Here is a 72089-nt window from a genome sequence, read left to right on the forward strand (position 1 = left end):
CCCTTGAAAGGTTTCAACGGTGGAAATCGTTATTTCCACTGTTTCCTGTGGTATGGTCCGCTTGAGCTTTGGACATGCTTAAATTTTGGACTCAACGCCTAAAATGAGCCGGAAAAACGGATGGACGGCGTGGATAAACCACATACATTTACGGTGGGCCAAACAGATTCAGTATGATAAAAGCGTACTGAGTAACTCAGTACGCAATCCAATTCCAATCTACAGAACGTGAGATTTGCTAATCGCACACACGTGTGCAATAAAGCTAATCTAGACGCCACACATGTACCAGCATGGCCCATAGGTGCGAGATCAAATCAACTCATCAGGTTGGTCCGACGTTCTACATGTTTTCCCGAAAGTAAATCTGGTCCACTCAGCATGTAGGCCGCGGTATTGGAAACAGGTGGATTGGTAAGAAAACTTCAGCCAGGTTTTTCTAACAAACTTACCCACCGGTGGATCAACCTGATTTTTGGGCCAGAGCATGAATATAATGGTTCCTTTCTGATGGATGGATTAGATCTCGGGTCTATTATGCCATTATGGCACATGTGTGGCGTCTACACGAGCTTTATTACACACGCGTGGAAGCTTAGCCATGTTGACAAGACATTGCACTGGATCCGGGCCTAACTCCTTTTTCTTGCTTCACGCAACGTCACGGGAACCGCATGCTCGGTCGACCAAGTTGGTGGTGTGGTCACCCACCACATGCAATGCAACAGTTTGTATCTGTCCACCGTCAAAGATCTTCGCGCGTGGTTGCATTTATACAACCCAGCGCTTGGGTAGATCACCCACATTAGACTGTAACTTAGGCCCTTTATTGTATGGTCAAATGTGTCAACGGTCCAGATTAGAACATGTGGGGGCTATGGTGATCCAAAGTCCCATTAAGATGGATTGCCGGTAGCATGGTCTTTTGACTCAGAGACTCACCTCCAGTGGTTCAGCTTCTGAGTTGAGTCGTGACTCGCTCACGATGGATGCAATTCAATCTGACTAGCCTGAGGGGTATGACTCGGCCTGTTCATGAATGAAACTGAGTTAACTCGGATGAGTCTTCAAACCATGATGGGTAGGGGTGACGATGGATCAAGTTGGCCCACGGGTCAACTGGCCCAACTAGAGAGTCGAGTTAGCTCGGCCAGCTCTCTCGACTCAACTCGGAAAAGATTGACTCGCCTCGGCTTGAAATTGGCTTCAGACCGAGTTGAGCTGGTTTTTGGAGCTCAAAAAAATTTCGAGTCGAGTTTGGGCTTGCCTGAGCTCAACTTTGCTTGGCTCAACCCTCAACTCAAATCGACTTGGATCGAATTAGCTCGATGACTCGTTTATTTTTATCTTAATGCTGCTTGCCAAGTGTTTGATGAAACTACTCAATAGAGTGTGGTTCCAAGTGCATACATTCTTCACAAAATTGGCTGTTGGCGAGGAAGGAATGAATATGATACAAATCACTATTAAAAAAAAAAAAAACTTTAGACCATAGGATTGCCCTCATTTCTTATTGTTTATGCTGCTCGTTGAGTGTTAAATGAAATAATTATCAAGTGTTGTTATTTTTTTGCAATCTTTGAGAGAATGAAGATGCATTCTATGCGTTTGAGAAAATGTCGCACGGGCTTGAATTAGCCCAAGCTGCTAACCGAACCAAGCCGTGCTAGCCAATCAAGCTCGAGGACCAAGCTGAGCTGAGTTTGAGCTAGGGTTAGTTGTTGGTTGAGCCGAGCTGTACCAAGCTCGACTCGTGTACAACTCTGGACCCAACCCACTTCCAAGGCAAGTTTAGACCGAGCTAAATAGATACGGACTAAGTAGGCTTAGGCCCATTTAAGTACATGCATCGGACTCAGGCTAAAGCCTGCCGAACCGAATCGACCTATATACATTGCCAATGGACTGAGCCAGATGAACAAACCCTACCCATTACCCAAAACAAAATAATAGATGATAAAAGTGCATAATATGTATGTATACATTCGCTAGTTGGGTCGGACCGACACACCGAGTCCCATGTTCCATTCTTATACATGAGTTATGTCATGCCAGGTTGGGTTTTGGGCCGGTTGAGCCCAACCCAATTAAAATGAAATGGGTCCAGTCGGGTCGGGCTTGGACTTTGATTAATTGTAAGTGGGTTGGGTATCCTGCACATCAGCATATGTTGGATCTCATGCATGTAGGGTCCAGGACCCTTGATTCAACTGTCCAAACTACTGAAATATTGTAACCAGAATATTAGGCATTTTCCTCCATTGGATGTGGAGGCAGTTGCTTCAGTTTTCTTTCGCAACCCTATATTTAAGGCGACAGTTGCCAACCGTCCAGACCTTCAGATTTGATCTATGCTCATGGCCAAGTCCGTCGCATTTGTATCATCAAACAATTGCCCCACCATTTCCCTGTCCAACTAGCCAGCATAAAACATAGTTCAAGCTGTATGGCTTGTCTAGGCAGTGTAAACATGCCGTTTCGGATCCCAGGATCATGAAGAAAGGGGAGACCGGAAATCATGCATGAATAATCTTCCATTGTTGAGTACTTGGATGGCGATGATGCGCTCTAGAGAAAAAATAAAAATAAAATCACGATCTTGCTGTTATTCTTGCTTCACCTCACGACACACATCTATCAATGGGAGGCTTGAGCCAAGTTGGGGAAATGTTGGTTTTAGTTGAGAAAGCCTTGATTTTTATTGTTGACATGTATTTATATAAATAGATGTACTGAAAATAATAAGATAAATCTTGAAAAAATGAATTCAAAATCAAAGTTTTATTTCATCCCGTTTAAAAAATCATTTAAGGAACTGCGAGTGTATGTATAAAATTTAAGGTTGAGAGGTCTACTCATCATTGACGACTGGCACTTTTTCTTTTTGCTTTTTTGTTAGCTTGTTTGTACACCCATTGTCAGTTCACACTTCACTGTTAGCCACCCCCACTAGGGAATTGATACCAAGACCTTTGGGTTGAAACAAGGTATCTTTCACTCGGTCTACCACTTGAGCTATGGATCAGACTTACCTCACGACTTCACACTCTTTTATAAAAAAAAAGGTTTATATGTTTTTAAATTCTTCCAATATAAGGTAAGTAACATTAGGGCCCAATAAATCATATTGTAACCATAACCTTGTGGCCCCATTGAATTCTATTCAAGATTATCAAAACTATCTAAAACCCTTTCCTTGACAATAATGTCTTATATGGCTCACCTTAGGAATAATGCTAACAGACTAGGTCTGTTCTGATCTTGTTTGGTTATGTCAATATCATCCTAGTCAGGCTTGTTTGTTGTTTCCTGGAACGGTGTGGCAAGAAGCGTATCTGTTGTTTGTTGAAGCATATTTAGGAGTGATTTTCTCCTTTAAATCACTCAAATCTCTGTGGGGCCCATGGGGGTTACCAGATTGAAATCCACTCTAAACTTGGATGGGCTCCAACTTTTCTTTCTATCCAACGGCTCAAAGCATCTAAGCCATTGCACTGGTGGAATGCATGTATAATACAAACCGTCCAAATAGTGGGACCGCTGTGAATGGGACACTAATATCAGATTGATTAGATAAAACTGATATCTACCTGATGTATGATTCTTTGATGAATTTGGATCGTTGACCACTTTCATTTCTAACCGTACATCACAGACCTCTTTGTTCGTTTGAGGTATTTATAATCCATGCATACAATTTCTATGTGCATGCTCATGGATCATCGAACTCTGCCAGAGTGCAAGGAGTCCCTACACGTAGATGAGGTGGGCCCCATAAACCGCGAAGATCAGAAGCTCCTGATTCTTTGATAATTGGCAGTGTTTTTTGTCATTGATCATGGCCCGATGCTATGCATTTTCTCTTAACCGTCTGTTTGTTAGCTGCCAAAAGAAGAAACGAGATTATCTAAAGTGGGACATTTATGGGTTGTCATCTATCCATGGTGAAGGGCAACGAATCAACGGTTTGGATCACCAATTCATGGGCCCAAAATGCAGGAAATGTGGTTGCTAATGAACAGGACCCTATAAATTCCTCCGGCGTCGATTTAGCTAGCAATGGGCTGAGCGGGTCCGGGGCTTCTAGGCTCGGTCCATGATCTTGCCGGGCCCAAATTCCAGGCCCACCTAATAAGTGGACCAAGATATGCTCTGGGCCATCCCATAACATTTCTACCGAAGATCTTCCTGAGCTAGGCCCAAGCCCATTTATGACTTATATGGTCAGCCCTTGGACCCGACTTTTGAGGCCCAACTAATAAATGGACTATCCTGACTTCAGGCCTAAGTAACCAATGAGCTGATCATGGCCCAGATCCAATCTGGCACGGGGTCACTTTCTCAACCGTCGGCGATGAGTTTAAGGCGAGTGGGCCGTTTCCTATTGACCATCCACTTGACAAATAGTGGCCCACCTCCGACATCCGATGAGTGAATTAAGTAGACTTGTGAGCCATGGAAGGGCCCGCAGGCATTGATTGCCGATGGCCCAATGACTTTTGTGTGCATATGCATCTGGAAATTGATTATCGCACACGGTCCACTGATCAACTGTCTATGTTTGTTCATTTGTTACCAATCTGATTTTGACTGGGCCCAAAGAGCACCATGAATATGTTCTTCGAATCAAATCCAAGCAGAAGCAACGGTGGGTGATCTGCTCATCAGGATCCATGGGCATCAATATGCTTTGGGTAAGTCAAAGTATCAATGGATCAAGTTTAAGTACGTTTGGACAGTTGGATCCTTGTGAATTAGGGACCATGAGCCATGGACACAGCTGCGCATGCAAAAGGTGTCGAAGATATGGGGTGAAACGGCTCTTTTCAATTTGAATGTGTAACGTTAGGAAACGGATTGGTTGCCACTAGCCAATGGCTAGTGGTCGGTGTTATGTGGGCCCACCATGATGTATGTGTTTCATCAATGCCCGTCCACCCATTCTTCCAGATCATTTTATGGTATGAGCCAAAAAATGAGGTCGATCCAAATATCAAGTGGACCACACAGTGTTGATTGAACCTCCACCATTGAAAACTTATTGGGGGCCACAAATTTTTTGGATCAAGCTGATATATATGTTTTCCCTTAATCCAAGTCTGTATGACCTGATAAACAGGTTAGATGTCAAATAACCATTACAGTGAGCCTTAGGAAGTTTTTAATGGTGGACATTCAATCACCACTGTTTTCCTATGGTATGGTTCACCTGAGTTTTAGATCTACCTCATTTTTGGGATGAATCCCTAAAATCATCCTTCAAAATGGATGGACGGTGTGGATAAAACACATACATCATGGTGGGTCCACATAGCACCGACCACTAGCGACCACCTGGCTGCTGGCAGCTTAACTGGCCAAACCGCGTCCTTAAGTTATTACTTATTGTCACTTAAAATCCAATAATCTTCTAAAAATTGATTTTCAAAACAATAGGTCTTTTTAAAAATTTGAACGATAGCCAGTTTTTGTCCCGGGAAAAATATATAAGAAAAAAGAAAAATAGAAAAAGTTAGTTTTCTTGCCTTTGCAAAACATTAAGTGTCCGGTCCTCTTCCTTTTTTGGTTGGTTTTCCTTATTTTTCCTGGACATGACATTTTCCCATTGTCATAGAACTTTCATTTTCATATTGATTGATTAGAAGGTTGATCATTTCATCAAAGTGCTTTTTAGATGGATGGGCAATCAAAGGTGGACCCCACATGATTTAAAGTTCAAGATCAATACCCTTTCTAATATTTAAATAAGGTTACTTCATTTTCCAAGGAATTACTCGGAATATCATCCGATCAAGATGATTTTTAAGAGATATGAATGACTAAAGGTGGCCCCACATGACAGAAAAATATGAACTACTGAAGGTGCCCCCACATGACGGACAAACATGAGGGAGCTGATTGCCTGTGACTTCTGTGCTGGGGCTGTGTGGGGTTCATAGACATGTCCGTGACAAATCCACTCCGTCCATCTGTTTTTAAAGGCCACAATAGGATGGGATTTTAAAAATCAGGCAGTTACAAAGGTCAGGTGGGCCACACCAACAAAACAGTGGGAACAGTAACGTCCACTATTGAAATCTTCCTGGAGCTGACCATGATGTTTATATGGTATCCAAACCGTTCATAGAATTATTACCACTCGAATAAAGTGTAGGAAAAAAATATCATCCTGATACAAAGCTTCTGTCACCCTCAAGCGTTCAATCCCCACTGTTTCGTGTGGTATGGCCCACAAGAGTTTTAAATGTGCCTGAATTTTTTTAAAATCCTATCATACTGTGGTCTTTGAAAACATATGGGCGGAGTCGATTTGTCACACAATCTCTGTGGGGTCACAGGCAATCCGCTCCCTAAACATGAAGCCTTTTCTAGTAATAGATATGGACTGTCCATTTACCAACCATTGATCAAATGATCAGGAAGGTTTGATCAAAGGATTTTTGGAATAATGGGCAACCAATAGAGGGACCCACATGGTTCTCGATGCAGATCAATAATAAAACCTTTTCCATTAAAACAAAGATTATCCTTCATTTCTTGAATGGTTAGGATTTTCATAACATGTGATCTTTGGGAACGTTGAGCAATTAAAGTTGAGGCTCACATGAATGACATGATCCTGCCTTTTCTACTGTTGTAATCTGGTCATCTATTTCATACCAGTCGACAACATGATTACCAGCTGTCAGGGTTTTGAGTAGCATGCCGGCAATAAATTCCTGTGAAGGGGTTACCCGTGCATACCTCTTGTAATTGAGTCCGGATACTCTCCTTATCACAGGTGGTAAAATCTTTTTTACATTGTGATTGGTCCATGTCATGCTAAATTTAGTAGCACTGCTACTGCTGCATTAGATATGGTGTGTGACGATGTGGTTCAATTAGCTTGCAACAAATGGAGGATCCCAATTCCTTGTTATTTCACATGTGGTGTACATGCATTGAGTCAGAATCAGTACATTTGGTATTTTCAATGATGAATGGGCCATGGTCTAAAATTACAATATTTAGACAAATCTCTACCTTTAATTATCAGCAAACAAGTGAATACTAAAAGATAAAAATTTAAAATAAATAAATAACCATGGGCTTTCATTTATTACATATGTAAAAAATAACCCATGAAATTTTTACCCAACCGTAAATTAGTAGTCTGCCAATTGGCTAAGTTGTGTCTGGTTTACTTTCAATTATTACATAACGCGTTGCAAGTGCTCAGTACCTGTGTACCCACCATCACGCATTGCCAGAGTACCAGGTTTTTCCTCATTTAGGATTCCATCACCCCAGGGCATGGATCACCTAACCTTGGGTTCCACAGCCCCTTGTAAATCTAAGAACTTGGGTATAAAATACCTAAAAACATTTTTTTAACTCAAATGTTAGTTTCTGCATCATTTATAAGTTATTTGATTAATGAAAAAGTTTTATTCCAATTGCCTTATCTAAACAAGCCCATCCTCCATGGTTTATTAAAAAATATTATCTAAACATGGCACTAATTTTAATTGAATTTGTGACTATCTAAAGCATTGATCTTATTATAGGTTGAAAAATTCACAGTTAATTTTAACCTATTTTTCATAAAATATACGAATGAGCAACAATATTTCATAAATATGCAACATATATGTTGCATTTGCCACATAAGTTATGCACATGAATGTGTCACTACTTGTATTCAATCACCATACATGTGTTACATTCAACCTTTTAACACCACATATGCCACATGTGCTAATGCCCATGTTTACATAAGATATATGTATCATGTGCCTTATGTGTCACCATTCATATTAAAAGCCCGACATATGCTATCATGCATCATTCAGTGACCTATATATATACTCCATGTGCCATTATTAATTTATAAGTACATGATATATTTACATGTGAAGATGTGGCTATTATGTACAGGAGTCAAACACCCCTGCTTTGGATGCGTAGAAAAAGTTATCATGTCCATCCAAACTGTATGTCTCATTTTCAATGGAGCATATATGTAAAACCAAATTCGTCAATCAGTCTCATCCATCTAATTAGTGGCTATAAAGTGGATGGTTAAAAGTAATATGGTGAACCATCCAAATTTTAGTATTATCTTCTCATGTAATATTATGGTTATCCTCCATTTAAAATTGGGTGGATTGCAATAAGGGCCTATTTGGGAGTCTATATTTTGAATGTACTGGAATCGAAATCACAAATCAATGGAATTTTGATTCATTAGTTGTGCATGACAGCTTGTATAAGGAAAAAAAATAAAAATAAAATAGGAAAGCATTGAAATCCTATAATATTGGGAGAATAAAAGTATTTTGAAAAAAATGACTTTTCACTTATCCTTCTTTTTTCTTTTTATTTTTTTGATAAAGTTTAGTCCCATGTCCAAAAAAAAAAAAAACCCACGCACACACACCCCTACCATTAAAGACTTGTTAGGTCGCACCCTGGATGAATGGATCATCTTGATCCATAACTTTTGTGGCCCCTTAATGGTCAATCTCCACAGTTTCCCATGTTATAGTCCACCTGATAATTGGATCTGCTTCATTTTTGGATAATTCCACATCCTGATTTGGAAAAACAGATGGACGGCTTGGATACAGAATAAATAAATCAACTTGGGCTCACGGTAAGGGCCGCACCGTCTTGGTTGAGCCCGGGGTCTCACGTGTTCCGCTCCCGTCTAGCTCATGCACGAGGATGTACCCGTCAATTTAGAAAAGACTCGGGCTACTTTGGTCCTCGGCACGTTTTAAAGATCCGTCTTTTCCCTCCACAGACATGCCTCTCTCAAAATCCGGAAGAGCCAAACCCTAGGTCTCTTTTTCTTCAGATTCTTACCAGACATTCTCTCTCCATTCCACTGACTTTGATTTCTAGGGTTTTTCCGATAGCTTGGACGAAAGGATCAACGTCATTTCCCTCCATTCTCCGATTCGCATCCAAACCCCAGCTCTCTTCAAAGATCGAGGTTTGCTTTTCCTTCACACCCATCTCTCTATCCATCTATTTGTTCACATCTATTTGGTGAATGCAACTTGTTTCTCTCACTGACCGTGTAAATAGCTTACGGAGCTCGCTTTTGCTTTTTATTTTATTCTATTTTTGTGGTGAAAATACTGAGAAATTGCGCCGCGGCACTGCAGAGAAGATTTATGGAAAATATACAGTCTATTCTGTAATTGAGATGAAAGTGTTTTTTTCCCAGATTGAAGAATGGCGAATTTGTTCTTTTGTTCGGCCTAGTTATGTTACAGCTGTGGCCCACCTTGTGGTGACCTGAGGCATTGATCTGTTGGGGCCCACCATGGGATGGGCCTTTCCTGATGTGTGCCTTCACCGAATGTGTGGGGCAGAGGAAAAAAATAACGGAGAAGATGAGAATTGAGAGTGAAAGAGAGAAGAGGAGTAACAATAATGATAGAGTGGAATGGTAGAATGTGAATCATGTACTCAACCTCAATTAATTAGCATAAGGCTTCGGTGGTGATGATGATGATGATGTACCTACTAGTTGTTTTGCTCAGGACGCGGATTGCGTGCAGCAGGCTGTTGCAGGAAGTTCTCGGGCTTGAAAGGTAAGTGGGGCCCACCGTATGTTCATAAGAAATCCACCCCGTCCATCCATTCTTCCAGCTCATTTTAGGACAATGAACCAAAAAGTGGGCCACACGAGAGGAAAAAGTGGGGAAAGAAATGCCTGCCATTGAAATCTTCCTAAGGTCCACCTTGATGTTTATATTGCATCCAAACTGTTCCCGCTGGGATGAACTGAAAACACAAAAAGCTTAGCCTAATACAAAACTGTTGTGGCCCCACGAATGTTTCAATGGTGGATCCTGTCACAGGCAATCTGTGTCCCTTTGCTTATATCCATGTTTATAACTTGATCGTATACTCTGAATCAATCAAGATCCTTGACCATGTCAGATAGTATTTTAAAATACTGTTAAAAAATAGCATTTGGAAATTGGAATACTAGAAAACTCGACCTTGCATTTGAAAAATTCAATAAGATCGGAAAATGTCTGAGGTTAACCTTTAACAAAAAAGAAAAAAAGAAAAAGAAAGTTCAAGGTGAAAAACATGGACTGTTACCTTAAAATATCTCTCAAAGACTTGATAAACTGCATCAAGAGCTCAAACATGTGGAGAAGAACTAAGAAGACTGCATCATAAGCTTTTTAAACTCAAAAGACTCAGCTGAGTTTCGGGTCTCTACAGACTCAAATTGCCATTGATTTTGTGTGTGTAAACAAGCATATTCTGAAAAAAAAAAAAAAACCAAGCATATTCTGATATAAATCTGTCATTTTACTTTTTAAATGATCTGAAGCTTTTCAGTCTGAATATAATGGTTTACATTTTGCTTCAAACTTTTGAACTGTTGTGTTGCTACAGCATCATGAAGCATGGAACACAAAAGATGTGAGGAAAGCAGGCAGAGTGCTTTGGATTTCAAGTGTAAAAAAATTCTGCCCGGTATGGAGAAATCGAGTATTTCGGATCTTGTAGCCATCCAAATTGTGAATGTAGATGAGATCTCAGATATGGAAAGTAACCTTGCATCGCAAACACCAGAAAAGACAATCCAACCTCCAAGAAGTAAGAACAAAGGAAGCAAGTTGCCCATTCGAGCCTTAGGAAATTTTTTTGAGGATTTTCAAAATGCAGATGTCGGAACTCAAGCGGCACATGAGAATCCCAAAGACAACAATGACAAAGACGTCTCTATTTCTGAATCGATTCCTAATGTGGTCTGGGATTTACAAAAACATGAAGAAAATGAACTCCCAAACAAGTGGGTCATCTCGGAGGACAATGCCTTTTCCTCTTTCTTGTCTTTATTATCATCCGGAACTGTCCACTAACAAATAAAATCCTTTTTCTGATGCCAGATATGAGATAATTGCTGACTTCTTTGATCGTATGGAGACTTCTGCAAGGTTGCTCAGTCTTTGTAATAAGTTGCCTAGTTTTCAGAACATTTGTGTGCAGGTTGAAATCTTGACTAAAAGGTAATTGGGAAGATTCTGTGTAAAATTTGCTGCTTTGACACCTTTCGTTTGTAATTCAAATATGAAGCACGAGTTTTTGTTCGTGCAGGAAATTCTTATATACCCATCTTGCACAGATTAAGCACATATTTCCTGAAGCCATTCAAATTGAGAAAATCCTCACACATGATGAGAGCACCCTGTGCATGAAGCCAGACATGAAGATTACTCTATTAGCGGATGTGTTGGAAGGCCATCTGGACCAATCTCCATCTATGTCTTTGCGGAAGGCTTTTCGTGCAAGGCTTTTGGAATTCTTCAGCAAGCATCCTGAGGTAGTCTTCTCTATCTTATTGTCAAACTAACCCTTACGACTGCCTATGGAAGATCTCTCAATTTGTCACTAATTCTATAAAATTGTTCCTTTTGAAACCTAAATGTATGTCAACTTGAGAGTATTGCCTAAACCATGTTACCTGGACACTTGGCATGGGTGTGAAGTGTCCTAAAGCATTCAACACGACAAACTCCAATTAGGTACAAGAAGAATTCCATACCCAAATAAACAAGTATTTAATAAAATAGAAATAAAAGAAAACGAATAAAAAATCAAAAGAGATTCCTTTCTTGATAGAAATTCAAAGGAAATTAAGAAAAAGCATTCACATAGTTCTAATAAAAACCAATTACTAGTAGTCTAAACTAAATATCATAGCTCATATGAATGATTAGTGCAATAATCATCTCAGGAAATAATAGCATTGTATGAATAATGCAGTGAACATCAATTGCTCTTGAAAATATCGAGAACTCTGGCAAAAGAACATAAAAAGCAAAAATAAAAAGACGGTTTTTTTCTTTTACCTTTTCCTTTTTCAATGTGGGCCATCTGCCTATAATAGTGGTAGAGCGAGTGTGTGTTTGTGTGCGCGCGCACGTGTGGTTTCTTTGCGTGCGTGCATGTGTGGCACCAAGAGAATGGAGGCTAGCTTGAGGGCAAGGAGGGATAAATCTAGGTTGTCAATCTGTACCCAGACCTGCTGGTTCCCGATGAACCTGACCCAATTTTTATGGGCCTAGGTCCCATATTTTAGACTCATTAAGAAATCGGGTTGGGTTTGGGTCTCATCCAGTTAAAAATTGGATCTAGTCATGTCCAGGTTGGGTCTGTGTGATGGACCCAGTAAAAGTCAAATCAGGTCGGCTCTAGTCAAGTCTGGGTTGGGTCCAATTAGTTCTAATAGTAAAATTGGATATATATTTACTATTCTAGGAAAAGACAAATGACATAAGGTTTTTTAAGCCACACATATGTAAGAGAGCCTGTTAAAACACCATGCATGTGTCAAAGTAACACGTGTATGCGACCTAATCCATCCATTGGGTGGGCTCAAGTGCCCAGGTATGCATACTATAGGACAGGAGCTAAACTGGACCCGTCGATGATCCTAGATAAATCTTTGGCTTGACAAAAGGAATTTACATAACTAAATAATTGAAAAGGATGGTGGGCAAATTTTACAGAGGGTATGTTTGGACATTGTAGTCTGGACACCTTAAAGAATCTAACTTGTGGCACTTTTTGATGACATCACCAGCACACTTTATACATATATATATTTTGAAGTGGAGTGCCATGTCATGTCAGTAGGGCTGACCTTGGGTTCTGGCCAACCCCAACATGATTGATCCAACCTGAGTATGGGTCGGGTCGGGTTGGATTGTCAAGGTCCTCAGGTTAAGTTTGGGTTAGAAAACACCCACCCAATTTCAAATCTGGTTGAGTTCAGGTTGAGCAAATTCAGGTTGGGTTGGGAACAATCACATGTATTTGGGTCAGGTTGGTTCGATATAGAGGAGTTGGGTTGGCACTTTGGGTTGACATCTGGGTTGGGTTAGGTTGCTGGTTGGGTCCTCTTAAGGTAGAGACAGGCTTGGGTTGACCCTGAACCCAACCCCACCCGAATTGCATCCCTAGTGTCAAGAAGTGTCAAATTGTCCAACGTGGAAGGGAAAAAAAAAAAGAAAGAAAGTTGAAGATCTGTTTGTTCTTTGATTATTTTGTTCAACATTTTGCCGGAATGTGGTTTATCACCCGTGCAGTATTACATCTATATATTTACCCCTTGATCAAGTTCCCTGCCATGCTTTGTATGAGACAACACAAAGCATCCCTATATTTGTGTTTTAACAAAAACCATGAAAAGAAAAAGGTCTATTGGAAAATTAGTTCTACAATTCTTTAAGATTATGCATCTGTTTCAGATTTTGCCAATGGTCATGCAGCTGCACAGCCTGCACTGGATAGAGTGAAGAACTAATTGCAAAGCAATGTCCAGTACATCATCAATTACATAGCCACTGGAACTGCATATGCAGACTCACAGGAATGTCCCCTAAGGGGCACTATCAGTTTTATGATTTCCATTGGCACTTTGTGTTTACTTTAGGGCCTGTTTGTTTCGTCAATTATATCAATAAAGGAAATGGGTAATGATTACAAATTGCTTTACTTGCCTGGTAACATCAACTGAATTTGATTGCAATGATGTCATTGCTTACATTGTTTGTTTTCTCCCCGCAAAATTGTAAATATGGCAAGTTTATAATGTAAAATTGCAAAGATTACAATTTTATAATGTAAAATTGTAATGATTACAAATTCTTTTACCTATCTCCTATTACATTTGTATTTGACCCTCGAACTATGTGCCATACTAGTTTAAACAAACATTGAAATAGTGATGGTGGCTTATTTACATTTCGTTACCATGGAAATTTCGAAACAAACAGGCCCTTGGCATCTCCACCCTTAACTGAAAAAAAGAAAGAAAAAGATCCTAATTTGGTCATTTGCAAATTTAGCCTGCCTTTTCATCTTTTGAACCTCGAATTCAGCTTTATTTTTGCTTCATTCTCTTTTTATACGTATCGCTTAATCATGGGTGTTTTTGGACAACAGGGCGGAGACATCCCAGAGGCCTTGCTACCAGAGCCATTCAACCAAAGAAACCATACCATACTGCCGGAACTATTGCCCGTGGGGTTATCCACAAAATTACATCAGCCAACCTTTGTTGGATCAGAGCATTTATCAAACTCTTCTCATTTGTCTACAAATTTCTGTAGGCTATTCTCTCAGAAAATTGTCCCAGAAACAGAAAAGACTCCACTGTTAGCATCCCCAGTTCCCATCACGTCTGTAACCACTGCCAGTGAAAACCTCCAATGCATTGAAAGCCCTGTGAAGAAGGAAGTCTTTTCTGCTGCTTCTGCTTCTGCTTCTGCCAGCATTAAGTCCCCCGCTGAGCTTATCTTCAGCCCCGGTCACTCGAATTCTCATTTTTCTGGAAGCACTCCTTCAAAACTTGTCTCAACTCCTGAGAAATTGATGACAGAAACACCAGCGCAGCCAACACCAATACGGTCGGTGCCCACCCCTGATGACAACGTCACCACAGAGACTGTGATCTTGAGTCATTCAGCTCGAAGGAGGGCCTTAATCTTCTCCTCACCCTCAAAATCTGAGAGAAGTGAATCAAGTGATTCAAAAACAATGGTTGGTGCAACAGAACAAAACAGAGCTACAAGCAGTTTTAGACCTGAAGCTGTAACAATGAAAGCATCTCATATGGAAGAAGGATCTTCTGCTATGCTTCAGCAAATGGTTTGTTCTTTCTAGCTGGTTGTGGTCTCTTTATAATTCAGAAACATAGTGATCTGCAAAGAGCCTGAATCTTCCTTGCATAGTCATGAAACTATGTTAATAGAAAAGAACCCAAATTTGTGCAAATCAATCCAAGTGTATCAAGCTGTAGTAATTTATTTGTTTGTTTTTTTAATTTTTATTTTAGATTTTTGAGAAAAGAAGTATGCTTCCAGATTTTTTTGGATAATGCAGATTTTATTGAAGAAACGAAACTATACAGAAGGATGAAGAGGCATCATCCAAGAGACACGGATGGAAATCGCTGGAACCTCCCAGAAAAATCCCAATGATTATCCCCAAGGATCTTTGCCACGGCTGCCGTTCGAAAATCAGACTCTTCACTTCAAACACCAATTCAGCTGCCTGACGTGACTTATCTTGGAAAGTCCAATTGTTATGTTTCCCCTAGATTGCCCAAAGAGCCGCAAGCAAGGATAAATGCCACAGAGACACCTTCCTCTTGCAAACCTTCAATCTGCCATAGGCCCTAAGCAACAACCCTGTCGAAGTTGGGCATGCTTGGTTTAAAGTTTCAATGGAAATAGTTTCACATGTATATGCCTTTTTGCACTAATAATTGTTATTTTTGAACTGATGGGATAATGATAATATTTGAAAAACAAACTGACTACTGATGGTAATATCCTTTTTAACAACAAAACTCTTAACTCCAACTTTTTGACAAATCATCAGTAAATATCAGAGCTCTTCAACAAATTTTATGAAATATTGTAAAAATGGCACTTTTGTTTGGAAGGACATGATCATTCAACCAATGATGCGGAATAAATTGGTCATTGGTCACCATTCATAAATAAATAAATTGGCCCTTATGCCGATTCCTTGGGTGGCTGGTAATTGTGTTGCTCCACGGAAATGGGCTTTTGTCATAAATTAGATCAAGGCTAGAGCATCCATCTCATCAATATCTTTTAGTCGTGTGACTCGAGAGGTGAATTCCTTAGGCAATGTGTCTCTACATCTGAGTTTTGTATTTCTAATCAGTATCCGTTGCCTTAATGGAAGGAAATTTTAGAGATATCCTCAGTTGGCTCAAAGAAAAAGACAATAGCTTTGAAAGCTTTGAATCTAGGGAGGATGGCAGTCAGAAAGTAAAAAGGAATGAAGGAGCTCTAGAATCTAGTATCCATGGTCAATTACAACAGTAAGAGAGGTCTCAAGGAGGGTGAGAGGGAAAGGAAGATCCTAGCTATTTGTCATCAATGATGGTGTTGTGAAATGTTAGAGGAACGGGAAGTAATTCCAAAAGGTTAGCAATCTAGAAATGTGTCAAGATAAAGAAAGTAGAATTCTGATCTTACAAGAGACGAGAAAGGATCAATCAGTAAAATCAGATATCAGGTCATTTAGGGTGGATCACAGTTGCTGGACATGCATGACCTTAGTGGGCATATCAGGGGACATTCTGTTGGTTTGGAATACCTTTGATATGCCAGCCATCAATTCCTTAAAAGAAAATTCTTCCGTTTATGTACGTTTCATATCCATCTTGAGGGGGGTGATTTGGTGCTTGACAGCGGTTTATGGGTCCAATTCTCCAGCTATGCAACAGAGCCTCTGGAGGAGCTTGGTTCCATTCCTAATCAGTGGGCTCTGCCATGGTGTATTGGCAATGATTTCAACGTCGTCACATTCTCCCATAAAAGTTAGGAGGGCTTATTTCAGCAAGCATGAGAGGCTTCGTGGAGTTTGTCAACAGATGATGATGATCGATCTCCTGCTGCAAGAGGCTTAGTTCACCTGGTTGGTGAGTCAATTAGAGTGTTTCCTCATCAATGCCTGCTCGTAGCAGGTGTTTCCAGATACTATCCATTCACCCTGCGTAAGGCTGTATCTGATCACAATCTGGTTTGCCTCTGAGTCATAGGGTCCGAAGTCGTTCTGGTTCGATATGATATGGCTGGGGCATCTAAATTTTGTCCAGATAACCAATTGGTTGTGGTCGAGCAGGGAGTCCCTATGGAAATACATTGAAGGAAGAACTGCTGGTCCGCATTGTTACTGCTTATAAAGCCGAAGAAGAAGTTATAGCTTCTCCATCTGGTACAGCTGAAAAAAGAGGAACTCAAATGTCTTATCAAAGTTTTCTTACGAAAGAAGAAACTAGTTGGAGGCAGAAAGCAAGGGTGAAATGGATCAAAGAAGGAGAAATTAACACTGTATACTTTCACCAAATTGTGAATGCTCATAGAAGAGTCAAATTGATCTCATCTATCAAAACTGGGAACTCAACATCATTAGAGAAGAAACAGTTATAAAGCATATGGTGAAATGTTTCCAATGGATGGTGGAAGATGAGTTCTCGATTAGACATGTCTGGATGGGCTTGGGGTTACAATTGATTTCCGAGGAAGTAGCAAGCTTCTTAGAACTTATAAGAAGCTTTCTCTAAGGAGGAGATCAAGGAAGCTATGTTCGATCTCAGAGGTGATGACCCCTTAGTCCAGATGGATTCTCACTAGCTTTCTACCTAAGTTGTTGGGATATCATTCAAGAGGACTTGATCACTGCATTCTTTGAATTTCATGATTTTGCATGCTTCAGTAGGGACCTCAGCACCACTTGTGCTGTTCTCATCTCTTAGAAGAAAGAAGTGGGGGAGATTACAGGTCTTAGGCCAATCAGTCTGACAGGTAGTCCATACAAGATATGTTGCCAAGGTTCTTGCGTCAGGTCTTCAAAGAGTGCTGGACTTTGTCATCTCTCCATCCCAAATTGTGTTTGTAGAAGGAAGAAGCATAATAATGGACGGACAGGTTGTTTATAGCCAATGAGGTGCTGGACGAATATAATAAGAAAGGCCAAAAAGGGTGCCTGCTGAAAGTTGACATTGAAAAAGCACATGCTTTCATTAACCGGAGTTCTATAGAATATGTTATGTCTCTGGTTAGCTTTGGAATCAAATGGAGGAAATGGATTCAGTTCTGCATCTTGACTATGAGGTTTTCGATTCTAATCAATGGCACCCCTTAGGCTGTTTCAAAAGTCACCAGGGCATCTGTCAGGGAGAACACATGTCGCCATTCTGGTCCATGATGGTAGCGGAGGCGTTGAGTAAATTGATGGATCAGGTTGTGGATGCTGGGTTAATTAAAGGATTGATGATGGAAATCATGCTGATTGTTCTTTGTCATTTGCATTAATTGGATGAAACCATGTTTCATCAGTTGAGGATATACCAAATATGAAGGACAATCTGATGTGTTGTAAAGTTGTTTCTGGGCTGTGAATCAATTTAGCTAAAAGCAACATTTCTGGGGTGAGCTTGGAAGAGGCAGAAGTAGGCAGGCTAGCAGATATCATCGGGTGCACGGAGGCTAAGACCCAGTGTCTATTCTGGGTGGGTTGCTGGATGTCGGAAGACCCAAATTAGAAGCTTGGGATCCGATATTGGAGAGATGTATGAATAAATTCGCAACATGGAAATCAAGATTTCTATTGATAGTGGGGAGAATTACGTTGTTGAAGGCTGTTATTGCAAACATTTGTTGAAGGCTGTGCTTGCAAGTATTCAGGTTGATCTCCTTTCGTTTTGTGAAATGTCCTTTAAAGGTGGTACACCCAATCGAGAGCATGTAGAAGAAACTTCTTTTGAGTAAAAGAGGAGCCACAAATTCCACCTTGTGTTTTGGGAAGAAGTTTGTAAGCCAATGAAAGCAGGTGGGCTTGGCATTAGACCTATTCATCAGACTAGTGCAGCTCCTTTTGCTAAGTGGTGGTGGAGTTTAGGGGAGGGAGAGGCCCCTATTTTGAGGAGAATCCTGGCGGCAGAATATGAGGCGGCAAAGAATAGTTGGGATGTCAAGCTAGTCTTCAGGAAAAATAGGTCATCCATTGTTGTGCGATATCAGCATCCTACAATTGCTTTTTGAAATTCACTAGATATAGAGTCAGAGATGGCAATAGAGTGCAGTTTCGGGAAGATTTTGGTGTAGTGAAAGACCTCTGTCTGCTTTATTTAGTGCTTTGGATGCAATGAACCATGAAAAGGGGAGTCTATGAGAAGGGGCCAAATGGGACAGTTTGGGTGCCGTCATTCAGACGGAATATCGGGGAAGCTGAAATTGTTTTGTCCAACTTGTTGCCCTTGCTGGAGGAAGTCTATTTGCGTCTCTTGGTAAGGGACATGAGGTCTTGGGCCATTCAGTTCAACAGGAAATTTTCTGGTCCATTCAATTCAACGGGAAATTTTCTTCTTTGTCAGTTTTTATTCATGCAATTCAGATAGAATTTCAATGTGGAGTGGATGATTATGGTCTTGGCTGGTGAAGAAAATGGGTATATATTTTCTTCTCGATCGTTTTTTAAAAAAAAAATAAAAAATTCATGCTCGGTTGATTCATGCAGTTCAGACAGGATTCTTATGCTGACAATTTGAAGAAAAGGGTATATATCTCTCCCAAATAGATGCGTCATGTGCTCTACGGCGGAAGAATACATGGTGCATCCATTTATTCATTCTCCCATGGCTAGCCAAGTATGGTTTTTCGTTTTCGAAAAGTTCTGAGTGGAGTGGGTTTCTTCCACAGGTCGTTGAAGAGTTAATAGCGTGATGGAGAATGGAGGCTTGGTGTTAGACAGGTCCCACCAGCTTTGCTGTGGTTGAAAAAGCGGGGCATATATGGCTCGAGTGGAATGCCTACATCTTCAAGGGGAAGATTAGTTTGCTTTTGATCATTTTGAAGAAATTTTTTATCAGAGCGTTCAAATGGAGTATAAATAGGAAGTCTTTGATAGGGGTCTCACCTATGATGCCGGCCAATTGGAAAGTTTTCTTGTTGGGTGGGTAGTGCTGCTGAATCCGTCAGAAAGATGTCATCTTCCCTTAGAAAACTCTATCAAGCTCAATTTCAACAGATGCCTCTGGGTAACCACGGGGTTGGCCTGGTGGGGATAGGTGGCATAATCAGAGATCACAATGTTGAGACCTTGCTGGTGTTCTCATGCTTGGTGTGGGTGAAATTGTCTAACTTTGCTGAAGCAGCAGAGGCCTTTCTACCCTCTAATCACCTCATCATATAGGGCGATTCTAGAGTCATTCAAATTTGGATGGAGAGTGAGCACTACTTGTGGGACATGGCGAACTTGCCTGAAGAAGCTATTGATTTGTGTTCGTCTATTTCAGTTCTCTTGTTGTGTGGGTTGCGCGTGCTGAATTTATCAGAAAGGTGGCATCTTCCCTTAGAAACTCTTTCAAGCTTAATTTCCATAGATGCGTCTGGATAACCAGTGCCAGCAGATATAGGTGGCATAATCAGAGATCACATGGGCGAGATATTGCTGATATTCTCATGCCAGGCGTGGGTTAAAATGTCCAACTTTGCTGGAGCAGCATGATGTTGTGCCTCGAATCACCTCATCATAGAGGGTGATTCTAGACTCCAGAGTTGTTCCAAGTTGGATGGAGAGTGGGTGCTACTTGTGGAACATGGCAACTTGAAGAATCCATTGATTTGTATTCGTCTATTTCAGTATCTTTTGCTCATGTCCATCGCTCTGCCAACTCTCTTGCAGATTTTTTAGTGAAGGGGTGTTAAGATCTGGTTTATTCATTTCTGAAAGCGGTTAGTAGGTTGGATTGGCTGTTGGGGGCAGTCGATCTGGGCTCGCCGTATTTTGTTGTTCCTTTTCTCCTTATGCTGTTTTGTTTTTTCTCTTAATTAAATGATAACCATTCATCTATAGAAAAAAAATGGACATTTTATCCTTGTCTTCATAATGAACTTTCATTATTGAGTAAAAGGCAAATGAAAAAACATTGGCCATTTACGTTTGGTTCTTTAGTGGTAGTAATATATAGTTTGGAACTCAGCTAGTCTTCTGTGGCTTGCTTGGTCAGAGTCATGCAGGCATCTGTGAGCCTGTTTCCAGTTATAGTGATTGAACTGCAGTTTTACGGTTTCTTGTTATCAGTTACTTTTTGCTGCCCAAATGACCTCAGAATTCTAAACATTACAGGTAGAAGAGAATGTGAGCGTCACTGCTACGGATTGCAAGATAAGTCGAACTGGTTTTGCGAAGCGCCAGCATACGCTCTCTTGCTTGCCTGGCCTCTTTAATACTGTCTGCCGTATATTTCGATCTGCCAACTGTTCCTCAATTACAAAACAGGAGCTTGTTCATAAAATACTCTTGCATAATTGTGATATCATTGAGACAGGTAATCAGGATTTCTGCTGGGACTATACTTCTTGTTTGCCTTTTATCTGAGTTAGAAGAGAACTGAACTTCGTCGCAACTGCATTGCAGGAGAAGTTGAAGAACAATTGAAGCTGCTAGAAGAGTTGGTTCCAGATTGGATTTGTGGAAAGATGGTGTCTAGTGGGGATTTTCTCTATTGGTACTTCTTTCATCTGTGTATAGATAAATTGGAAACTAGCCTGCTTCTGAGGAAATCATCCAAATGCTCTTGCAGAATCATTTAAATGTGATGAAGTTTTTAATGAAAAATGTTTTATATCTCATATCTGCCAAGGAATAAAATGATGCCATAACACCTGTTATGATGACCGTTATAATGGGAACGATCAATCATTATGTTAGTAATGAAAAACACGTTAAATAACTCCTGCGATTTTCTCAATATTGGAATTAGGTACTGAAGCCATTTTGTAAATGAGGGTTGAAGTATCATAAAATACTGGTACATATCACTCACATGAATGATATGGCTGTATCAACATGAAAACAGTGCAATACAACCCAATTTAAGTGGTGACCAATGTTGTCATAATCGTTATCGTATCGTAAATCGTAAAGGGGTCTGAATCATATTGTATCGTGAATTCTAAGATTATTATATATATATATATATATATATATATACAGATTTTCATAAAAAATATAAAAATTGTAAAAAAATAAAAAATAAAATAAAATAAACACATTAAACATCCATTTTGTCATGAATATGAAAAAAAATAAAATTTAATCTAAAATTGTAATAAATTGTATACTAAATGTATCATTGATTCATTGTCAATGTGTTGTATCATCATGTCATAATCAAGTTTAAAAAAATAACCCTTTTCCCATCCCATGTACATGTAAGTTTTCTATATGATTCAAAAAATAACATTTTCTCCATCCCCATTAACATGTATAATATATTCTCCATTCATTTGTTTCTATAAGTAAAGAAGGAAATAAAAAGTTCAAATGAATCTATTCTTTGTCGGCTGCAGTGGCGCCATCACCATCCTCCTCATCACCAATGAGGTCAACATTATTAACATCATCTTCATCTTCCAAAATTTGATGTCGAAATAAACTCTTCTTCCTCCTTTTCTACCAATTTCACTTTTCCCTTTGCTTTACTTCGAATACAAGTTTTCTAGGACCTACAAAATAGTTTTTGCATTATAATATAAGACTATTAATTAATAATTATAAGACTACAAGACTAAACAATAAGATTACAAGTTATACGACATGCAAGCGTACCACGTCGCCCATCTGGTCTTAATGTGGATCCGCCTACACCTTGCACATCTCCAATCCTTCGGCGAAGCATTCACCTATGTCCATCCAGGTGTTATCTGTAGGAAGTGCATGATCCTCTTTCTCCGTGATTCATTCATCATCAGATTCCATATCTAATAAGCATATGGCATCAAGCCCTTGGTCCTTTCTCTTTGCATATAATCTTTGAGCTGGAGATTATATTTTACGAAGACAAGCTCATTCAATCTCCGCTGCTTGAGTCTATTCCTCTTCTTTGAATGCATCTGCAAGCCAATGAACGTAATAATGTAAGGCTATTGGTCACTACATGGTGAATTCATAAGTTGATTAATGAATTTAATAATATCTCACTTGCTCAAAAGTGCTCCAATTGTGCTCACAACCAGTAGCACTACATTTCAAACTTAAAATATGAATAACCAACTTTTGCAATTTTGGACACTCGTCTCCGTTACTTTCTTACCATAAAACTAAAACACAATCATATATAATTATATGAATAAACTAATTCATAAACTATAGGCACACTATCAAACTCAAAGAAGCAAAATAATTGTTAAGTAAAATTATCAGGTTGCTTTGTTGTTCTAGTTAATTTTGTCGTCTTTCTTCCAAATAAACCATAGGCCCCTTTGAACTTATCCATCTGCTCGTCAATGTTGACCCTTTGCCTTGAATTCGGGACAATTCTTTCATTATAGTCATACATGCTGGTTTTAATCTCTAAATCCAGACAAAAATTGTCATCATACTGGAATCTCGGGCCTATGCAACTGAAGATTTCACCATTGGCCAATGATTTCTCATATAGCCGAATACCGCTTCTTTACCTCTCCCAAGTTTTTTGCTATAGCATATTTCGCACGATCCATTGCTTCATAAATATATCCCATGGCTGCCCTTTCATCTGAATCAACTAGCCGTAGCACCTTGACTAGTGGGAGAGTGGTCTTCAAGCAAAATTTGACAAATGGCCAAAATCTAGATCGGCTAAAACTGTCTTGAACATGCTTTCCTTTTGTGGTCTTGGAGAAGCTGCTACTTTCCTATTCTTTTGAGGTAAACATCGACCTCGAGCCAATTCTATTTTCATGAATGCTTTTCAAAGTCAACTAACACGTAGCCAACCGTGTTATGGCCGGTCGAGTCAACTCCGCCTTTGTGTGCCTCCTCATTAAATTCAAGACCCAACAATGTTTGTAAATATAAACCGTTATAGCCCTTGCTTTCGCCAGTCTTTGAATGAACTTGCAACTTTCCAAGGGTTATTCCAAAGGTTTAAGGTGGAAAACGTTGAGTATCTCATCTACAATTTGTAGATGATACAATTATTTTTTGTGAGGCGAATTACTATATGGTTGATATTCTTCGCAAGATCATCACTTGCTTCGAGGTTGCTTCTGGCTTGAAGGTGAACATTTCTAAATGTGAAATCTTGGGTATCCTTCTTTCTGAGGCTGAGGTGGCCCTGATATCTGCAGTTTTTGGTTGTTGGCCTGCCTCTTTTCCTTCCTTTTTTTGGGGCTGCCTCTATATATAGGTAAACCTCCTAAGCATCATTGGGACAAAGTTATGGAGGGAATGGAGCGGAAGCTTTCCCCGTGGAAGAGTAGACACCTCTCCCTTGGGGGGAGGTTGACCTTGATCAAAGCCAACCTTTCTAAACTCCTGCCTTTTCATTTCTCTATTTAAATGTCCTAAGGTTGTGCTTTCAAAGTTAGGAAAAGTGAGGAGGGATTTCCTCTGGTTGGGAGCTGTTTCCAAGAAAAAATTTCACCTTCTTGATTGGAGTGAAGTCTGTATTCCTATAAAGGAAGGGGGAGCAGGTTTACGTTGGTTAGAGGACATGAATCAGGCCCTTTTGGGCAAGTGGGTATGGCGGTTTGGGTGTGAAGATGATAGTTTGTGGCATTCCATTATTGGAGGTAAATACGGGACTTCGATCTACGGCTGGAGATCCAGACACTCCTCTTTATAGAGTGCCATTCCTTTGGAAATCTATTATGCAACTGGATCAAAAGGTGTGGGGGGATATTGATTTTTCTTTGGGGAATGGTTCCAGAATCCGCTACTGGGACGATCTTTGGATAAGGGACAGCCTGTTGAGATCCATCTTCCCCAATCTCGCGGCTTTATGCCCTATTGATGATATCTCGGTGAAGGACTGTTTTTTTGGTTCTGCTTATGAGGGAGTGTGGATTCCTCCTTGCAGGCGTAACTTTGAATGATGTAGAGTTGGTGGAATTCTCCCAGCTTCTCTCTTTGCTTCAAGGCATCAGGCTGATCCAGGAGGATCTTTATTCGTTGTGTTGGCAGCGGGACAGGTCATGTTTGTTTATGGTCAGATCGCTGCATGATTCTATTTGCCCTAAAAGGCCCAATTGGATAAGCAGCAACCGTGGTTATATATGGTCATACGGTGCTCCAACTAAGGTAGCTGTGTTTGTGTTGGTTAGTGGGCCATAACAAAGTCCTCAATGTCGTCAATTTGTGCAAAGGATTTCTTCCTAGTTTTGTATCCTTTGCAAGATGGACGCAGAATCTGCTGATCATCTTTTTATTTCACGCCCTTTTACCTCAGTTGTATGGTCCTATATTTTACAGTTTTTAAAGATCGCCTGGGTTATGCCTAGTTCCACAGCAGGCCTTATCTCTTCTTGGCACGGTGGCATGTTAGTGGGCCTAGAAGGATTTGGAGATTAGCCTTACTAGCTGCTTTATGGACCATTTGGGGGGAGCGGAATAACTGCTGTTTCAGGAATATCTACAATTCTACTGCTTCAGCAGTTTTGAGGGTCTTTTTGTTGAATAGGAATTGGGATCCTCATTGAAGGGTGTTTTGCTGTATTTTCTTCTAATGCAGGGGCATTTTCACACTGGGCTCGAGTGGGGTCGCCTGTTGGATGCAGGGGCACACTCGAGGTGGGTGACCCATGCGATTTGGGGCCCATGGAGGAGGTCTCATGTTTGAAACTCCTTACCAGGGGTGATTAATGCTCATTTCACAGCGGGCTCGAGTGGGGTAGCCTGTGGGATGCGGGGACAGACTCGGGGTGGGCAGCCCATGTGATTTGGGGCCCACGAAGAGGGTTCAGCCGAGGTCCTAACCCATGAGATGTGGGGCCTGGGCTATGAGATAAAGGGATTAATTCGGCTATGAGATGAATGGATTAATTCGCCATACTCTAATAGTTCGAGCTTTTAGAGCAAGTGGTTAATTGTCCTGCATCAAATTGGTATCAGAGCGGGAGGTCTCGTGTTCGAGACTTCTCACCGGGGGTGATTAATGCAGGGGCATTTTCACACTGGGCTCGAGTGGGGTCGCTTGTTGGATGCAGGGGTACATTCGGGTTGGGTGACCCATGCGATTTGGGGCCCACCGGGGAAGTCTCGTGTTCGAGACTCTTTATCAGGGATGATTAATGCTAAGGTTGTCGAATAGCATATGCGATCGCGCTCGCATATTTTTTTTTCTTTCTCATTTTTTCAATTTAAAAAAAAAAAAAAAACAGAAAAATCAGAAAAAAATCAGAAAAAATCAAAATAAATTATTATATGTCATTGGGACATGAAATACATTTAATTTAAGTTAAAATAAAATAAAACCAATTACATACATTTACAAATTACATTTTTACATAATGAATTAATTAATTAAATATTAAGTTAAGTCATCATCATTCATTAACAATTCTACTACATTCTACAATATAGTTAACTTCTTAATAATTAACATTTAACAAATATGAAATATCCATATTCAACATTCAACACTACATGATATATAATATATCAACTTTTCAACAATAAACAACATCAACACACTTAGTAAATATTAAACAAAATTAAGAAGTTATGTATTTATTATTTATCTAATCAATATTCAATAATCATATACATTAATCTAGTAGCCATTGTGGCATATCACTACCAGGTCCACCACCACAACCATCATCATTCGAGTCATCTGACTCATCTCCCTCTTCCACATACACATGTTCTTCTTCCGTTTCTTCATCATCTGTATGTACTAATACTTCATCAACATCCAATGGTGGATGATCTTCAGCTTCATCATCATTATCAACATCTCATTCTTCAATCTCCTCAATCTCATCAACGGGTTGATGGTTACTACTCGCTCCCCGGCTCCCCCCGGGTCCTTCGCCTTCGAGTGGTACTACCTTCACCAGGTGTTGATCCGTATATGACATCTTCAATTTGTGCCCATGTTAGATCCTCTCTAGCAAATACCGGGTCCTCTGTCTCTACGAGCCACTCGTTGTCTCCATCCAACTCATCTAAGCAGATAGATCAAAGAAACCGGGCTTTTCTTTCCTAGTTTGGAATCGTTCTCGCAATTTTTTATTGTATTGAACGAAAACCAAGTTTTTAAGCTTTTTTTGCTCAAGGCGATTCCTTTTCTTGGTATGAATGCAAGAAAGAAAGCGCATTTGACATTAGCTATTTAGGTAATTAATTTAGCTTAGGCCACTAAAAAACTAAAGTTTACAAACAATTACTAAACAATCTAAACTTACTGCCTCGAACGTGCTCCAATTGCGCTTGCAATCACTGGCAGAACACGTGAGTCCAAGAATCTTCATAGCCAGCTTCTTTAGAGCTGGATCCTTCCTGTTCGAGTCCACTCCATAGGTAGGTCACCAGTCAGCTGAGAAAAATAGTTTAAGTAGGTTAGAGTCTTAGAGACACTTCGTAGAAAAACTATTTGTAAGAGTTCAATACACAGTACACTAACATTCATAGAAGTACTTACTAGGTAATTTCAAAGAGGAAGATTACCACATAAGTCACATACTATGTGAGTCTTTTCCGTAGCACTACGATAGTGCCCATACTTCCAACCCAGGTCATTCGACTTGGGTTTCAAAGAGGAAGATTGGGAAGAAGACATTATTATGGTGGTGTGTGTATTACTGATTGCTACTTGCTAGTAGCCTAGTACTAAAAAGTAACTACTAACTAGAAACTAGAAAGTAAATTACAAATAAAAAGTAAACTAAAGTAAAGTAAGACTAAGAGACTAAGAACTAAGAAGTAAGATCTAAGAGAGTAAGAGCAAAGAGATTAAAGAGATGGGACTTGGGGGAGAGAGAGAGAGAGAGTTACATTTACTTTACACTGGTAATAGTAGTCTAGTAGAGGAAGAGAGAGAGTTGAGTTACACACTTACACTTGTAAAAAGGGAGAAGAAGAGGGAAAAGAAAATGAGAAAGAGAGAGAGATTTGAGTTACACTTATAGAAAGAGAGGGAGAGAGAGAGAGAGAGAGAGAGAGAGAGAGAGAGAGAGAGATTTACACATACAAAATTAAAATTACAAATCAAAAAGAGGTTCCAACTTCCAAATTCTTGTCTAAGTTATCTTCTCTTCACATTTGCCCCTTGACTTGAGTATTGATCTTGAATTCTTGTTGTACTTGTAAGTTGTAAGTTGTAACAACTAACAAAGTAACAAATCAATTAACAAACAAACTAAAAAAAAAATGATAGAAGTTGTTAGAACTTAGAAAACTTAGAACTTGGATATTATGAAATATGAAACTCTAAGTAAAAATGAGATAGAAAGAGAGAGTGATGTATGATCCCTTGATTGAACTAGAAAGTAGAAAGAGAGTTCAATCAATATTCAATTCAATGGATGGAGATTGGAGAGCTTGGTTGTAGACTTGTAGTTGTAGTCTCTTGAAGAGTCTTGACTCTTGAATCTTCTTGATTCTTGAATGTGGATGTATGTACTATGTACCCTTCCTTGATTAAAACTTCAATCTCAATCTTGATTCTTGATTTTTGAAAGTTGAAAGAAAAGAAATATGGAATATGGATGGAGAGGAGTGGATGTAGATTGTAGAGTGCTTAGAAATATATAAGAGAGGATGTAAGAGAACAAAATAGAGAATACAGAGAGAGTTTGAGCTTTTTTTGCATGTAGGAATGTTTAGAATACATTTTTATAGAGAAAAAAAATCCGGATTTAAAAAAAAAAAAGGTCAAAATAACGGTCATAAATATGACCGTTGGCCACTATGCGATCGCATACATCGCATATGCTGGCACATGTGGCATATGCGATTGCATGTGCAGTGATCACGCATGTCACTACTGCATATGCGATCTCCCCAACATTATGCGCACATGCAAATGTGCGATCGCACATGACAACACTGATTAATGCGCATTTCACATCAGGCTCGAGTGGGGTAGCCCGTGGGATGCGGGGACACTCGGGGTGGGCAGCCCATGTGATTTGGGGCCCACGAAGGGGGTTCGGTTGAGGTCCTAACCCATGAGATGTGGGGCCTGAGCTATGAGATAAATGAATTAATTTTCCATACTCTAATAGTTCTAGCTTTTAGAGCAAGTGGTTAATTGTCCTGCATCGTCTTCTTTTCGTTTATCTCCTTGTTGTATTCTTTGCCATTTGGCTTCTTTTAATTTGATTCTTTACCTTTTAAAAAAAAAAGCCCATTATATCCTGTGGGCTGGACGTTTTCAGTTTTCCCCTTTTTCCTTTCCCTGGCATCTATTACTGTATAATGTTAACACTAGTTGGTAGGACAAGGGTCTGTTCGTTATTTGCTATTTACACATTGGTTGGTATTAATATTTATAAAATAGTTTTTCGATACTTACACCTCCAAACAATTGGATGCTTTTAATTTTGTCGTCTCTTAAGGCGTGTTTGGATGGGGGTGGCTTCATTCAACCTAACCAGTATAGCCCTTATCCATTTTGTTTGGGGCAGGAGATGAGAAGTACAGGATGTGTCCATTTTGATCTGATCTCAGCTCTTTGCTTGGATGTGTTGGATGAGCCAAATACGCTCTCTCTTTTTTTTTTTTTTTTGGGAATCCAGTCATGGATGAAGATCTTAAAAATAGTGATTCACCTGATACAAACAAACTCTGGAGTGCCAGGTCAACTTACATAACAAAAGGAGATTCTACTTAATGGGACTCGGATCCTCACAAGCAAGGTATTCAAAATCGGTTACGTATCGGCCGTAACGGCCAATACGTAACGGTAACGGTTGATACCGTTACGCGATACGGCCTTGAAATGGGGAACCTCTATTTTTTAGGTTTGTAACGGCCGTTACGGGGCCGTAACGGCCATTACGATATCATAACAATTGTTTCCGCACGATAACCCTAAAGAAAAGAGGAAAAAAAAGAAAAGAAAAACGACAAAAAACATACCTTTTTTCTCTGCTTTTCTTTTCTTCTTCTTCTTGGGTTGCTGCTCTTCTTCTTCTCTCTGCCTGTCCCCCCGCTCTCTCTCTCTCTCTCTCCCCTCCCTCTTTTTAGTTCCCTCTCTCTCATTCTCTCTTTCCCTCTTTTCTTTTCAGTTTCCCTCTCTTAGAGAAAATGAATGGACTGCATGGTTGTGAAACAATCACACACTTTTTTCTTTTTCTTTTTTTAAATGCTCCGCAGTGCACACTGCATAGTGCGTTTGCACTGTTTTGTTGCATGGGGCCCACCTTGATTTATGTGTAGTATATCCATGCCGTCCATCAGTTTTAAGGTTCATTTTAAGGCACGGTCCCTGAAATGATGGGATCCACATCTCAAATGGACCACACAATTGGGATTGAATGCCCACGGTTAAACTCTTTCTAGGGTCTACTATAATGTTTATTTTCCATCGAACCTGTTGATAAGGTCACATGGACCTTGATAAAGGGAGAACACAAATAACAGCTTGATAAAAAAAATGTCCTGAGAAATTTTTAATGGTGGGAATTAAATCCCTATTGTGTGGTCCACCTAAGATTTGGATCAGCCTCATTTTTTGGACCATGCGCTAAAATAAGTTGGCAAAAAGGATGGACCACATGGATATAGAACAAATGCATTGAGGGGGCCCCACATTTAAGGGGATACTCACTAGTGGTCCATCGAAGATTTAGATCAACTTGAATTTTTGGACCATGCCTTAAAATGAGTTGGCAAAACGGATTGACAACATGGATGTACAAATACATCGAGGTGGCCTGCCTAGCCCACTAGTGGTCCACCTGAGATCTGGATTTGCCTCCTTTCTTTCTTTTTTTTACCATGCCCTTAAATGAGTTGCCAAAATGGATGGATGACATGGATATATAATACATAATCGAGTGGATCCCATGTACATGGCCCTAAAAATTTGTACGTGAGGTATATATCAACTCAAAATTAACCAATTAAATTTTTGGACTGTTGTTGCTAAGTCACAATCCCAAAATTAAATTGTCTGAACAAATTTCACCATTAGTTTGCATACACTTGTTTTTTGAAATAGGACCATTTGATATTTTTTATTTTTCGCTATGTAATAAATGTCCACCAATCCATTAGTGGGATAAGTGCCAATAGATTGCATTAATTTGAGGCTAGTTTGGGGCATCAAATGGTCCCCAAATCAGCCCCAATTCGATATCTGCCAAAATGGATGGATGACATGGATATATAATACATAATCGAGTGGATCCCACGTACATGGCCCTAAAAATTTGTACATGAGGTATATATCAACTCAAAATTAACCAATTAAATTTTGGTACCGTTGTTGCTAAGTCACAATCCCAAAATTAAATTGTCTGAACAAATTTCACCATTAGTTTGCATACACTTGTTTTTTGAAATAGGACCATTTGATATTTTTCATTTTTCACTATGCAATAAATGTCCACCAATCCATTAGTGGGATAAGTGCCAATAGATTGCATTAATTTGAGGCTAGTTTGGGGCATCAAATGGTCCCCAAATCAGCCCCGAATTGACCACTATTTACCTCAATTTAATTTTAATTCTTTCTTAATTTCTATGGGGGGAAATGATATCGAATTGTCAAGTATATGAATTACATAATAGGATACGAAAGTCCCTAAACTCTATATATTGAAATGAAATGTATGTGGGTCACGAAGTATGCAATGCACCAACACTATAAATACCATTAAAACTTAAAAATATAAGATGTTTTGGTATTACATTCATTATAGTAAATTTATATAAATATTATATAGTTAGAAGACTAAATATAAATGGTTCACAGTCAATTCCAAGTTGTCAGGTTCATAAATCTATCAAACAGCCCGATATGGCATTCTCACCAAAGATTGGACCGTTACACTACCATAAACATGTTCAAAATTATAAATGAATGCATATTTGGAATATTTATAAAGTTTTGGATTTTCTGAGTATTTTTCCGGATTTTTTGGAGCAACAATTTTTTTTGACCAATACAGGGGCGTATCACCCATTACACTGATTCAGTGTTTCCTTAATGGTGGGCATAATGCCCACCGTTACCACTACGGAACGCCTTGCTCATAAGGAGCAGCTTTAGTTTTGAGGTTTAGAGAACCCTGTTAGTTTTGAGGAAGAAGAAAAAGAAAAAAAAAAAAGGCGGGATCATTTCCTTTTCCCGGATCTGCATATAGCTTTCTCTTGAATCTCAGGCCTTTTCCACACATCAGTTCTCTTATGTCTAATACATTTTGTTTTGTGGCTATTTGCAGTATCAGAAAATTTTCAGATCCTAACTCTATTCTTGCAAGGCTTGTAGAAGCTGTGTGAACAGGCTGCAATAGAGGTATTCCTTCTTATCTCTGTCTGTGCTTATTAGCCGAAACTTCTTTTAAAAAAAAAAAGAAGTAAGAAAGAAAGAAAAGAAAAATACATTTTCTGATGTGCTTGTATTCTGCGATCTATTGTTGTGAGCTTAGTTCCTTGTACAACATTTTGAAGCTTTCCTTGAAGTAGCCTGGGCACAGGCATTTATATTACCCACATATTTCCTTGTCTTTCCTTCTCTTTTGCTGACATAGATGAAATACATGTTCATGTAAATTGCATTGAGTATGCAGGGGCGTTTGTGGCACATGGTCACAAGCACCTACTGTCTCATGCTGCATATTGCACACCTAGAGCTGTACACGAGTTGAGTTAGCTTGGTCAGCTCACTCAATTTGACTCGAAAAAGCTCGACTCGGCTCGGCTCGAAGTTGGATTCGGACCGAGTCGAGCTGGTTTTTGGAGCTCAAAAATTTTTTGAGCCAAGTTTTAGCTTGCCCGAGCTTGGCTCGACTCGGATCGAACCTCAACTCAAACCAACTTGGATCAAATCAGATCGGTGACTCGGTTATTTTGTAATGGATGTTGCTCGCCGAGTGTTTGATGAAATGACTCAACAAAGTGTTGGTGATAAAAGAATGGATATGTTGGGTGTTTGGTTTTGATGCTGCTTGTTAGGTGTTTGATTTTAATGCTACTTGTTGGGTGTTTGATTCTGATGCTACACGTCAGTTGTTTGATTTTGCTTGATTCTAATGCTGCATGTCTGGTGTTTGATTTTGCTTGATTCTAATGCTGCATGTCTGGTGTTTGATTTTGCTTGATTCTAATGCTGCATGTCTGGTGTTTGATTTTGCTTGATTCTGATGATGCATGTCGGGTGTTTGATTTTGATGTTGCACGTCAGGTGTTTGATGAAATAGCTGTAAAGTGTCGTTACTGTTTTGCATTCTAGGAGAAATTTAAGATGCATTTCAGGTGTTTGATAAAATGCTACACAGGCTTGAACTCGGCTCGAACTGGCCCGAGCTGCTGACCGATCCGAGTCAAGCTGGCCAAACAGGCTCGAGGACCAAGCCAAGCCGAGTTCGAGTTTGGGTTTGGTACTGGCCGAGTCGAGCCGAGCTGTGCCAAGCTCGACTCAAATCGACTCGTGTACAGCTCTACACATGCCTGGTACTTAAAGTGGGCAAGGTAATCCCAATTTTTTTATATGTAAATTATTTCTGGCCGTGTTGGGCACATTTTGGGCCTTTGATGCTAATTATGGGGTTGGGACCTAGTTTTGTAATGGTATCTGAGCCTGTTTGGGACCGTAGAAAAGGGAAGATCCAGCAGGACGTTATTAGTGTTTATCAATGTGGACGCACTTGATGCAGCCAAATGGGCCAGGGGATTGGTGTGTTTTTCTAGGACATAGGCCTGGCCTAGGCCTTAAAAGGGAACTTGTAATCGGCCATTGCTAGTGCCTATCAATTGCTGCCAAGAGATGATAATCAGGGCACATCTCTTTGATAAATTTATAGGTTGGGATGCCACCTTACTAGGAAACCAAGTAGCATGACTGATACCTGGCAAATTTGAGAACTGTTCAAATATAAAATGCTTTCTTTTAGGAATGGGGGTGGAAAATGAAAAGAAACTTATTAGAGATAGGCTAGATGAGCATCACAGTATCACTATCTTTAAGGTGATATTTGCTCACTACCGATAATCAAACCATTTTGTAAAAGGATTAATGGCAAATCCCAACCTCTCCAATCTAAGAAATGTGCCCTTTGACTTGCAAAATCGAATGGGGCAGAGTCAGTGCTTGAATTATCTCCAATATTATCGAAATATCTCTGATATTATCTTTATCTTCAACTCAACGATACTGATAACACTGGTAGCGATACTGATAATGCTAGTAGTATAAAAAATTCCAGTTATTAGCAATGTATCGCAAAGTTCCGCCAACGTATCAATTTTGCTAATGTAATTGCCAATATTTTCATGTAAATTCTAGGTGTCACTTGTATTACCAATGCATCAATATCGCCAATGTATTACCAATATTTTCGACTATATAAATTCTAGGTAATGCTTGTATCATAAGTATATCGATGATATTTCAATAATATTGCCAACAAATTGATACCATTAAAATTTTATTTATTAGAAAAAATTTTATTTCAATTTTTTTTTTCAATGGGCACATGGTTGTATGTAGTGTTCAATTTGTCATTGATAATATCTCGATATTATCGATATCATAACATGCGCGATATTGAGACCACAATCTTCCATTTCCTTTCCAATTGTTGATGATTTCTTGGTGAAATATCATGTGTTGTTGATATTTTACAATATTGATGGATGTTAGGATGGAAGGTTGGATGGTTAAATAGGCCGGATGGGATGGTTGGACTGATTTCTTACAACAACACATGCTTTTAAGGCTCCATTAAATGGAAACTTGTTATGTATGCATTCTTTTTACAATTTTTTAATTTTTAAATATGCAAATATGTACATTTTAACATCTCCTGAAGTTTCGCTAAAAATTCCACTGTTTTTCCCATGTTTCCCCGCATTTCCGGCTATCAGCGATATTATCGACGATATCGATATTGTTTGCATATCCCTGCCAGCGAAACTTGTAGCGATACCGATACTTCGAACACTGGGTAGAGTTATAGGGAGCATGCGAACTTGCTCTTATTGGATTGATTCCCATGAGCTGACAGATCTGCCTTTGAAAGCAGGGAAGTTCATGAGGTCTAACGGACAATCATGCGCAATTATGTCCAGAATAGACCATTTTCTTGTCTCGCTAGGCTAGATAAAAAGTTTTCCTCTTGTTTCTCAAAGGGCCCTACTGAAACCAGTTTCAGATCACTGTCTCGTGCAGTTGGCTGTAGTTGAAGAGAATTGGGGGCTGAAACCCCTTAGATTTGAGCTAAGCTGGCTAAAGATCAACGGCTTTCTGCATAAGCTTGAGGATTGGTGAACTTCTTTCAAAGTGGAAGGCTTTGCTGGCTTCAAGCTCACTCATAGTCTGAAATTATTGAAAGCAGAGATTACATATTGGAAGAAGGTGGAGATGGGTAAAAGGAATGCAAAGACTGTTGAAATTGCCCTCATAGGCCTTGGATGTTAAAGCGGAGGTAGATGCGCTATATTCAGAAGAATCAGCTATAAGGGTCAAGCTCACTCAAGATTATGCTGGGAGGGTTAAAGAAGATGAAATTAAATGGAGCTAACGATCAAGAAGCATTTGGATTAACGAGGGAGGTAAAAATACAAAGTACTTCCACAATATTGTTAGCGCTTGTGCAAGGATAAACACAATGAGCAGCATAGTTGTCAACGACACTCGTATTGAAGGTAAGGAACATCTTTCAATAGAAATCCCTCGGCTTTGTTGTTGGGGGAGGAGTAGAGAAGGCCTAAGCTGGACAACCTTATCTTCAATTGCTTTTCGGAGGTAGAAGCTGCTTTGCTTGAGGCCCCCTTCACGGAGGATGAGGTCAAAGCTACCATTGATTCCTTGGGGAGAGTTAAGAGCGTCAGGTCTGGACGGATTTCCAGTGGTGTTCTTCTAATTTTTTTGAGAAGTGGTCAAAGGGTACGTTATGAACATCATGTTAGAATTTTATGAAAGGGGTCGCTTCTCATTCAATATTGGTGCATCCTTTATTGCCATCATCTCAAAGGTTTCTGGTGCGGAATATTTAAAAGACTTTTGTCCGATAAGTCTTGTAGGAGGGCTTTACGAAAATTTAGCAAAGGTTCTTGTGATTCGTGATGGGGACATTATGCGCACGCGCACGCCCCCTACCCTACGCACGTACTCAAGGAGGAGGAAAGCCCCACTATCGATCTGGATCGACGACATCTACGGAGGATCTCTGAGTTGGGGGGCCATGCTATGCAGCATTAGAGTGGACCCGATCATCATAGGGATTCCACCATTGGATCTCATGATTGTGGCCCACTACCCTAGATGATCGAGGATTTTGAGTTTTGGTTATTATCGTTATTAAAAACATCATGAACGGTTTTGATTGCGTCGATTAGTTGTTATTTTTGTTACTTTGTCTCTAAGTAATAGTGTGCGCACATGGTGCGGCTTTTGGGGTTTAGGGTTTTCTTATGAATAGGCAACCCCATGTAGGTTTTTTTTCATTGAAGTTTTTAAATAAAATTCTGTGTTTTTTCTTCTCTATTCCTCGGAGTTGAAGAAGCTAATTGGGTGCGAAACCCTCTATTCCTCGAAGGGCTAACTACCGTGGTACGAAGCCACAACTATCCAAAATCATCCCCACCTCCTACACCCCACATCTATCATTTCCCACAGCCTTCCCATCTTCAGAGTTATTTTTCCTTTGCACCCAAATTCTCCTTTACAACAGATTTTCAAATTCTCGCCCACTAAGGGGTCGAAACTTTGGCGGAGCACCACGCACACACCGGACCGCGGATTGACATGAAACTTGGCGTGAGGGTGGACCTCCCTTGGCTGACCAACCCCTAGCTGACCATTTTCATTTTTGTGGGCCCCACACACATGTGGACAGGAACCCACGCATGTGCGTCTGGGCTGGGCTGGGCTGGGCTGCTGTCCACACGTGTGGACTATTTCAGGTTATTCTCTTTCCCATATTTCACTCTTATCTCACCTTAAATCCTTAACCTTAACCCTAGATAATCCCAAATTCTAAGTTTTTTCCAACTTTTGCAAACCCTAGACTTTCCCTGAATTGGAACATGGTGAATCTCTTGAATTGGGGAACAATCCTTTGTAAGAGTGGATGAATCTTACACTCTTTTGGGCATTGTTTGATTTATAATTTTATTTGATCCAGCCCTAAACGTGTGTAGGCTTGGACCCGCATAGATTCCCCTTGTTGAATGTTTGATCGTATGTGGGATGTGGAATTTTGTGAGTGTTTAAAATTGATATGATCTAAAGCTTGAAATCTTACATGCCATATTTAATTTCATGTCCTACATCAATTCGTTTACGGAATATAATTAAAAGCATCATCTCCAATAATCGAAGCACTTTTGTTCTGGGTCGGCAAATTTTGGATAGTGCCTTAATTGCCCATGAATGCCTTGACTCTAGGCATAGAGGGGGAGAAAAGGGTGTTGTGTGCAAGATGAATATACAAAAAGCCTATGATCACGTAGATTGGGGGTTTCTCAATTATATGATGCTTTGGATGGGGTGTGGGATGAAATAGAGGTGGATTCGAGAGTGTGTCAGTTTGGCACGCTTCTTGGTCCTCATTAATGGATCCCTGAAAGGCTTTTTCAAAAGCTCTAGGGACCTCTGCCAAGGGGATCCTCTTCGTCTCCTTTTCTCTATCTTACAGTTGTCGAGGGTTTTGGAAGAATGCTTTACGAGGGTCAAGAGGAGGGCTTCATAAGTGGCTTCAAGGTAGAAGGAATGTCTCACCCCATTTCTCACTTGCAATTTGTGGATGACACTATCCTCTTTTGCGAAGCGTCCCCTGCCATGGTGGAAAAGTTGAGAACCATTGTCAAATGCTTTGAGATTGTGTATGGGGTGCGAATGGAGGCGGATGGCCGAGATCTTTGGATGTACAGCGGGGGTGCTTCCAACTACTTTTGCGGGTGTACCGAAATGAGTGGGTAGCCGGGGCGCTCCCGACTACTAGGAAGCTAGTAAGGTGGAAAGGCCGGTAGCTCTCACTTGGTGGTTGCATCACTCTAATTAAAGAGGCCTCATCTAACCTCCTTCTCTACTATGAATACTGTGTTGCTTGGGAAAGGGCTTTGGAGGTTTGGGGATGAAGAAGGGGGCACTTTGGAAAGAGTTTGTTAGAGTTTAATACAGCTCCTTGGTCAGGGGCTGGTAGACAAGAGTCTCTTCATTCTATAGAGCGTCGGCCTTGTAGAAAGGAGTCTCTTTTGTGAAGGCAGCCTTCTCAAAGGGGGTGGGCTTCTCCATGGGTAAAAAAAGAATATCAGATTTTGGGAAAGATGTGTGGGTGAGTTCCTCCTTATTAAAAGATGTATTTTCCTCCATCTTTCATTTGGCCCCGGATCCTTCTGTCATGGTGGCAGATTGCTTCTCCTGCATTGGAGGGGCAGTGATGTGGGAACCCCCGTATGGTGGCAGATTATTTCTTCATGACGAGGAAGTTGAGGATTATGCTACCCTCCTTGAGCGTATCCATCTTTTTGCTAGTAAATTCCAAATCAGACAAGTTGGTGTAGAAAGCTGACAAGACCGGTCTTTTCTCAGTTAAAACCTCTCTCTTGTGCGTGGTGATGACCATCAAAGAGGTGGGGTGCACAGAATTCGTGTGGTCCTACTATGTTCCTCCTTAGATACCAGCCTTCTGGTGGCTGGTTGGAAGGAAGAAAGTTCTTACCATCAATAACATGAGGAAATGGGTCTTGTTAATTCGGCTTTATTGGGTAAATGGGTCTGGCCTTTTGGGGTGGGAATCTCTAGTTTGCGAAAGAAAGTAGCTGAGGCTAAGTATGGCTCATCTACCACGGGGTGGTGGATTAGAGAATCCTCCTTATATCGGGCTTCGTTTATTTGGACGGAAGTTGCAAGGTTGGCCCTTGGCCATGCTCGCTGTGTTGTGGTTGATCTAACTGGAAAGAAACAACCGTTGTTTCCATAAGCAGAGGGGTTCAGCGGGTGGGGTACTAAATCGAGTGATTGTATATTTGTTGGAGTGGTTGGCCTGGGTGCCCTTTTCTTGTTGGGGTTTTCTGAGGGTGGGTTGTATCATTTTCTTTTGTTTTATTTCCTTTTTCACTGTGGCCCTAATAATAACATCGCTTCATCTTTCAAAAATAAAAAATAAAAATTCAATAGACAAAGGTTTAACATATAATAATATTGTAGGCTATTAAATCTTAGGAGTGTTCTCTTCTTATCTGTGCTTCTTCTTTTTCTTTTTCTTTTTTTTTTTTCCTTTCTTTCAGGCCCTCACCTGAGCGGATTTTTCAAGTTGTGTAGTTGCTTTAGGGTTGTTTTTTTTCTTGCTGTTTTCTTGCTTTTCTGTTTTGTTGTTTTTCTTCTGTTTTTAGGTTGCTTTTGCTCCCTTTAGTAATATTTGCATCTTCAAAATAATAATAATTGAAGTCATGATTTTGACCGCACTAAGGCCCTAATTTGGTTGCCAGTTAAAAATAATTTCATCCATTTTATTTGATAGTAATTATGTATTGTGATATTTGGTGCAACCAAACACACCCTAATTTAAACCATGGGTTATCAAGATACATTTAATCCTTTACCAAAATCTCTAATACATAACTACTATTATCTAAAATGAGATGAATTGGTTTTTTAAGTGTGACCTAAATAGGCCCTAGGGCCGTCTTTGGTGGACACCTAAAACTAAGTTCATATCATTTTAGATAATCAAATTCATGTATTGGAGATCATGGTTATCAAGATTATTTTTTTAATCCTTACCGAAATGAAATATGTTCTGTAAGGTTGCATTTGGTTGCAGTTGCAGCAAGTATCACGAAATTTCATGATTAACCAGCCTAATTTGGTGCAACCAAATGCACCCTACTACATAATTATGATTAACTAGTGTGGCAAGACAACATCTGCAGCACAAGACTTTGCATGCATCTAAAAGGCCCCTTATAAATATAATCCACTCATTACACAAGCTGCACAAGGTCTGTCCATTTATGTCGAATTTGAATCCACTTGATCACTGAACTATCTGGGTCTTCTGCCCAACCGATTTTATGGTGTTGGTCCCCTTTTTGCACGGTCCATTGTCTACATATGTGGCACTTTACCAGAAGAGTAAGCATCACGTACCGAAAGGAAAATGTTACTACAGAAAGTAGTAAATATTTACGAAGCAAATCTGAAAAGGAGGGAATCTAACCATTCCATGTGAGAAGATAACGGCAGAATGAGTAGCTAGTTCAAGAGAGCATGACCTCGTAGCTTATTCCAAACAACGTAACTTAGGTTGCTTGTGCAGAACACAACTTTTTTTTTAATTTGGGCATTTGAGTGGCCCTTTACCATTACATGTCTGCCCCAACATGATGGACGTTAATAACATTGGACTATGAAGGCAGGTGAGCATCCTAACTATTTATTGCCAATAACTAGGTTTATCCATTCCACTAGTCAGGCTGGTTACGCCGTCGAAATGATCATTAAGTGTTCCAAAGGAAATGGAAGAAACTTGAAACGTTTTATTCATTGAAGGACAGAATGATCTGGTTCAATGCATGGTTGTGACCCACCTAATGTCTGGTTTCATATGCATTGATCACAACTTGTAAGCATGTGATAAAGGAAACGGAAGAAACCAAAAACAGTATCTCCACTGATGGACAACAAGTGGTCTGACTCAATGTGTGGTGGGTGTGGCCCACCTAATGTCTGGTTTAGATTTTAAGATGATTTGATCGGCATCAATCCTTTCAGAATTGAAGGTTGGTTGGTAGGTATGCTTTTACATATTGAAAAAGGCAAGACAAGAAAAGACAAGACAGGAGGAGAGTGAAAGTTCTAGGCACTGGCCCACTTAGGAAATCACTGTTATGTCTTTACAACCTAACTTGATTTTGATGGTACTGTGGGCGTCTTCCATTATTGTGCAAGTAATGCAGGGGGCATTTTCACACCGAACTCGAGTGGGGTCGCCTGTGGGATGCAGGGGCACGCTCGGGGTGGGTGGGGCCCATGGGGGAGGTCTCGTGTTCGAGACTCCTTACCAAGGGTGATTAATGCGCATTTCACACCGGGCTTGAGTAGGGTCGCCTGTGGGATGCGGGGGCACACTCAAGGTGGGCGGGGCTCACGGTTGAGGTCTCGTATTTGAAACTCCTCACCGAGGGTGATTAATGCGCATTTTACACCGGGCTTGATTGAGGTAGCCTGTGGGATGCAGGGATGCACTCGGGGTGGGCGGCTCGTGTGAGGCGGTACCCATGTGATTTGGGGCCCACGAGGGGGGTTCGGCCGAGGTCCTAACCCATGAGATGTGGGTCTTGGACTATGAGATAAAGGGATTAATTCACCATGCTCTAATAGTTCAAGTTTTTAGAGCAAGTGGTTAATTGTCTTGGATCAAATTGGTATCAGAGCGGGAGGTCTCGTGTTCGAGACTCCTCGTCGGGGGTGATTAATGTAGGGACATTTTCACACCAAGCTTGTGGGGTCGCCTGTAGGATGCAAGAGCACGCTTAGGGTGGGCGGGATCCACGGGGGATGTCTCGTATTCGAGACTCCTCACAGGGGGTGATTAATATGCATTTCACATCGGGCTCGAGTAGGGTAGTCTGTGGGATGAGGGGACACACTTGGGGTGAGCGGCCTGTGTGAGGCGGTACCCATGTGATTTGGGGCCCACGATGGGGATTCAGTCGAGGTCCTAACCCATGAGATGTGGGGCCTGGGCTATGAGATAAAGGAATTAATTCGCCATGCTCTAACAGTTCAAGCTTTTAGAGCAAGTGGTTAATTGTTCTGCATCAACAAGTCCAGATCCTAGCATCGGTCTACTATGATGTTTTCACGGGTTCATGCAGATCGAACGATCATGGCCTCACCACGGATTAGGAGGTTTTGGGATAGTTGTCCCTTGTTTTTTTATAGTGTGGCCCACTGTGTTGTTTTTAAGCAATAAACCTGCACATCAAGTGAGTCCCACCGTGATGACGAGATTTCAAAATTTCAAGCCCATGCAATCATCAGGTGGCAACTAGTAAGCAATCCAGCTACACCCAAAAACGTCTAAATTCACATGGTGGCCCACCATGGAATAGGAGGTTTTGGGATAGTTGTCCCTTGTTTTTTATGTAGAGCGGGTTGCAGACACCTTCATGGCAAAGATGGACCAGTGATAGCTTGATTAGAGGCGGAAATGATCCGGACCATCAGAATTTTAAATCAGTCGTATCTCGAAAATCGTGTGAGTTTTTCAACATATTATATATGATTTTGGGGTAAAAGGACCTACTTAAGCTAACCAACCCCGCTACACTGGGTTGCCTACACTAGATTTGCGAGATTCCATCAAACCGACGATCGAAAGTCCCATTTAATTTCGTTTTTACTATAAATAGTTAGTTTTAGTTCGAATATAACTTTTGATCCTTTGAGTGGTAGAAGTTATGCCCAACATGAAAAAGGGCTTAGAAAAGTTAGGAGAATAACGTGGGCGGGCCAAATTGGACACTTATTATTTTTGGCCGAAAATAACGAAATTTAGGAGTATAAGTTTGCTATTTATAGTAAGTCATTTTTCTAGGGTGTTTAAGGAGATTTTTCTCACTGTAAACGTCACCTTTTACCCACCGGCTTTTCTAAACTATACAAACTTCACTTTCCAAGACTAAACCCCTATTGTACGGATTGAATATTTGTAGATGAAAATACCCTTACTTTATGGGTTATATTCCTTTCACTCACTAATACCAAAAAACTACCAACGCATCTTCTTTTCATCGTTTTTCTTTCTAAAATCTCCATTGAATATCCAAATATTATCATTTTACATGTGCAATCTTGCATTGGGTTCCGTTCCTTCATTCAAACTAGTTGCATTGATAAACTTGAAATCTTTCGGGTTTTCTTCATAAGGGTTTTATACAATCTTTCAAAGGGTTCTAAATCTTATTTCGCTTCAAAGCACTCTTCTTTTACTTCTTCAACTCGGGTTACACTGGTACGACAACTATGGGAATAAGGATGTTTAAAAGAGCTAGTGGGTTAAAGGTCAAGTTTACAGTAAGAAAAATCTCAAGAATGAATGTATTTTTGTTGCAGTCAACGACAATTCATCGACTACGTGTGCAAATTCAGCTAGTAATTCACCGAGAGTACTGAGTTAAATTTAACCAATGCTAGCTGAAAATTGACAAAGAACTCACAGAAATTGACCCAGAACTCGCTGAAATACATTGAGAAGTCCATGAAAATTAACCGAGAACTTGAAATTGACTGAGTACTTCATGAAATTGACCGAGTACTTCATCAAATCAGCCGAGTACTTCTTGAAGTTGACCGAGCACTTCATGAAATTCAACGAGTACATCTTGAAATTGACTGAGCACTTCATGAAATTGACCGAGAACTTGAGTATTTCATGAAATTCATCAAGTACTTCATTAAATTCATCAAGTACTTCATGAAATTCATTGAGTACTACATAAAATTGACCAAGTACTTCATGGAATTCATCGAGCACTTAATGAATTTGAGTGAAAACTTCTTGAAATTGACCGAACACTGCATGAAATTGACCAAACACTTCATTAAATTGACCGAGCACTTCTTGAAATTGACTAAGTATTCATGAAATTGACCGAATACTTCATGAAATTCATGAAAATGACCGAGAACTTCTTGAAATCGACTAAGTACATCATGAAAATGAACGAAACCTTAAAATTGACCGACAACTTTTTGGAATTGACCGAATACTTCATAAAATTTATCGAGTACTTCGTGAAATTGACTGAACATTTCATGAAATTGACCAAACACTTCATGAAATTCACCGAGCACCTCTTGAAATTGACCGAGTACTCCTTCAAATTGACTGAGCACTTCATGAAATTCACCGAGCACTTCTTGAAATTCACCGAGTATTTCATGATGAAATTAACCGGGTACTTCATGGAATTCACCGAGTACTTTTTAAAATTAACCGAGCACTACATGAAATTGACCGAGTACTTCTTAAAATTGATCGGGAACCATCGCTAATCATAAAGAAATCTTTATTCACAATTAAATTAATGAACAATTCACAAACAAATCTTCATTCACCGTGAATTTTACACAAAATATCATTCACACAACAGAATGCAACATTTCACCAAATTTTCCTCTTCCTCTAATGCTTAAGACAAATATCAACTATATTCAACACTCAAACAATTATATGCTATTAAATTCTTAAAAAACGGAGTGCGATTTTACATCTCCGTTCCCGCCAAAATTTGACCGCTGCACAATATGTCGATAAATTTCATTACAAATATGTCACAATCATAACCATTTGTTTGCTTCGGTACTGAAATATCTTCTCTGGCTATGCAAACCTTCCCATCAAACGCAGACGTCTCCTGTGGCATGGAAGATAATTCGGAGTCCCTCGGTCATCATCTTAATCTCTGTCTTTTATCGATTGAGTTCTTTCATATATAAACAATCAAGAATAACGATATCTCGTTGTCGTGGGTAGATGACAATAAAAAACCAATGACTATTATTGTGGTTCACGGGTACATATACATGTCCATGTTTGACAAAATAACATATCATTAAAGAAATGATAGAAAACGGTACAGCCAACATTGATAAGTTGTAACGAAAACATAACCCATTCAAAGCGCCACATGGCCTTGGCTCCTTATCATTGCCTAGCAATTCCGAAGACAGTGAGCTTCTCGATTTGTATTGCTTTTCACTTCGAGTCGCTCGCTTTGTCCCAAACATACTCGGGATACTTTTTTCGAGACATTTCTATTACAAATAGAATGAAATATTACTACAAATCACATAAAAATAGAAAACAGATTAAACATAATCCAATGTAAACATTTATCAACATTTACCATAAAAAAAGGTGGGGCAGAATTTGCGATCCCGAGGATATATTGTTGGAAGTTCATACTGCATTCTCTCTAGGAATGTAAGGTATTTGTCAATAGCCTAATCAATAGAATAGCATGATTCAGCTGGAATCAAATATAAGAGCTAAATAGATGTAAATCAATGTATGTATATATTAAGAAAACCTACAACGTTATTAACCCATTCATTTTTCACCCATATTGATTTGAACCAAATATTCGTCGCTGTTTGCTTGTTTACATCATACCACCACTCCAATTTTTGCAATTCCTCTTCCGATATAATTCTAAATGGGTCCATCTGGGTCTAGAAGGGTATCGGAGAACTAGGCAAGTTTTTGGATCTCTTATCCAGGGATGATGGTAGGATTTGTATCCATCGCAGACAGGTATAAAAATGGAGAAACCTGATAGTAAAACGGCTTTACGGTCCTTTTAGGTCTCGTTTGATAAACATGAGTAGACATTAGTGCTTTCTCTACTATTGTATCCTCTGTCATAGTATAGGGTTGAATCTACAGCTCTCCATTCCCATGTTTCTTCTCTTCCATATCCCTTACTTCCATCTTCTTCTTCAACTCCTCTTCCTGCTCATTCAAAAACTTACAATTCTGCTTCTTCAACTCCTCCTTATTCAAGTCTTCATTCTCTTTCAGAAACAATTCCATTTCCATCGTCAATTACGCTCTCTCATTCAGCGCTTTCCTCTCCATCTTCAACACTTCATTCTCTTTTTGTAACTTTTCCCTCTCCTTCATAGTCTCTTCCTTCTGCCTCAACTCTTTCATTTCTTTATTCAACAATTCCTTCTCATTCTTTAACTCTGCTTCAACTCTTCCCTCTCTTTATTCAACCATTCCCTCTCATTTTTCAACTCCTGCCTCTCCTTCTTCAGCTCTTCCCTCTACTCCCTTAGTTCTTCCATCAAATCATATCCCATACCCTTCTCCTCTCCCTCTCCCTCTCCCTCTCCCTCTCCGTCTTCTTCGTCATTATTCTCTTCCCCTTCCTCCTCTTTAATGGCTTATAAAATGTAACAATGAAATATAAGAGATGTAATATAGCAAAAAAATTAGTAATATTCAACAGGAAAAAAAGACTTTCATAACATCTCACCCGAAACCTATTACGGACCAAACAAATGACGTCCATTTCCAGTTCTTTAGTGGTGGGTTCCAAGGTAAGGATTATTTCAGTATGCGAAAGAACTTGTTTCATGTTCATGTACAGAACGTATATATTAAAATAAGCAACCAAATAACTTGAAATACATTGACTTACATCCTCAATCTTGAATTTTTCATATATTGTGTTGTACCTCCAACCCTTCTAGCCTCGATTTGAGAGGGAATATATGAAATCACACACTCTTTAAGGGCCGATACTCTCTTTACGACCCATATCTGTTATAAAGAAATTGCATGATGTTAACAACTCTTCCCTCTCTTTATTCAACCATTCCCTCTCATTCTTCAACTCCTGCCTCTCCTTCTTCAACTCTTCCCTCTCCTTCCTCAGTTCTTCCGTCAAATCATATCAATTACTCTTCTTCTCTCACTCTCTGTCTTCTTCGTCATTATTCTCTTCCCTGTCCTTCTCTTCGTAATTTTTAATGGGTTATAAAATGTAACAATGAATAAATAAGAGATGTAATATAGCAAAAAAGAAAAAGAAAAGGAAAAAAGAGAGTAATATTCAACAGAACAAAAAGACTTTCATAACATCTCACCCGAAACCTATCACGGACCAAACAAATGACGTTCGTTTCCAGTTCTTCAGTGGTGAGTTCCAAGGTACGGATTATTTCAGTCTGCAAAAGAACTTGTTTCATGTTTATATATGAAACGTATATATTAAAATAAGCAACCAAATAACTTGAAATCCATTGGCTTACATCCTCACTCTTGAATTTTTCATATAGTGTTGTACCTCCAACCCTTCCAACCTCGATTTGAAAGGGAACATATGAAATCACACTCTCTTTAAGGGCCGGTACTCTCTCTACGACACATATCTGTTACAACAAAATTGCATGAGGTTAAGAAGCTATACTTTAATATAAACTCTAATTATGTGGAATAATGGAAGAATCTTTACTTGTATATGAAAGATGTAGCCGTATACATTATAGTGATTCCCACGTGATGCCATCACGGCACCTTTGACCCCTTCAGACATTGTGTGGAAGGCCAAACTACCCCTAATAATAACTATAAAAGTCTTCTAAAGAGTCGACTAAGTTAATATACTCGATATTACACAGTTTTGGTGTCAGTTCCCCTAACAAATCACTCTACACACATAATTAGGGCAACCTTCACGACATCTTCGTGCTTGTTTGTGTGTCAACTATTTTTTCAAACACCTCTTCTAGATGTTTTTTAAGATTGGACATTCTTTGAAGTACTTCTCTCTTATTGTCTTCTTAGTATGATGAATTTTTGGTATAGAAAAGTCTCCAGTCTTAAGCCTTTTTATAAGGGCAAATTTCATCTTACGTAAATTTCAAAGCTGTCCCATGTATCTCAAATATAAGATCACCTTTATATCTTACAAAAATGATGTGAAATATAGCTCCTTTAAATCTAAACAATGGAATGTGTATTAAAAAATAAAATGGGGACTACATTGAAAGATTTAATCGGCTCTCGTTATTCTCCAACCTATACTTCACGGTATCAAACCATAATGTTAGTGAACATTTGGAGGATAGGTTTGGAACTCCAACATCAATTCTCTTATGCGGAGACTCGTCATCTACAAGAATGAATTGAAAAATATTTTTTAAAAAATAAAGTTCAATAGTTCATGAAGCATAGTGTGAAAATTCATAAATAATTCAAATCGATTGAGTAATTTATGAAATTGACTGAGTACTTCTTAAAATTTACCGCGCATTTCATGAAATTGATCGAGTACTTCATGGAATTGACCGAATACTTCATGGAATTGACCGAATACTTTATGAAATTGACCAATTACTTTATGAAATTAACCGAGCACTTCATGAAATTCACCGAGTACTTCGTGAAATTGATCGAGAACTTGCTGAAATTGATCGAGAACTTGCTAAAATTTACCGAGAACTTTATGAAATTGACCGAGAAGTCGATGAAATTGACCGAGAACTCGCTGAAATTGATCGAGAACTTGCTAAAATTGACTGAGAACTTGCTGAAATTGATTAAGAACTTAATGAAATTGACCGAATAGTTGCAGAAATTGACCAAAAACTTGTTGAAGTTGATCGAGAACTCGGTGAAATTGACCGAGTAATAGGTCAATTTCATGAAGTACTCGGTCAATTTCATCGAGTTCTCGGTCAATTTCACGAAGTACTCGATCAATTTCATGAAGTACTCGGTCAATTTCATTAAGTGCTCGGTCAATTCCATGAAGTTCTCGGTCAATTTCATGAATTGCTCGGTTAATTTTCAAGAAATACGTGGTCAATTTCATAAATTACTCGATCAATTTGAATTATTTCTGAATTTTCACATTATGCTTCATGAACTATTGAACTTTATTTTTGATATATTTTGCAATTCATTCTTGTACATGACGAGTCTCCGCATAAAGGAATTGATGTTGAAGTCTCAAACATATGCTCCAAATGTTCACTAAGATGGTGGTTTGATACCGTGAAGTGTGGGTTGGAGAATAACGAAAATCGGTTAAATGCTTTTATGCAGTTCTCATTTTCTTTTTTCTTACATATTCCATCGTTTAGATTTATACAAGATATATTTCACATACTTTTTGTAAGATATAAAGGTGATCTTGTATTTCAAATACATGGGACACCTTTGAAATTTACAGAGATGGACTTTGCCCATATAACAAGGCTTAAGACTGGAGACTTTTCTATATCGAAAATTTATCATACTAAGAAGACAGTAAGAGAAAAGTATTTCAAAGAATGTCCAATCTTAAAGAAACATCAAAGAGAAGTGTTTGAAAAAATAGTTGACTCCAATAAGCACGAGGATGTCGTAAAGGTTGCCCTAATTATGTGTGTAGAGTGATTTGTTAGGGGAACTGACACCAAAACTAAGATAGAGTATATTGACTTAGTCGACTCTTTAGAAGACTTTTATAGCTATCATTGGGGTAGTTTAGCCACACAATGTTTGAAGAGGTCGAAGGTGTCGTGATGGCATCACGTGAGAATCGCTATAATGTATATGGCTGCATCTTTCCTATACAAGTAAAGATTCTTTCATTATTCCACATAATTAGAGTTTATATTAAAGTATGGCTTCTTAACCTCATGCAATTTCGTTGTAACAGATATGTGTCGTAGAGAGAGTACCGGCCCTTAAAAAGTGTGTGATTTCATATGTTCCCTTTCAAATCGAGGCTAGAAGGGTTGGAGGTACAACACAATACATGAAAAATTCGAGAGTGAGGATGTAAGCCAATGGATTTCAAGTTATTTGGTTGCTTATTTTAATATATACGTTCTGTATATAAACATGAAACAAGTTCTTTTGCAGACTGAAATAATCCTTACCTTGGAACCCACCACTGAAGAACTGGAAACAGACGTCATTCGTTTGGTCCATGATAGGCTTCGGGTGAAATGTTATGAAACTCTTTTTGTTCTGTTGAATATTACTTTTTTTTGCTATGTTACATCTCTTATATATTCATTGTTACATTTTATAATAAAAATTACGAAGAGGAGGATGGGGAAGAGAATAATGACGGAGAGTGAGAGGAGAAGGGTAATTGATATGATTTGACGGAAGAACTGAGGGAGGAGAGGGAAGAGCTGAAGAAGGAGAGGCAGGAGTTGAAGAATGAGAGGGAATGGTTGAATAAAGAGAGGGAAGAGTTGAGGCAGAGCTAAAGAATGAGAGAATGGTTGAATAAAGAGAGGGAAGAGTTGAGGCAGAGTTAAAGAATGAGAGAGAATGGTTGAATAAAGAGAAGGAAGAGTTGAGGCAGAGTTAAAGAATGAGAGAGAATGGTTGAATAAAGAAAGGAAAGATTGAGGCAGAAGGAAGAGACTATGAGGGAGCGGGCAGAGTTGCAGAAAGAGAAGGAAGTGTTGAAGATGGAGAGGGAAGCGTTGAATGAGAGAGCGCAATTGAAGATAAAAAAGTGAATTGTTTTTTAAAGAGAATGAAGACTTGAATAAGGAGGAGTTGAAGAAGCAGAATTATGAGTTTTTGAAGGAGAATGAGGAGTTGAAGAAGGAGAAGGAATAGTTTTTGACACAGAAGGGGCAATTTTTAAAGGATAAGGAAGATTTAAGGAAGGAAGAGGAAGAGTTGAAGAAGAAGATGAAAGTAGAGGATATGAAAGAGAATGAACAAGGGAATGGAGATCTGTAGATTCAACCCTTATACTACGAAAGAGGGTACAGTAGTGGAGAAAACACTCATGTCTACTCCTATTTATCAAATGAGACCTAAAAGAGCATTGAATTCGTCTTACTATAAGTTTTCTCCATTTTTGTCCCTATCTACGATAGATACAATTCCTAGCATCATCGTTAGATCCGAGAAAAAAAAAAAACTTGCCTAGTTCTCTGATAACCTTCCAGACACAGATAGACCCATTTAGAATGATATCAAAGGAGGAATTGCAAGAATTGGAGAGCTGGTATGATGCAAACAAGCAGACGACGGCGACTAACAGTATATGGGTGAAAGATGAGTTCCTGGAAAGAAGGCTGATGAACTTCTAACAGTATATCCTCAGGATTGCAAGTTCTGCCCCATGGTAAATGTTTTTATTGGATTATGGTTAATCCGTTTTCCATTTTTATGTGATTTGTAGTAATATTTCATTCTATTTGTAATAGAAATGTCTCGAAAAAAAGTATCTCAAGTTTGAGAACATATCGGGACAAAGGCAGCGACTCGAAGTGAAAAGCAATACAAATTAAGAAGCTCGCTGTCTTCAGAATTGCTAGGCAACAACAAGGAGCCAAGGCCATGTGGTGCTTTGAACGGGTTATGTTTTCGTTACAACTTATCAATGCTAGCTGTATCGTTTTCTATGATTTCTTTAATAATCTGTTATTTTGTCAAACATGGACATGTATATGTACATGTGAACCATAATAATAGTCATTGGTTTTTTATTGTCAGCTACCCACGACAATGAGATATCGTTATTCTTGATTGTTTATATACGAAAGCACTCAATCGATACTAGACAGAGATTAAGATGTTGACCGAGGGACTCCCAATTATCTTCCATGCCACAGGAGACACGTCTGCGCTTGATGGGAATGTTTGGACTGCCAGAGAATATAGTTTAATACCGAAGCAAACAAATAGTTATGATTGCAGCATATTTGTAATGAAATTTATCAGCATATTGTGCAGATTTATAGGAGTTATATTTCACATAATTTTTATAAGATATTTCCAAAAACCCAAACTTGAATCCTCCAAAAACCCTCGAAATCATCCATTTTTCTTCTTTAAAAAACCCTTTTTCATCTTCTAAATCCTCCATTTTCCTTTATATATATATATATAGACACACACACCATTACTCCACATTGCATTATGAAAACCCTAGCTAGAAAATGGGTTTGATTGCAACTTTTTCTTCTTCTTCTTCTTCTTTTTTGTTATTCCGTTCATTCTTTCCCTTATGGGAAAGAAGAGAGCGGCGTCCAATGTGGTGAGGCCGAGCTACGAAAGAAAGACGAAGAGGGCCAATGACCAGCAAGTGAGGCCTTTGTCGCGGGTCCCTTCAAATAGGTCAGATCAACCGAGTCGGCCCGTAGTGGATGCAGGTGAATATCGTGAATGAAAAGTCATCTTTGAAGTCATGGTAGACAGTCTATGTGGCGAGCACAATGTGCTAAATCGACTCTTGCACCACAGCTGGGGATCAATTTTTGAAGGGAATTAACCAGCCGATGTGGGACAAGTAAGGTTGTTCTACGCCTGAATCCGAAATCCAAAGGTCGACCCTCTAGGATTTGACATTAGCTACGGTGATCAAGTAGTCCACATCAACGTAGAAGCCATTGCACAACTAATTAATGTGCCAAGAGGAAGAGTCTAGATTGACATGAAGAACTTAAAGACGCGACAACAGGTCACCTAGGGTAGAGTCGGCGCATCATTGCAAATGAACAAGTTGCTTGGTATGAGTGAATGGTCTGCAGGTCACCCAAGGTAGAGTCGACACCTCATTGCAAATAAACAAGTTACTCAGTATGAGTGAATGATCAGCAACAAACCTAGGGTAGAGTTGACGTCTCATTGCAAATGAACAAGTTGATCGATATGAGTGAAATTGACCGGTGTACTAGTTGAAATTGACCGAGTACTAAGTGAATTTTACCAATTACTCGGTCAATTACCAAATCTCGGTGAATTTCCAAGGAATTCTCGATAAATATGCCCGAGTTCTCGATCATTTACAGTGATTACGCGGCCAATTTTTAGCAAGTTGATCAAGAACTCACTGAAAAAGACCGAAAACTTGATGAAATTGATCGAGAACTTCGTAAAATTGACCTATAACTCATTGAAATAATAGATGGGGATGATGTAAAGTTAAAAGTTTTCAAGTCTGTAATGAATACAATTCCAGTGGACGATATGTCGTACCAGAGCTATAGAATTTCAAATAAGGAAGAAAGGTGACCTTGAAAGAGGAGATCTAATGTATACCAAAGCAATTGAATAATATTCGTAAACGCAAGAGATGCCAAAGAGAATGTAAGTAGTCCCCTATTGCATTTAGGTTGATGTCATGGAAAATTGACCGAGTACTTCATAAAATTGACCGAGTACTTCTTGAAATTCACTGAGTACTTCATGAAATTGATCGGGTACTTGATGAAATTGACCGAGTACTTTTGAAATGCACCGAGTACTTGATGAAATTGACCGAGAACTTCATGAAATTCACCGTGTACTTCATGAACTGCTCGGTCAATTTCAAGAGGTGCTCAGCCAATTTCAAGAAGTACTCGGTCAATTTTCATCGACTTCTCGGTAAATTTCAACGACTTCTAGGTCAATTTCCGTGAGTTCTTCGTCAATTTACAGTGAGTACTGGTTTAATTTGACTAAGTACTCTCGGTGAATTGCTAACTGAATTTGCACATATAGTCGATGAATTGTCGTTGACTGTAACAAAAATACATTCATTCTTGAGATTTTCCTCATTGTAAACTTGACCTTTAACCCACTAGCTCTTTTAAACATCCTTACCTCCCACAGCCGCCGTACTAGTGAAACTCGAGTTGAAAAAATAGATGAGGAGTGCTTTGAAGTGAAACAAGATTTAAAACCCTTTGAAAGATTGCAAAAAACCCTTATGGAGAAAACTCAAAAGATTCCAAGTTTATCAATGCAACCAGTTTGAAGGAATGAACGAAACCCTATGCAAGATTGTAGATGTAAAATGATAATATTTGGATATTCAATAGAGATTTTAGAAAAAAAAACGATGAAAAGAATATGCGTTGTTAAGTTTTTTGGTATAAGTGAGTGAAAGAAATATAACCTATAAAGTGAGGGTATTTTTGTCTACAAATATTCAATCTGTACAGCATAGGTTTAGTCTTGGAAAGTAAAGTTTGCATAGTTTAGAAAAGCCAGTGGATAAAAGGTGATGTTTACTGTGAGAAAAATCTTGTATTTGAGTTGGAGTTTAAGTCTAAAATTTCATCCTAGTTTGAGTTCTTTATTTAAAGAGTTGTAATTTTATTTTTATTTTTCATCAATCAAGTTATTTTGAATTTATTAAAAATTATTCTTTTTGTTATTCTTCAAGGATTTGAGGAAGCTCTGTGAGTAGTCTATACAGCTGGTGATCGACATCAACGCGTCCCTCCCTACACCAGTTTTTTATAGTGTGGCATACTGTATTGTCTTTATGTAATAAACATACACATCAAGTGAACCCCACCACGATGACAGGATTTAAAAAAAATAATAATAAATCAGGCCTATGCGTGGTCACAGGTAAGCAACCTATCAACGTCCAAAAATATATAAATTCACGTAATAGCCCATGTGATAATTAGCCTACCTTGATTCACTTTCATGATGTAGTTGGTCGGCACCACCTGCCAAGTTTGTAGAATGGATGCAATTTTGGCGTTGACACCCAATCTTGAGAATCTCCAATGGTCCAAAATCTTCAATGTAAAATATCACATGCCAAAACATTTTGTAAACACGGCCACACCACTTTGCTCTTTCCTTGGAAAGAAGAAGAAAAAAACAGGGTTTTTTATTATTTTTGAGTGTGGGGCCCAAAATGAGGGACCTAGTTCCCACCTGGCACTTGTATCGAAGACCTGTGCATCACTAGTCATCAAACAACACATGTTAAATGTAGCCCATTGGACATTCACCTATCCTACGCGCGTTGCGTTCATGCGGTTCATACGGTCATGTTTATATGCCATCCAAACCGTTCATACGGGCATCCCCACTGGGCTGAACTAAAAACACAAATGTTAGTCTAATAAGAAACTTTTATGGATTTATGAATGTTTCAACGTTATGTATTTAATTCCCACTATTTCCTGTCATGTCACCCAACTAAATTTTGGATACATCTCAGTTTTTGTCTCATGTCCTAACATGAGCTGAAAAAATAGATGAATGGGATGGATTTCTCACAAATATCATGTTGCCCCACCTAGCTTCACACTACAGGTTGTCTTATTTAGTTGTGATGGCAAGACACAGATTGCCTGAAAACCTGGTCATGTCGTCCATCCATTTTGCCATGTCATTGTTGGGCATGGGAAAATAAAAGGTAAAAAACAACAAGAGATCCAAAGATCAAGTGGCCACCGCAAGAAGGGACAAGAAGGGATAATGACACCCACTTTTAAAAAGTTCCTAGAGCCTACCATGATGATTATTTTATATCAACGTGTTCACGAGACACTGCAAGAAGGGATAATGACACCCACTTTTAAAACCTTCTGTGGCCCTTAAAAGAAGTTTTCAACAGTAGAGGTACGATCCCTACTATTTCTTATGATGTGGTCCACTTGAGCTTTGGATCTGCTTATTTTTCAGGCTATGCCCTAAAATGATATGGAAAAAAAGGGGAAGAACGGCGTGGATAAAACACAGATGTCACGGTGGGCCCCATAGACCGGGGTCATCCCCGGTGACCGGGTCTCAGGCAATCCGCGTCCCTGATAACAGGGCTCCTTCAGAAAATCCAATGGCTTTGTATTTCACTGCCCGTCGCAGTCTTTGGTGGGTGGCGCGAAATTCAATGCCTGCGTGTATCCAGTGCTTCTGGACGCGGATTAGCTACTTACCGGTTGAGCAGCGCGACTCGCTACTGAAGTGACGTCACCAAGTTATGTGGGCCCGACTATAATGTATGTTTTGTATCCATACATTTTGATAGATCATTTTAAACCATGATAAAAAGAATGAGGCAGATCAAAGGTTGGAGTGGACCCCAAAATAGAAAACAGTGGAGAGAGTGACGCCAACCGTTGAAACTTTCTGAAGGTCCACCATGATGTTTATTTGAGATCCAACCTGTTCATGTGTTAAAGAAGACAGGAAAGAAAGGAAAACACAAATATCATCGAAAACTTTTGTGGCCCATAGAACTTTTTAATGGTGGACGTCACTCTCCCCACTGTTTTCTGTGGTGGGGTCCACTTGAGCTTTGGATCTGACTCGTTCTTTGGATTATGCCCTAATATGATCTCTCCAAATGGATGGACGGTGTGGATACGAAACATACATCATGGTGGGGCCCACAGAAGTTGGTGACGTCACTTCAGTAGCGAGTCTCCCTGCTCAACCTGTCAGTATCTAATCCGCCTCCAGTGCTTCTGCAGGTATTTAATCCAGGGTTCCAGTCTATTTTAGTAGTGCCCATGGTTCACTAATTCATGCCACTGATATGGTGACCCTGTCGTGGATTGGATGTAAGATTCCTGGAAATGATCGTTCAAAAAATCACAGAAAACAGTGGGGATAGAACACCTACCATTGAAAACTTCCTAGGGCCACAAAAGTTTTAGATCAAGCTGATATTTGTGTTTTCTCTTCATCTATGCCTATGTGTCCTTATGAACTGGTAGGATGGCAAATGAGCATCGGGGTGGGCCCAAAAAAGCTTCAATGCTAGGTATCATAGTCTCCATTGCTTTCTAGTGTGGTCCACTGGAGTTTTGGATCAGCCCCATTTTGTAGCTTGTGCCCTTAAATGATCTGGCAAATTAGATATACAGTGCAAATATAACACATGCATCATGGCAGGGTGATATTGTCTTTTTAAATATTGATAAATATATTTTCGTGGAAAGTCATCAAAAAATTCAACCGAAAATCACTTACGGCATCAGTGATAAAAGAATGCGTCGCTGAAAAAAAAAAAACGTCTGAATTCTAAAAATTACCGGAAAAGTCCCGAAACTACCCAACCACGCCTTATTGTGACGCACCTCAAGATTGGCGCACGTGTCTCCCCTCTAAGCTCCCGTGTAGGGACAATCCGATGATCTAAACCGTCCACCATATCAGTCATAGTAGATAAGCTATAATACAGTAATCATGCTTCAATTTAATAACCCTTATCTTTGATTTTAGTGGTTGAATTGAGCCATTAAAAATGGTCTTTTCAATGAGAAATAGGGTGCAAGTTGTAAGCGCATGAGAAACGCAAAACGGTGTCTCCAACGAAGAACAACAAGTGGTCTGACTCATTGTGTGGGTGTTGCCCACCTAATGACTGGTTTGGATTTTAAGATGACTTGAGGATGGTTAGGGCGTTTTGAAGGACACGATTGGGTACTACCCATCTTCCCAGCTTAGGATAGGCTAGGTCTCTGAGGGACCACCGTGATGTATGGCTTTTATCCACACCGTCCATCCATTTTGTCATAGCATTTTATTAGGTTATTAGCTCAAAAATAATAATAATAATAATAATAATAATAATGTGGCCATCCAAGTGTACAACACAAAAGGAAGCAGCATTGCTAATAACGCCTACCATTGAAACTTTCCCAGGGCCATATTTATTGGTCATCCAACCTGTACATAAGGTCATATAAACCCAGGTGAAGTAACAACACAAATATCAGCCTGATCCAAAACTTCAATGGCCCCCAGGAGTTTTCCAACGGCAGCAATAACACAAATATCAGTTGCGCCCACGAATTTTTCAACAGCAGGAATTTAAGATGAGGAAAAATTGATGGACTGTGTGGATAAAATCGTTGCATCACGGCATCGATGTTTTGACAACCGAAGGGGGGGCGTGCGAAATTTCAAGTCACTCAAAGGTTGCGTGTGAAAATAGCAAAAAGGACGAGCAGGCATATCCGAATCCGGAAGCGATTAGGTGTGACCAAGGGTATCGTGGGGCCCACCTTGATGTATATCCACGTTTTCCATCCGTGTTTCCAGCTAATTTCAGGACGTCATGTCAAAACTTTAGCAGATTCAAACCTATGGTGGAATATATGACACTGGAAAAAGTGGTTTCCATCAAAAACTTTCCAGCGGTTGTGGATCCAACCACATATATCCCACGTGGATTGATATTGTGGGGCTATAGTGTTGGGGGCCTTTCTTAAAACTTTACGATCTAGCCTCCCAGAACAAACCAGAATTATAGAAAAATAAAGCAATGAAATAAATTAAAGCATAAACCACACGACATCAGAGATTTTTACGTGGAAAACTCTCAAAAAGGTAAAAATCATAGGACCTCATCCAGATCAACAATTTACTATGAAGTAGAACGTTACAACCTTCTTCACTCACGCAGGAGTGGATAAACAACAAGATAATAAAAGAAAAACGGAGAGATCTCACCGATCACGAGAACGTAGAAGCGCTGAGATGTTGATTGTAAAGTAGATCACCTCCACGAGCATAACCACCCTTCTACAAGCTTCCTTTCTCTTTCTCTTTCTCTCACACATTTGATAGCCTTAAACCCTTTAGCAAACTCTTGTAAAGTTTTAGGAAACCCTCTTGCATTGCTTAGAAAGGCCCTAAGCACCAATATTTATAGATTTGAAAACCCCCTTTTGCACCTCTTGCGAAACCGCATCCAATTTTCGCAGTCCGCATAAGATCCGAACTCAAATCTACGTAAACTCGACTTGTCGAATAGAGTCCTCGACTGGTCGAGCGCTGTTCACTCGACTGGTCTAGCCGACCCTCAACTGGTCGAGCACTGTTCACTCGACTGGTCGAGCTGGCCCTCGACTGGTCGAGCACTGTTCACTGAGCTCGCTGGACTTTGAGTCGAGTGACCCTCAACTGTTCGAGCATTGTTCACTCGATAGGTCGAGCAGTGCAGTGATTCCACTGTTTGTGGCATCCAAACCACACCACATCTCTTCTGACTTGAAGAGGAAAACCCCATCACATAATGCATATCTATTGAAATTTCCTCCTATTATTAAGTTGGAAAAAATAATTTCAGGACATGGGTATAAGAAATAATCAATAAAGAAATGTCATTATTCTCTCCATTAAGGGCGTGTTTGGACAGGCGTCATACGCGGGAGTAGGGTGGAGTAGGTGGGATAGGGTTCTCGAATCCCATCCCGTCCGTCTGCAGGTCTGTTTGGGTGGCGCAGGATTAAAGACGGATGGGAGGTATCACTGGATTCGAGAGAGTATCTACTAGATTGCGAAATCCCGCAGAGTTGAAATCGTGCCTCTACGCTATCCCTTCTCGATCCCATCCCATGCTCGTTCGCAGTCCATCATACAGACTGTGGGATGTGATTTCACGGGGTTTTGATTTGGCGGGAGAGATGGTAGAGGCAGGGTTTTGTTTGAGCGTGAAATGAGGTTTATAAGAACCACCATCAGGTTGTGATTGCCGTCTTCATCGATTGGGCGCTGCCATCACTAGCTGACAGTCTGGTCGGGCAGAGGTAGGTCTTCTTCCTCGCACACTAAGCTTGAAAGGCGCTTCTGTACTATCCATAGGTCTTGCATGTTCCAGATATTGATGATTTCTATAGCGTCTAAGAGGGCCATGAAGGGTTTTCATGCATCTAATGTAAACCTGTCATTATCGGCGAAACAGGCCCTCCGATATGGAGTTGGCCTGTCTGGCTGGCTGCGATGGCTTCTTTTCGAGTTCTGATATACATGTGCAGTTGGATTTCTTCTTCATAGGTCCTATCTTCTGTGTTTTTATTCATATTACTCTTATCTTTCTTATAAAAATCTGATGATGGAGGTCACTGCATTTTCTCATTGTCTTCAAGTTCTGTTAATTCGGATAGATGATATGTTGTTGTAGTATGGCCGTGTGGGGTTTCTTCTATATCGATTCTCAAGTTTAGGCATTATGGATTCAGATTATAAAATGTCTTGACAATATTTGCATCCATGGGGTTTTAGGTTCTCTGAATATATATGAGGAATTTGACTCCTTTTGAGATTTCTTCGGTTTTGCATATCTCATATGGTATATAATCTACTAATTTATGGACTATTTGCCATGGATTGTTCTTCTAAGAATCTCTATTTTCTAAATTGGAGTGTTACATTGGTAGATCTCAGAAGGATCTACTTTTGTTGGTTTTCATTGGAATCGAGTTATGAATTTTTTGTATGGATACATATATTAATCACTGTTTGATCAATGCTATCTTCATTTGTTGATCTCTGTCCATGCGTATCTTCTTTTAAATCAAATGAGATGAAATCTTTTTTCTCGTGGAATGTATGCCCTGAAATTTTTCCTGTTTTTCACATTCAGTTTAGACTGTGAATTTTCTCAGAATATCTTTGTATGTTTTATCATCTATTATGAATTTTCCTTTTTTTCACACTTGCCTTCTTCTTCTTTTTTTTCTGCTTTACTATTTCTCAGAATGTGGCCTATCGATGCTTACTTTCATATTGTGTGGAATTTCATTTAATATTGATTGATGACTCATCTGTATATCTTTGAATGTTTTGTCATATAGGTTTTCTTCGAAATGCATAAAGTGGAAATTTGTCTGTCTCTACTAATTTCTGATGAATTGTGTAGATTGTTCTTCATGTATTGCCGTTAATTTCCTTAGAGATTTACTGTGATTGAATCTCATGTGTCGAATAAGTTCATATTCAATCTCATTCTGTTCTTCCTGTTACCAGTGATCTCCGATGGATTTAGTGGTTTTGGTTTCCTTGGAATCAAGTTATGAAATTTCATTTAAACTACGTATATGAATCTTTGGTTACCAGAGCTATCTTCATTGGGTAAACGTTAATCATCTGTGGATTCTTGTTAAGTAAATTGCAGTGAACTCGTATGTTAGGTGGAATGTATTCTCAGTAAATTTTCAGATTTTACGTTCTCACCCATCTATCATATGGCATGGAATGATGCTGGTTTTTTTGCATCTGAGGTAAATCTGTCAAGTGGTCTGTTTGTGCAAAGATTCTTGTGTATCCTATTCTTCACATTCAGCTTGGATATGGAAATTGTTTCTTATTTCATATACAGGAAAGACATATACTTACAGGAAGAATTGTTTTGATTTTTTTTTTTTAACATATATGATAATTGTTGTCTTCTGTGGTTTCAATGGTTTCCTTTGGATTCAATACAGATATATACAGTTGGATTCCTTCATTAAGCAAGGAATATGCTTATTTTGTTTAACCTAAAGTCAGGTTCTTTTCGTCAAATTTTGTTGGTTGCTCGCAGCCTAGTCTCATTAACTTGAAGTTCATTGGTGTCATCTCTTGAATTTTTCATACATCTCTGGTATGGTTACTCTCATCTATTGTGTTGTACTGTTTCTCAGAATGTGGGCAGATGGATTTTTTATTTAATACTCTGTGTAATTTCATTTACTATCAAGTTCTACTAATTTCTCTGATGTTGATGTAGAATGATCTTTGAGAATTTACAATCACTTCCTATGAGATCTTACTTTGATTGAATTTCATATATGCTAGTAAAGTAGGAGTTGAAGTTCAGTCTATTCTTTTTTCTTACCAGCATTGTGCGGATGGATTTACTAGTGTTGGTTTCCATGTACTCTAGTTATGAAATTTCATATAAACTACCAAAGTGACTCTTTGTTAAGCATAGCTATGTTCTTGTTTGCACTTTCCCACTCATGAAATCTTATGATATGGCATGATGTATATAAATTCATCTACTTGCATCTGTCAAAAGGTGTGTTTGTGTAAAGATTATTTCGTATCCTGTTCTTCACATTCAATTTCCCATTAGAAGAAGTTTCTTGGTTTATATATAGAGGAAGAATTGTTTTTTATTCAGACCTTTTACCATTGATTTCCTAGGTGTTGGAGCCACATAGAGAAAGAGAGGATTGGAGTAAGAAAAAGGGAGATTTCCATTGTATGTTTAATTTATGGTCAGAAGAAAAAAATGGGGCTGTTTACAGTGCATGTACAGGTAGTTTTCAGTAAGGAAAAAGAAAAGAAAGGTAGTAGAGAAAAAGAAAAGGAAAAAAAGGAAAAGCAAAAGAAGTCAGTAGCAGGTTGGAGAGAATTTTAGTTTCATTAGCAAGAAAACATCAATGCAACATGAAAATATATAGGTATTTTTGCTGCAATAATCTGAAAATCTCTTTTGTATGGCCTTTCTCTTTCTTTTTTTTGATCTGGTGCTGATAATGAGGCTGTTATCTTTTCTTCCGGTTCAGATCATTTGCTTCTTTCTAATCTGTTACATTGGCGTAACTACACTGATGAAGAAGAGGAAGATAGTTAAATAACACTATTTTGATTACGAATGCTAATCTCTTCCGATTTCAGGTCTGTTTCAATCTTTAATCACACATTTTTCAAGTATCTCATCTTGGTCAGTTATTTTGGAATTTGGGTATTTTTCATTGCATGCCAAAGTGCAAGGCATTCCTGCTTTTGAGGGCTTACTTGCATAATCCAAAATGCCACTTGTTTGGGTCTCATTCAAAACATCATTTTGTTTTGGGGTATGCCAAACGGGGCCTTTGAGACTTGCATTTGAAAATGTGATGTCCAAACATCACTCTATCAACTGAAAGACCCTCCGTTCCTTGATATTTGAAAATGCTCCAATGGTTGAAACAATGGTTGTAATTAGCCTGTTGAAATATACATTTCTTTCAACATCAATTGCACTGATTTTTAACACATAAAGTCAGGTTCTATTATGTGGGCCGAGGTTTGGTTACTCGCAGCAATGTTTCATTGAATTGATGTTCATTGATCTCATATCCGGGATTTGTTATAATTTTATGGTATGATAACTCTCATCTATTTTGCCTTGACCGTTTCTCAGATTGTGGGCAAATGGATTATGTCGTTTATGTATTACGCATTAAGGCTATATGGATCAGGTTATACTAAGAACTTTGCAATGGATATTCATTGTTCTTCATGATTTTCGGTGGGCTGAGGCTTTATAAGATCCAATTTCTAGCCTTCTGGATATGCGCATGTCTTCGCTCTTTTCTCAGTACTCAACTGTTATAGGATTTTGATTAACCATTATCAATTGTTTAATTCATTCATAAACTATATATAAGGCTCCTAAAATGGATTTTGATTAACATCATTTTACAAGGCTAGTACAGTAAAAATCCCATCATCATCTTTACACGAGTAGATTAGGTGAAGCCCGGCCTCACATGACATGTGCATCCATGAATGTCATAGTGCAAATATTGTATATCCATTCGGTCCATCCATTTTTACCAGCTTCTCTCAGGATCTAATCCCAAATTAAAACTGATAAAACTCGGGCGGAAAGAGCATAGGAAATAGTAGTAACTGAACATTCGCTATTAAAAAAATTTTAAAGACATTTTAATGCTCCCTTAATATTTATTTTCCATCAAATCTGTTGATAAGAGGTCACACGAATAAGAATTAACATAAAAAAACAAATATCAACTTGATTTTTTTTTAAAGTATGGTCAATCACCGCTGTTTCCTGTGGTGTACCGTGCATCTGAGATTTAGATATGCTTTATATTTGTTTTAATGCTGAAATGAAAAACCGGACGGACGGTACGGGTTGGACGAGGCCGGCGCCTAATCCGGGACGCAGATTAGAAACTGACGAAGTCAGTAGCCAAATCACTACTGAAGTGACCTCACCCAGCTCTGTGGACCTTACCCTGATGCATGTGCTGTATCCATACCGTACAATCATTTATAGACATCTTCTATGCCACGAGAAAAAGAATGAAATAGATCTAAAGTTAGAGTAGACCCACTATAGAAAACCATGAGAGTAGTCATACCTACCGTTCAAACATTTATAGGTTCCACCATGATATATTTTTGAAATCCAAGCTATACATAAGTTAACATATAGATAGATAAAGGGAAAAGATAAATATCAGCTTGATCAGAAACTTTGGCCCCTGAGAAGTTTTGAACGGTGGCTGTTACTGTCCCTACTATTTTCTATGGTGGAGTCCACTTGAACTTTAGACCTATCTCGTTATTTTTCTCGTGCCATGCAACGATCTATCCAAATTAAAGGGCGGTATGTATACAACACATGTATAATGGTGGGTTCACCTAGCTTGGTGACGTCACGTCAGTACCGATTTGGCTACTAACCTCGTCAGTATCTAATCCGCAGATGGCAATCCTACTTCCTCGTATCTCTCTCTCTGTCGTCCAGGAAACAATCACTTCAACAGACCTAGAAGAAGAAGAAAAAATAAAAAAATCCCGATTCTTCCCGTTTCCCATCACAGCTTCTCCTCCGAGAAAAGAGAATGCCTTCTTCGGAGAAACACCTCCAATCCCTCGTCTCAGCAGCCCGCCCCTTCCTACGTGGCGAGCTCTCATCCGTCGATCCTAACCTCCCGACCCTCGTCTCCGTCCTCCGATCCGTGGGCGCGGGCGAGTGCTGGCACAAGCACGGCAGCTTCCTCGATCACCTTGTCGACATCTACCGCATCCTCAAGCTCTGGGGCGCACCGAATCCCGTAGCCCTCTGCGGCCTTTTCCACTCTGCTTACTCCAACTCCTATGTAAACCTCGCCATCTTCGACCCGTCCACGGGCCGCGACGTCGTACGCGACCACGTAGGCGCCGCCGCCGAGCGCCTCATCCACCTTTTCTGTATCGTCCCACGCCAGCCCCTCATCCATGACGACCTCCTCTTCCATTACTCTGATCGGGACCTCGTCGAACACCTTGCGCTCTCTGAGGCCTCGCTCTGCAAGGCGAAGGAGCATGGCGTTTTCTCGCCGGACGAAGGCTGGAGGGTGAAATTGTGCTCCGTCCTCCCCGCCGAGGGAATTTCGGTCAAGCACATCAAGACAGGGGAGGACGTCCATGTCTCGAGGCGGGTCGTCGCCATCTTCCTCCTTATGACGATGGCCGACTTCAGTGATCAGCTGTTCGGGTTCCAGGACCGCTTGTTCGAGAATTCGAACGGGCGGCTCGAATTCTCCGGTAACGACGTGGGGTCCACGCTGTGGCCCGGCGATGGGAAGCCAGGGCTGTGGGTGAATTCAATATCGAGGATGGGGGCTCTTTACGCGCTGATCGTGAGGGAGGAGGAGATTCTGATGGAGGAGCGAAAAAGAGGCGGTGGGTGTTTGTTGAATGGTCGGGATGAGGAGATTGAGCTTGTGATTCCGCCTGTTTTTGAGAATTGCAGTAAGGTTTTGGACGCTGGGGAGCAGATAGCTGCAAGGGATTTGTATTGGGAAGGTGTTTGTGGTGGGGCTGAGAAAGCTGAAGGCCTTCTTTTGGAGAGTATTGAGAAGAACCCATTTGTGGGGGAGCCACATGTGGTGCTGGCCCAGGCGTATCTGATCAAAGGGAGGTTTGAGGAGGCTGAAAGAGAGGCTGAGATGGGGTTGAGACTGATGTTGGAGTGGGCCAGCCCTTGGGATAAAAGAATGTCTTGGGAAGGGTGGGTGGCTTGGTGTAGGGTCCTTTTGATGAAGGCTAAGGAGAGGTCATGGCCCACCACTGCTTGGGGGGTCCTCAACCTGGGTCTTGTTAGGTGATAGGGTTGAAGTAGAAATGATCACATACATGCACTTTGATGTGAGCTTCACATACACAGCTTCTTTTTTCTAGCTATTTGTGTCAGTTGGTGTAAGACATCCTAGCTGTTCAGAAGGTGGGCCACACCATGAGGATCAGGGTCGTCATTTCATGGGGCAAGGCCTCAAACTTTCAAACCATTACTACTGATGATTCCCCACCTAATGAATGGATCACCCTCAATTTCACAGTAGATGACTTTCATGGTATGTCCCATCTCTTACACAGTCCACATTGGCAGGAAAGATGGGGCTGTATTTGTAAGCTCACACACAGTGCTTGTATGTTATCATTCCTTGTGCATGTATAACCCTTCCATGCAAACAATAACCCCAGCAGGACCATCACTGATCTTAAAAATAATATTGAGCCGCTCATTAGATGGGCCCACCTATACCTAGAGTCGGATCCTTGTTGTCCAAGGAGTGAACCACTTGATGAGTGGTTCGTCTTAATTTTTGTGTAGGACCATCTTCATGGTGGTGCCTACTGTTTGGACGGTATTGATTTCTTCCACGATTGGCATGTTTTATGGAAAGATGGTTTGGATAACAGGTTAGGTGTTGTCATGTAGGTGATCAGTTCTCTCGAAGCAGTGTGCGAGTATGTGGAGAGAGGGACGGTGATTAGATAAGGAAAATTAAGTTCTAGTCATCGTAGAAAGAGTACTTGTTTGCATTAATAAAAGGTTTGCTTTGCATGAATTTGAAGTTGATTAATGAGTATTTTTTATGAAATTATAAGTTAATGATTTAGCAGCTGGTTTGCTGACTTGCATCTTCTTCTAACTCTAATGCTTTGTGGGGCCCACCACAATGTTTGTGTTATATCCACACCGGCTCCATCCATTTTGTCAGCTCATTTTAGGATATAAGCCCAGACATAAGAGATCCAAAACTCAAGTGGACCACATAAGCGAGGATTGCAGGCAAGTGACTTCCATTTATTGTTTATTTATTGTTCTTTTTAATTTCATTATTGGGTGGAAATTATCATCATATCAATTATATGATGCGAATCATGATATGTTTGGCCATTCATAAGGTAGATTACACCAAAAATGATGTTAGCTTTGTAATGAAAGAGGTCATACTTTTATGAGAAAAATGAAAGTTTCAAAAAAAAAAAAAACGCAGAATCCCGATGATGGATTTCCTGCCGTATTCGGAAGAATTATCCAAATCCAAATTTCATCCAATCTATAGTCATCAAAATGATGGTCTGAATTGAGTCTGATATAGAATACATTCAATCATACATCAGAGCCACCCATCATGCATCTCACCTTTAATGTCTCATCTTTTTCTCAAAAACTATTCTGATTAAAGGATTCTAACAATTATATTAATGTCTAAGAAAATAGACTATCCACGTTGATTAATATTAAAAAAGGTTCATCATTATTCTGGACTATCCATAGTGTGAAGCACACTTTGATATCCTTCTCAAAACTTTATTGGACGACCTTAACCAAGATGCCAATGGCTATGGGCAAGGAAATGGATGGTTTATATGTATTATACTATGAAGGTCATTAATTGGATTGTCCATGAACAGTGGGAATGATCTGTATTAATCATCAATGAACAGTAGGAATGGTCCACGTTCATTTTCCCAAGGACCACTTTGCTAGTCTATCTATGATACAATGATCCTAACTATCTAATCAATGATGGTGTGTCCATATTGTGATAGAGGTCCTATCAATGAACTTTTTTTATTATTACACACGCACACACACAGACCCCACACACTCACACCTTAGTGGGATTTCACCACCTATGGATACTCGAACCCTTGACCGGGTGTTGAAACTCTTGAGAGTCTTCCACCCGAGCAAGGGCAAGGATCCTTCTTATTAATGAATTTGAATGTCCATCGTAAGGTTCAATCTTCATTGCTAATTCCTCTTATAAAACTACTTTGATTGAATGAACCTAACCATATGATTGGTTATGAAATGGGTGGTCCATATTAATTAAATGAGACAAAGGTCCTGTCATTATCCATTATTAGCAGGTCATATCATTAATGCTAACTATTAAAGCAATGGCTTGGAAACTTGATGGTCCATATTGGTTATCCTAGAAAGAATCACTGGTTTAGACCTTCCCTTATGTTGGTCAGCCTTTTATTACAACCATCCGGAAATATGCACTGCATTTTATTATTTATTATACTAAAAAAGTTTATATAAATGATCTTGACATTCCACCATGTGAGACCCACCCGTTGTTCTCTGTCCCTTAGGGCCTTACCATACAATAAATGGATAGAAAATAAATGATACATGTTTACTATACAAGATTTTTTTGTATCATTGTACATCATGTGGGCTACCTTTGAGTGTCCATTCCTTTCAAAAATTGATTTGGTAAGGTTAAGCAAACCATTGGTGTGTATTGATTCGTAAAGGTGTGGAGCCCACCTTCAATTGCTCACTTATCTCAAAATTCTCATTGGCTGGACAGTCATTGTTATTCTGGTTAGTGGTTTATGTTTTATGGCAGGTGGGGAGCTATTTCTTACTGAAATTGTGATTTTATAATTTCATAACTTGAGGACAACACTATTTTTTTTAATTACCAAGTTCATAATCATTTTTTTAGTTTTAGGAATTAAAGCTAGCACAACACATTGAAAAATCCAAATTGGAAGTTAATCCAAAAATCCCTCCTCAATCCTACATTTTAGGATGGCATTAGATATTCCATGGTTGGGCTATCCAAGCCATTTATCTAACGGCTCTCAAATCAGAAGATCTCAGCCATCAAATCTTTTGTCTTTCCTATATTGAATGTTGTTTCTTCATGCATTTCTTTTTAACTATGTATTTACATGCCAAAACGAGAAAGTTAATGTTGAAAAATTGAGAGAAAGTTATCAAAATGGTTCATCCATGTCAAAGACTGTCAAATCAATGGTTTGGATAGACCAACCATGGGCCCCACATCTACCAACTAAGTTTCAAACAGAAAATTCCCAGCCTCTTATTACCCATAATTAGGATTTTTTTTTAAATGAAATTTAACTCATTTGCCTGGGCTACTCAAACAGGCCCTTACATTCCCCAATAACAATAAACTCTCCAAAGCTTGTTGCCCAATCATAACAATTAACAATAAAATCTTTCAAGTCAATCTTAGCCAAAATAATAAAATTTAGCGTACAAAATTTTTCCCTAATAGATATTAAAGGTTACCCCAAAGCAAACACAATTCATCGTGAATATGGATTAGGTTTTCCCTAGAAAATCTTTATTTAAGAACATTCAAATATTATTTAAATAAAAAAATATGTGGGCCTCACAACGATGTATGTATTTTATTTTATCTACATAGTCTCTCCATATTGCAAAAGCTTATTTCAAGGCATGATCCCAAAAATAAGGCAGATCCAAATCTCAGGTGGACCACACCACAGAAAACATTAGGGATTGAACTTTTACTGTTGAAAACTTTTTTCTGGCTAAGGAAGTTATGAATCAAGCTGATAATTTTTGCCCTTCATCCAATAATATGACCTTATCAACAGGTTGGATTGCAAATAAACATCACAGTGGGTTCTAGAAAGTTTTTAATGGTGGCCATTCAATCAATATTATTTTCCTGTGGTATGGTTCATGTGAGATCTGTATCGCAAAATGGATGAACGGTGTGGATGAAACACATATATCATGGTGGGCCCCACAGAGCTTTGACATCAGCTAGCTGGCTGATTTTGGGTTCACTAGCCAAACGGCGTGTAAGCATGCCAGCCATTGGGGCCCACTGATGTTCAGTGATCCAACAGCTGTCTCCTGCCATTGCTTCTTTTTGTTCTTATATAATAAAAGAATTGCATAAATATGAAACTAGTAGGGAACCAGTGGTGCACAACACAATGGCCGGTTGATATTGATATGAGATCCAAGTCATTGAACATGGGACCTTGGGCTTAACATGTCTTGGCCTAAAATAAATCAATCTTGGACATTACACGTGCGTTGAAATCTCACGCGTATCATATTGAAGTGTGTGTCAACATAGTTAGATTACCATTTCTCTAACTCGTGGGGCCCACATTGATCACTTAAGGACCCAATAATTATTCTTTTATCCATGCCATGGTGCACACTTCCAAGGCGTTGGGGGAGTCCTATTAGGGCTTTCACATCTCATTTTTTTCTCTATCATTTCTCCTAAAATGGTAGGCCATGAGAAGGCATTTCAGTGCCCCAGACAAGATTCATGGCTCATCTCAGTGCATCATCCATCTCCCTCCAACAAGGTGGGAACGGTCCAGGTTTCTGATGGGACCATCCAGGCCCAACGTAATAAGGCGCACAGCCCAAGCCCAAGTTAGAAAATTTTGGTTGGGAAAGGGCCCACCGAGCCCAGCTCAAAAAAAGATCAAATCCATATTCCCTGTGGTTAATGTTCTTAGTCCATTCCCATGGATAACTTGAACCCTTGACCTCGTGTTGAAACTCCTAAGGGTGTGTTTGGTCCATGAAATTGAATGGTATTGAATTGTATTAGATGGGATTAACATTATTATTGAACAATGATTACATGTCTGGAAATACCATGGTATTGTAGCCATCCAATCCGATGTATGGGATAAAATTTTTGCCGCAGGGAAATACCAGAATAAGCAAAATCATGTTTGGTAGACCATGGAATTGTAATCAACAAACCAAATTCAAAATGGATGTTGCTCATTTGTACACATACATAACCAGAATGTCATGTGTAAACAATGGATATGAATGAAAGGCACGGATAAACACATGCATCGATGTGGGGCCCACATGTGCAGTGGATTTCAAAATCCACATAAATCCTGCATGGGACCAAATACAATTCCATGGAACTAAATATAATTCCATCCCACCCAATCCCAATCTTTCCTATCATGTTCAAATGTTAGATGGAATTGTATAGGACCAAAAGCAATTCTATCCCACCTAATCCATCTAATACCCTCAGCCAAACGCCCCCTAAGAATCTACCATTGAGACACGGCAACAGGTGCAATGAAACCATGATTTACAATCAAGAGACATACATTGCCTAACTGTTGATTGGAATGGCATATACCAGCTTGTACGCATGAAGTCGAGCTGGGCAGTGTTAGGTCGGGCTAAATGACCAATGCCCAATTCAAGTCTAAAAATTAACTGGGCCATGTATATAAGGCCCAAGACAGGTCAGGCGGGCCGCCCAGCCCATTGCCACTCAACCATCTATCACTTTTACTTCTTTTTTCTTACAATATGCCAATACAATTAGATCCTTACCATCAGTCTGATGTGATCTACCTGCCACAAATAGATTATGCCACCAAAATCTCCCTATTGGAAGATCCTGTGGTGGAGTTTGTTGAGGCGTGGTCCATCTGCGGTCCAAATCACACAAATTGCATGATATTAATCATCTTATTTATTTCTTTTCAAACATCCATAGAACAGTTCACAGATGGATGGTCAGGATCACTAGATTATTCTAAATAGAAGCTGATCAAAAAATTTTGAATAAGCTCTGCTGCAGGCCCATCGTAAACAGTTCAAGTTCAGGCCCAAACCAATCCAAACCAGCCCGACTTTATCTGTACATGTATTTTATCCGACAGATATGCCATTCCAATTGTCGGTTAGGCAACCCATCTATCTTGAATGTAGGCAATGATTTCATTGCTATAAAATGGTTATTTCCGTGTGCATGGGTGGTCCACTTGATCAATAGATAGATTGGGAGTATAAAAAATAAAAATTGAGCTGGGTTGGGTCAGGTCAGACCCTGGCCCAACCATTTTTTAGACTCAAGCTGGGTTTGCTGTACTAGGCCCATGCCAAGTCAGGCTTTGGATCCTAAGTGTCGGGCGTAGCTGGGACCAGGCCAAACCCGGCCCATTGCCACCCTTAGCTAGAATTCCTAGCTGGGCATCTATATGTGCCTGAAAGTACCATACATGTGCCACATGGAATGTATGTGCGAGATCTTGCAGGTTCATTAGGTGGGCCCTGAGTGAATGCATAGTCGCTTCAAAATCGGGCCGCCTCCATTGATTTAGGTAGGCTACATGCATTCCTCTAATCGGGACCATTTGTTACGTTTTTTGTTTTGTTTTTTTTTCTAATTGTGTCCTGCGGCCCACTAGATGAGCTAGTGAGATACTAAGGTGTCCATCTGTCTGAATGGTCCAGATATTGCATTGTCCTCCATCGTTGAAGTAGGCATTTTATATTCAGTGTGAAGATGGGAGACAGGAGAATCAGCGTTGAACTTGGGTTGAATTTTGAAACTTAACTGCATACTTAGGTATTTACAAGCTATATGTTCAACAGATGTGAACAGTATCTATTGATGTTTCAATGCACATAAATTAATAATTAATATTAAATATGTATGAATTTAATGATAAATTATAAGATTTAAAATTCACAGAACATAATAAAATAAAAGCACATGAATTAATGAATGAAAGAAATGCTTGGAGGATAATATTAACAAACTTAGTTGAAGCATGGATCCATGTTGCTTTCTCGAAAACTATTCGCACTCTTTTGATGACCTAAATGACTTATCCATATCTCCTACAATGAAAAGTCTTTGGGATACAAATACTTACTAGGTTAGAACGACCAACACAAACACCAAGTGATTGATGCTCGCAATACCTCCACCAATTCGTAAAGAAAATAATAATAATAATAATAATAATAGAGTTTTTTATAAAGAAGGAAGAGAGAAATCTCTTTTATAAAAAAGATAATTGTACGATTGCTTGCTCTCTTAGGTTTTTCCTCAAATTACTATTTATAATAATCGTAAGGCTGATGTGGCGGACATCTAGCATTGAGGTGTTAGCCAACATAAACATTAGTTTTACAAATGGTCACAAAAATGTTGCAATAAAATGTCAGACTAGTGCGCATGGTTTATGGCATAACATTCTCAATATTTCAACATAAGCTTGTATATATATAAAGGTGAAATAGTTCTCATTTCTCTCCAATGTGGGACTATTTGCACAAGCAAAAACTAAAGAGGTTAAAAGTAATTTTCCTCAAACTTCCTCTCTCTCTTTTTCTTTTGTTTTTAAAAAATCATACTACCGAACCAAAAATTCACCACTTTTTTTGAAAAACAAAAGATATATGAGCATCTGACCTTCCGTGCATAAACAAATGTGTGATATAAACTTGAACCTTATCTTAGTGAGAATCAATCAGTTACCATAGACTTAGTAAACCAAGCCTTTCAATACTAAACTATTAATTAGTAAGATTGATACTTTGCACACACGTTTGATCACCACATCTATGGTACATATTAATGCAAAGCACTTTTAAGGCCATATGTTAATCCCACTTTCATGAGTACTCTAGAAAATTAGCCAAATTTTCATAGAAGGCGGCCAAACCTTCACACTCATACAGTTGAATCTATTGAGGACGCACTTGTGACCATGCATTCCATGTATAAGGACTATAGTACTCATTAAGAGGTCTAATTTCATCCTGTAGATAGTCACAAGTTGTATTGGTCCTTTGTTAGTATTGGATAGGAAACCCAGTTTCCCTTATCTAGTACTTCTTAGAACCACTCTGTAACTCATTTTTCCCATGTAACCTGTTTTCTGGGGTTTCTAGTCATGTAAATTGGGTTAACATTACAGGAAAATCACTCAATTGGCTTAAGACCCATTTCTCTCGTAGTGTTATAGATTTTTTTTTTC

General features: G+C 39.4%; 2 protein-coding genes across 2 annotated transcripts; both read left to right on the forward strand.

The window, feature by feature from the left end:
- Positions 1 to 8784: 8784 nt before the first annotated feature.
- LOC131242877 (CDT1-like protein a, chloroplastic) lies at positions 8785 to 32006 on the forward strand. Its single transcript, XM_058241821.1, has 8 exons — positions 8785 to 8977; positions 10408 to 10807; positions 10905 to 11024; positions 11113 to 11338; positions 13966 to 14670; positions 20692 to 20893; positions 20983 to 21073; positions 31725 to 32006. The coding sequence occupies exons 2-8, from the start codon at positions 10419 to 10421 to the stop codon at positions 31780 to 31782; spliced, it is 1791 nt and encodes a 596-aa protein (XP_058097804.1). The 5' UTR covers positions 8785 to 8977; positions 10408 to 10418; the 3' UTR covers positions 31783 to 32006.
- A 31028-nt stretch (positions 32007 to 63034) lies between these two features.
- On the forward strand, positions 63035 to 65071 carry LOC131242878 (uncharacterized). Its single transcript, XM_058241822.1, has one exon. It carries the CDS (start codon positions 63080 to 63082, stop codon positions 64325 to 64327), a length of 1248 nt encoding a protein of 415 aa, XP_058097805.1. The 5' UTR covers positions 63035 to 63079; the 3' UTR covers positions 64328 to 65071.
- Positions 65072 to 72089: the final 7018 nt, after the last annotated feature.

The sequence above is a fragment of the Magnolia sinica genome, chromosome 4 (assembly GCF_029962835.1).
Source record: "Magnolia sinica isolate HGM2019 chromosome 4, MsV1, whole genome shotgun sequence".
Lineage (NCBI taxonomy): Eukaryota > Viridiplantae > Streptophyta > Magnoliopsida > Magnoliales > Magnoliaceae > Magnolia > Magnolia sinica.

Bases quoted from the DNA above. Each gene is read 5' to 3' on its own strand.
- LOC131242877 (XM_058241821.1), top strand. From the start codon at position 10,419: ATGGAACACAAAAGATGTGAGGAAAGCAGGCAGAGTGCTTTGGATTTC. The intron at 10,808-10,904 runs GTGGGTCATCTC...TTCTGATGCCAG, and splicing joins GAAAATGAACTCCCAAACAA to ATATGAGATAATTGCTGACT. The intron at 11,025-11,112 runs GTAATTGGGAAG...TTGTTCGTGCAG, and splicing joins GTTGAAATCTTGACTAAAAG to GAAATTCTTATATACCCATC.
- LOC131242878 (XM_058241822.1), top strand. From the start codon at position 63,080: ATGCCTTCTTCGGAGAAACACCTCCAATCCCTCGTCTCAGCAGCCCGC.